The sequence below is a fragment of the Lactuca serriola genome, chromosome 2 (assembly GCF_051521515.1).
Source record: "Lactuca serriola cultivar US96UC23 chromosome 2, Lser_US96UC23_V15, whole genome shotgun sequence".
NCBI lineage: Eukaryota > Viridiplantae > Streptophyta > Magnoliopsida > Asterales > Asteraceae > Lactuca > Lactuca serriola.
This window is the reverse complement of record NC_136409.1, coordinates 75,256,782-75,328,870: the sequence shown is the minus strand read 5'-3', so window position 1 is coordinate 75,328,870 and position 72,089 is coordinate 75,256,782. Positions and strand designations below refer to the sequence as shown.

The window sequence follows — 72,089 nt, the reverse complement described above, 5'->3', positions numbered from 1 at the left end:
AGACTTTATACCTTTCAAAGACTACAAATGATGTCCCAAACACGAATCCTTCAGTCTCCTCTTGATCCTTCTATTCTCTTCCTTCTTCCTTGTGAACAAAACCACCAAAATCACCACAAATGCCCTTAGATCTTTACACACTCGACTAGGGTTTGCTATGGAGGGTTTCTGGAAGCAATAAGGACGAAGGAGGCTGAGTTAAGGTGTTTATATTGGGTGCAAACCCTCGGATTAGGGTTTTTGTCCAGACAACATGGACTCGTCGAGACTGGTCTCTGACTCGCCGAGTCAGCCACTTAACTCTCATGTCCATTTCACTTCTACTCGGCGAGTCGGTCCTTCAACTAACCGAATCCAAGGCCAAATGCAAGATATTTAAATAATTAATAAAAGGAAATACGTAGCAAGAACCAGGTGCTACAGTTAGAATGCTCAAAAGCCAACAGTGGTATCAGAGCCAAGTCTTGTTTTCTGTTATATTGTTGCTTATGTGATCTTGCAAAGTTGAAATCTGTCCAGACTACAAGACTCGATAGCCGAGGCTCCCAACGAGTCACCAACGGACTCTCACCAATCCCTAGCTCGATCTCTCAAACATCCTGCTGCAAATCTCACCTTCGACCCCTCAGGGATGAAGCTAGTCAACTGTGGAGACTCAATGTCTGCAATCCTTCGCCTGGTAGCTATGGGGTCCTTCGCCCCGTGAAAATCTGGCGCACCACTGCCCTTGAAGTCCTTAAAGGACAACGTGCGAGATTCTAACAGCCAGATGCCATGTTGCTCCTGAACGCCCTGAGGCCATCCTCCATCAACTCAACTATCTCCTCCTTGATCTACCCGAAGATGATGGGGGTTGACTTAAGTATGCCTCTGGTGATCTTTGACGCGATGAACTCGCGTAGCCCCTCATCTACTGGCTCGGAACCTGATCTCGAACCCGATCTCTCTCCTGAGCTGCCAACTGTCAGCCTCGATCGTAGTACCACCATTCTACAATACATAAATAATACCCGTTAGAGATACTAATACCCCTTGAGGGATCATACCCACAATGAGTTCCCCGGTCTTGTCTTGGCCTTCCTTAGTTCGGGTACGGATCCTATGCTTTCAATAGTACGGACCCATACTACCTTCCACATCTATCCGTACCTTCTTCAAGGACTGCCTTGACTCCACCAGTTCCCTTTCACTACTGCTAATCACTGTTATACTCATCCTAGGCTTGCCCTAGGGAAATCTATGACTCCATCCTACCCGGTCCTTAGCTGCTGAAAGCCTCCTTGTAATGCCAATTAGCCATTACCTGAATACCATCACATGTGATGAGGCTCAGATAATCCTTTGAGTAACAAACTCGTCCCTACAATGGTTAGACTCAAACAAGAGATGCGCAATAGGGTCAAATCCAACACTCTAAGATTATTTAACCCTGATCACATGTGGCGTGACGTATTCACCTAATGTCTAACTCCTATCACTCAGAGTCCCACAAATCACAAAGCATGCAACATTAAGACAAAGGGAACAATCTCAAGCAATTCCATTCCCATAGAAAGAAACTGAACTAGCATACAATGCCAAACTCATACTGTTAGGCATAACCTAGACAGGCTACCCTACTGCTGTCTACTCAATACTACCATGCAATTCACATAAGCCGAAGCACATAAAGCAGTCACATAAAGCATCACTCCTAGATCCTTATTCTTATTCTAGCATGCTGTTCTACTGAACCTGTTAAACATAACATAACACTGTATGGGTACTTTAGGGTATACTTACTTGAGCTCGGCCGGTCGCGCACATCACACACTTTGTATTTTTCCCAAAACTCTTTAATTTACCTTTTTGGAAAATCATTTTCTTAGAAAATTCTTTTATTCCCTCGATTTGAGTCCAGACACCCCCGAAGATGTGTCCGAATCTCGCAAACCAGGGCTATAATACCAACTTGTAACATCCCAAAAGTACGGGCTAAAATTTTCATTTTAATTACGTGATTTGCAAAACGTTTGTAACAAACTATCATACGATCATATCATTTAATAAAAATATGTCTCTTGACTGTAATCGAAAACGTAAAACATAATAATGTCAGAGTACAAATCCCAGAATATCTCATAGTGCAGAAAACAAAGAGCATGTGTGTGATGAGCCGCTACCGCGCCAGCTCCTTCCCCTTGACTGAAGAGGTACCTGAAACAACAACTGAAAACCATAAGCACGAAGCTTAGTGAGTTTCCCCACTGTACCACATACCATATAACCACATAACATACATATATTGTCAGACATATCTGGGTGCCCGACCTACCCCTTCGGTCCTCTCCACCGGATACTGACTAGCATATCTGGGTGCTGTCCTCCCCTTCGGTCCTCTCGACCGGATACTAACTAGCATATTTGGGTGCTGCTCTCCCCTTCGGTCCTCTCGATCGGATGCTGGGGACTATTTCACCCCCTGCTACTACCACATAGCTCATATCGCATAATCTATCTAGCATGGCTGGGGATGACTGCCCCTTCGGCCCTATCGGCCGGTAATCTGGGGACTATCTCCCCTACTGTCACTAGCACATAGCATCATATCATACTAGCACATAAACATAACACAAGTAGTAGCAACCCTAGATGAATATCACAGAGTCAATCATCTAATCATACAACTCCTACTGGTGGGCTGGCATCGTGGTCAAGACCCTCTTCCCACTCATTGAGTCACCCCTAAATCACTACTTGGGACGATTGGACCGACTCGCGATCCGACTCGCCAAGTCCCCACGAGCAGATCTCCTACTCGCTTTCAAATCCTCACCAGAGCATTCTTTTTGAGGATTTGGGTTTCTCAGACTATTGCTACACACTAAATTGCTAATTCCACGTGCAGATACGAAAGGCTGGACCTTCAACACTTAGACCCCTCTCACTCGGTAACAGTTCATATGACTCGTCGAGTTTGAAGAACACCTCGTCGAGTACCAGACAATCTTCATGGGACTCACCGAGTTGTTTATCCAACTCGCCGAGTCTAAGGTATGATACACTTTGGTAAACGTGGGAAACTAAATCCAAGGTACATGGGGCCATTCGAAATCCTTGCCAGGATTGCCCATGTTGCATACAAACTTCCACTACCTCAAGAGCTTAATAATATACACCCGACCTTCCACGTATCAAACCTAAAGAAGTGTCTGTCCGACGAGACTCTTGTGATCCCACTCAACCAAATCGAACTCAACGAGATTCTCCACTTCGTAGAAGAATCGGTTGAAATCATGGATCGAGAGATCAAAACAACAAAACAAAGTCACATCCCTATTGTGAAGGGTTGTTGGAATGCTAAACGAGGACCCAAGTTCACTTGGGAACGCAAAGATTAGATGAAATAAAAATGCCCGCATCTTTTCCCCAACTCTGGAAGTCCCAATCGAAACGCTAATTTTTGGACGAAATTCCTTCTAACGGGGGGATGATGTGACAACCGTCAAATTCTGCTCAAGTAAAATTCAAATAAAGTCAACAAGTCTAACCAGTCAACTAAACTAACCCTCGTATACTAGGCTTTACATTATGTTTACTATTGTATAACTCACTATCTTAATGGAAAGTATCACATAGAATTTTCACCTGTTCAGAAAATCTAAACCCAAATCAGGGTAAGTGATTGAACTACTCGATAGAACACTAATACATACCCTTTGGGGGCATAAAACACTCATAACAAGGCATAACGGCGTTTACGAGACTTACATTACCAGGCTAAACGCTAACAAAGGTCGCAAACGATGTCTCTCTCACTATCTCTTACTCTACCAAAATCTCTCCCAAATCTCTCTTGAAACCCCTTTCAACTTTTTATAATCATTCGGTACATCCCGACCCTTAACATGGTCAAAAATCACTCAAAACGGGAAGTTTATTTGAAAAATAGCCCTTAAGGACCGAAGTCTCTTATAGAACCGAAACCCCTATATTAAAACTGAACCTACTCTTAAGACTGAAGTCACCTTCGAGTTCGGCTCCTTGCATCTCGGTTGAACCCTCTAAGATCATAAGTTATGCATATCCTAAAGATTTCTAAGATAAAATACCCACTATTGTTGAGGACAAGGTCAAGGTACACTAAGGTGTTCTTTGACTTTTCCAATAAAGTTATGACACCTCCACGTCACTATTCATGCTTTATGTCACTATTGCCATCAGCCCTAGTCTATCCATTGTACTCTCACCCTTCTTCAACAAGTTTCCTTAATCAAAAACTCACCCAAAAAGTCAATACACCTCTCACATCCTATAAAGAACTCATTCACTTCCACCAAAATCTAACTCATTTCTCTCTCACATTATCTCTCCAAAAACTCGAAATTCCTAGGAAGATCTTTAGATTTTCCTCCACCTTTGGTAAGTATCTTCATCCTACACTTGAAGATTCTACAACCCTTCATCCAAATCATGGATTTCTTACACAAATATTGACATATTTGTTCATAGGATCTTCAAATCTTCCAGCAACTTCCATGTGTTCTTAACTTGGAAACTTATTTTCTTCAACATCAATCCCACGAAATCACTCAAGGTGAGTTCATACCCCTACATTTTTATGTTTTATTCAAGTTTTAGGGGGGAATACAAGTTAAATCACCTTAATATAACTTAAACTCATATTTTAGCTTTTCACATAACAGTTGGGTCTCAATCACGAACTGTTTTGAACATCTTAAGCTTTTTAGTTTTCAAACCTGTTCAAGGTGCAAATAGTTAAGGTTCATAACTTTAAAATGACTACTTGCACATCTCCATAAGATTTTTCTACAGTTTGTGGTAATTTTTACAAAACTGTTTATCGTTTCAGAAACATTTCGGACCACTCTGTGATTATGGACATTTTCACATAAGTTAGAAGTCACTAAAAATCATAATAAAAATTATTCACAAACTAGAGAAGATTTCTAAAAACTTAGAGTTTACGGATTAAGTTTTTGATTTTGTATGATTTTTCTGTGATTTTTCTAAAACAGTGCAGAAAATTTTAAAATTAGTTGAACAATTTACAATATTAATAACACTTTGTAACATCTTGAGAAAAGTGTAAAACATTAAGTTTCTAAATGTTGAATGTATTTCTTATTATTTTAACATCATAAACAAAAATTAGACATTCATGATAAAGGTTTTCATTCACATCAAAGACATAAAATAAACTATAATAGGTATAGTTTAAGGATTTTACATTACAAACATACTACATAAGGGGGATTCAATTCCACCACAGAAAAGGCTTTACATTCACACCACACGTAAACTCGTTAACGAAAATTGTGAGTTACTACTTCATTGTACTCTTAGAGTACAGGTTAAAATTCTTGTAAGTTATAACATGAGTCTCTTGTAGGGAGAGCGTGATAGTTGTATACAGATCTATATTGGTACTGACACCCCACACCTTGCTGCTAGCTACAGTGGGACCGACAAGTCTATGGGTCACAAATGTCATAACATTCTGACGTTTGAAAAACGTTGTAGCACGTTGATTTAATCATAGTATGGTTATACCGACTCACATAGGGAGTTAACGACACTTAACGTTTACAGGGAAATTCTACTTTAAAAGGGGTTTTATTTATTTAAAACTGCATACACTATTACAGGTATGAAACTGACACATGCATTTGGTCTTGGGATTTAAGACTACCTAACATTTTATAAGGAAAATATTTGATTTTATTGGGTATACATTACAATTACAATAAAAGGTTTTCAAAATCTACATCTAAAAGCTTATAAACTAACCAACTTAATTGTTGACACTTTTTCAAAACTACTTATATTCTTAGGAAATCAGTGAAACATGTAATCAACAGCTTTTGAGGATGGGATGTTAATGTTGTGACATAAGAATATGGTTTGGCATGCGGAATTAAAGATTGCACAATGAACATGGTGATTTGGGTGTTCAACAGATGTATTGAATATGTATTGTGTTACAAAAAAAGGATCTAGATCTAGTCTACATAAGTAACACACACTTACACACTCAAATTTTACACCTCTCAAGCACACCACTACAAGTGGACTAAACCCACCTTATATATAGGTGTTTAGATGTCCCTATCTCACTCTCTAACTCTCATGTTTCATAAGGCTAATACACCACATGCAAGTGGGTCTAAAAAAGTCAAACATTTACAAAGTCAATCATGAATAACTTTGTACCCCACGATTCTCCCCATCAAAGTTAGGAATGAATGACCCACTTCAATTCTTCCAAAATCAAGAAGCTACGCGATCCGAGCCTCAAGGGTGACACATGTGGAAAGGAACTTCAATCTTCAATTCTTCCATGATTCTTAAATTTGGGCTCTAGGATGTGACACCATACAAACCGAGCATCAACGAATGATCACGAGCTTCTCAAACTCCAAATAGATCACCAAAAGTTGAGCATAAAGCACACCCCAAAAATCTTTAATAAAACCAAACCCATTTTGAATACATCACTTCCGAACATCCAATTTTATCATTTCGTATACTTCAAAAATCAAGGTCACTTCGGTCTTCAAATCCGCGTAATATGACAAATTTAACTTCGAATTTCCATATAAATTTCTCCCCCTTTTTATAATAAAAAATTGATGATAAAACCTTCAAGGAAAGAGAATAAAACCTTCAAGGAAAGAGAACGTGCTCTATTTGAAATTTTTCGTGTCAAAACTCCCCCTTAACATGTGGCATAAACTTTGTGCTTCAATCCGGAAAACCCAAAAAATATTCAATTTTTATCTTCGTTGACGGACCGCCTTTGATAAATTTCTCAAAAATGGGTAGAAATTGTCAATTTTAAAATTCTGCAGTGACCCGTTGGGCCCAAAATAGTTAAATATGCAAAACTCTCTCCCTTTTCGAAAGCTAGGTAGAAAGCGTCAATTTGCACAAACTGTAGGGGCCTGAAATGCATTTTCTTCAATTTTCAGCAAAAACAGTCCTTTTTGGAATTTGGGTACAAACTGCAAAACATTCGAAGCCTCAGGGATTATTTTCGAAAGATCTGCCCTTTGTGCTCAAAACATACGAAAATGTGATCAGTCATACGAACCCTTTAGCATTTTTACGAAGGGTGTTTAAATTTTGTAAAACAGTCGAAACTATAAGGTCCATATGCGAAACTTTTCTTTCTTTCTTCCCCAATTTCATATGAATCCATCTTTATCACCCTTATGAATGAAACTCATGTTCTCCATCCATTTTAACAAAATTATACAGCTAGGAATGAAACTTCATCTTCGTACGAAAATCTTTGCTCACCATATTAACAAAAAATTTCAGTCCCAATTTAACGAAGGCTAACGAAGCCTCTGAATCTTGTTTGAATCACTCAACAACTCACCGAATCAATATTTTCGTTAATATAGCCTTCATTCTTCGTTCAATCAGAGCACCCTTTGTACGAATCCACAACACCAAAAACCTAGTCACAAATCGACTGTAAACCCATTTTCATACGAAGTATTGTCCCGTTTTTAACCCTTCGAAAATTAAAACACAAATCAACTATCCATTTGCTCAATATCATTTGAACAGTCTCAACTCCCGATCATTTGAACCTCTCTAATTTTCAATCGATTAACGAACAACGATCTGAACTCTTCGTTACCAGTTCCCAATAGTCGATATTAAGCAAAGATTCTGGGCCTCATGGTGTCGAACAACGTGATACACACATATAAATCAATTGTGTCCCAAATTGAATTTAATTCATGAACCTTCGATATCTAGTACATCATTAAACCTCCGACCATGCAAACTTCAATTGGGACTTTTCTTCAAAGCAAATCGTAATTTCGTCTGCCTTCATCTTTAACCAAATAAAGTCTGTCATCAATAATCGAACACAAAGATATCGATCGAATCCAACCCAAAATCAATCTTCCTTGTAGATGCGAATGAACACTCATACAGGCAAGAAATCAAAGAAATCATTAATAGACCTTCTTCCCAGTTCGTTCTTTTCATTATATGTATCTTCTTTCCCAAAATTAAAATCTATAATTTCTAGGAATCAAAATCAAATTCAACAATCAACAATAGTCAAAATTTAGTTGATTTCAACCATTTCGATTCCAAACCCAATTTATCTTTCAATTTCAAGTTTGATTTGTCAAGAACACAAAGTTTGACTTCACAAAGAAAGTCAACGATTTGCATTCAAAATCAGTCAAACATTCAAAACGAATTGATCAATAAACGAATCGTATTCTACTGATTAACAAGAAAAATGATATAACGAGATCGAAAACCTAAGAACAATCTCGCATCAGATGAGTTACTTATACAATATAAATGTAGAACTCGGTAAAGCGCTGAATGAAGAATGGACACAATAAGGAATTGAAATGATTTATTCGATCTTGGGCTACAATTTAAAGGAAATCATATCACGAAAAATATAGGGACTCAAATTATGAATCAATAGGATGGGCTTAAACACCAATTCGCATGAACAGTAACAAGAATGTTAATTAGGCTCCAAACTTGGACATAAACAGTAACAAATCCTTGATTTTTATTTTAGATTGGATTTGATCTTAAAAAGAAATTATTGGATCATCAATGGGGTTTTTCAAGAAAAATTTGATCCAACGAGTCAAACGATCAAGAATCAAAAATGCAACGCACGAATCATCAAAATTAAGAGAGATCATAGAGAGAGACTCGCCAAAATTTCTCAAATTGCAACAAAAGTTGTCAAACCGAGAACTGTTCTTCAAAAATCACTTTGATCATTGAAGACCCTCTCTGATAGAAATTGTTGTGACATAAGAACATGGTTTGGCATGCAGAGTTAAAGATTGCACAATGAACATGGTGATTTGGGTGTTCAAGAGATGTATTGATTATGTATTGAGTTACAAAAAAGGATCTAGATCTAGTCTACATAAATAACACTCACTTACACACTCAACTTTTACACCTCTCAAGCACACCTCTGCAAGTGGACTAAACCCACCTTATATAGAGGTGTTTACATGTATATCTCTCACTCTCTAACTCTAATGTGTCATAAGCCTAATACACCATATGTAAGTAGGTCTACAAAAGTCAAACATTTACAAAGTCAATCATGAGTAACTTTGTACCCCAACAGTTAAGATATCGAACATTTCATTTTTGTCATCATAATGTAATTGATTTTGGAACACGTAAACACATACTATGATGTAACTTTCTCAATTATATTTATGATGATTGTATTTGCTTTGATCAGTATTATACTTGTTGTTATGCTACTATACATGAAGTCCGCCACCCCCGGACGTTTCCGCCATCCTTGGTTTGGGGGTGTGACAGATTGGTATCAGAGCATTGTTCATAGTGAACTAAGTATATCGAACCACATAAGATATACAACTATAAATACATTGGGACTAAAAGTCTCTGATTAAACATTTTCAAACAATTATACTTTTTTAGATGAAATAGTTTCCTGTTAAAAAGTATGAGTACATGCATACATGCTAGTATAGTGTCATATCTAGGACAATAAAAAGGTTAAATGAGGAGTTGGACACTACAAGAAGACCTCGGGATATGTAATCATACTTTGGATGGATATAGCTTGGTCAACTATACTTATCCGAGGTGTGACTAATGTATGTCGGGGGATGATTGTAGTGAGCAACAAGCCTAAAACCTTCCTACACAAGAAAATTACTAAGAACTAAAGATAACATTTAAAATACTGTAGGAGTATTTTTTTTTTTTTTTTTTGAATATTGTAACTTATGTGAAAGCTACACAGATCCTTGTTAGTAGGTCTATAATCACTAAGTGGATCCACTAAAGTTATATATAACTTAGAGATCATAGACTTAGAATCTGTGATCATTGCATTACTTCCTTTTCCTTGTTTGGATGTGGACCTAGGGTAGGATCACTTATTCGAAGGTCTATCATTTCTTTTGTTATATGTAACTGGTATGCACTATGTCATTATAGAAGTAACTAAAGAGGATCAAATCCCTATAAGTAATTCTAGGGATATTATATACCTCTTACCCCTCTTATGGAATCACAAATCACTACACAACTTGGAAAAATTTGAGAGAGCATATGCACACTATAGAGATTTGCCACTCTTCTTTTCTCACACACACTAGTGCAATTTCATGTGCCAAAGACCTCTTTATATAGTATGGAGGATTAGGGTTACATCCATGTAAACCCTAATACCCACGACCTTTCCTTTCCATAGGAACCATGGATTAAAAGCTCCATGGACTTCCATGCAAGCCTAGCCCATTCCAAATGAACATTAGCCAACTCCATATATCAAAGAGTCCATATTTAATTAGTCACTTTTGATCACAAAATTAGTTCCAAATTAATTCTAGGTCAATACTAATTAAATAATATGATTTCATATTAATATATTATAACTTATAATATATTAATAAATCATAAATATACTATTCTCAAACGGTTATCCATACAAATTGTTCCGGTGAAGTGCAACCCAAATGGACCATGTCGGGTCTGGTCAAGTATATACCAAATATATTGATGGACATAGACACCTTATCCAATAGTAATTGCAAAGCGAATGTAGCTTAATTAAAAGATATTAAATAATATTGACATAACTATCAGGGTACTCTTCTAGTTTAATTGTCTTGATTAAAAAAACATTTATGGACCTATCAAGTAAAACCTAATAGGTTGTTGCAATATAATGACATTAACCTTGAGTGTGTGTATGATGTGCGACTACCACGCCAGCTCCTTCCTCTTCGCTGAAGAGGTACTTGAAACCAAAACTGTAAACTGTAAGCACGAAGCTTAGTGAGTTCCCTCATCGTACCACATACCATACAATCATATAACGTACATATACTGTCAGGCATATCTGCGTGCCCGACCTACCCTTATTGTTCCTTTCGACCGGATACTGCCTAGCATAACTGGGTGATGGTCTCCCCTTCAGTCCTTTCGATCAGATACTGCCTAACATATCTGGGTGCTGGCCTCCCCTTCGGTCCTTTCGACCGGATACTACCTAGCATATCTGGGTGCTGGCCTCCCCTTCGGTCCTTTCGACCGGATACTGGGGACTATTTCACCCCTCTACTACTACCAAATAACATGGATCGCATAATCATATTCTATTTAGCATCACTGGATATGAATACCCCCTTTGGCCCTATCGATCGGTAATCTTGGGGACTATCTCCCTTACTGCTACTAGCATATAACATATCATACTAGCACATAACATATCAGTTAATAGCAAACCTAGATGAGTATCACAAAGACAATCATCTAACGTACCACTCCTATTGGTGGGCCGATATTGTGGCTTTAGACCCACTGCTACTGGAAGGTAACTCACCTCGAACTAGTAGCGGCTATAATTCCCACAAAACACTTAGTCATAATCTGCTAACTGCTCTTAGGGTAAAATGACTATTTTACCCCCCCCCCCCCCCCGACCAAGACAAAGTCAACTTCAGTTGACCTGACTCGCCGAGTTTGGCCGCCAACTCGTCGAGTCCTGATCCATCCATTTGTCCTTATACACGCCTTCACTCGAAGAGTTTACCTTCTATTTAAACATTGACTGAACCTTCATCTGACTCGCCGAGTTGTATAACCAACTCGTCGAGTTCATTTGCAAATGTTGGGAGACTGCCTTGGACACTCCGAGTCTGTTCATGCACTCGCCGAGTCCCATGAACTCCAGGTCAATGTCTATGTCCAATACGTTGGGTCACTCCATTGGAACCTCTAAAACCCTTATAACCGTCAACTGGGTCTCCACGAACCGTATCATAAAGGGAAGTCTAGACTCGGACTCGCCGAGTCCCAAGAACAACTCACCGTCGATGGTGTCCAAGTCCCATTTCTCGATTTCTGGTGTACAAGACTTGTCCGAAAGATAGATCTAGGCTCTTAAGACCAATCTAGCACGTAAAGTTACGAACTTTACGTGCATGCATGGGAGTATTGATGGGTTTTAGTCATAAGACATCCTATGTGCTCATACAAACCCTAATGCTCGGATCTAGGTTTCTCTATTGTACATGCTTTGAATCCAAGACTATAAACCCTAATTCTAGCATATGGAAATCAGAATTCACATGTAAATAGGTTTAAGAACATACCTTGATTGTTATATAGCGATAACAATCCAATTCCTCCTTGAATTGACCTTGGAAAGCTGAGAGTCACAAGTGTCACTCCTCTAATGGCTTACAAACACCATAAGCAAGTGGAGAAGGTATAAAGAGAGAGGAGAGAGGTTAGAATTCGTCTCTAAGACTTCTTGGGAAGGGATACACGAATTCATGAGCCAAGGGGTGTTTATATAGGTGTAGAGATAGGGTTTCAGTCATTATCCTTATCTAGTTGCTTATCCACAAAGCAACCCATAAGATAATCCTTGAATCCTTATCATACTCGAATTCTAAGGCTCTATATCCTTAAATTCGTCCAACCTAATAATAAGATAACTCTTACCTTATTTTGTAACTATCACATAATTACAATTCAGCCCCTCTAGTTTAATTAATTACACTTGATCACAAAATTAATTCTTAATTAATTATTGACCAATATTAATTAAATAAATATGATTTCTCCTTTAATATATTATTCTTATAACATATTAATAAATCATAATAACCTCTCTCTCTTTATTTATTTCTCCAATCAAGTTGTTTTGGTGAAGGCAACCCAAAAGGACCATGCACCATCGGGTCAAGTACATACCAAAATAGTTATGGACTTAGACACTAATCCAACAAGTATAAGCTCAAATGGCCCTAAAAGAGGCTCCTAGGATGCATGGGGCTCTCTATGGCTACCAAATCAGCTACTTTATGCCTTGTAGTCCCTTAAGGACCTTGGATCTGGAGTCCTAGCCCGCCCAACCCTGCTTGCACTCATAGTTGGTCACCAAAAATGGCTCCTAAAAGCCCTAACTCACTCCAAAAAGGGATCTAAAACATGGATGAGCAAAGTATGAACTTTATACCTCAAAGGAACTATAGATTCTGCATAAGCTCGAAATATTCTAGTTTCCTCTTGTCTCCTCAAGCTTTCCCTTCCTTCTTGCAATCACAAACCACCAAAAACCACCAAAAGGCCTTAGATCTTCACAAAAGCGATTAGGGCTTGATATGAGAAGTTCTGAGAGCATAAGGGACGATGGTGGCTGCAATAAGTCGTTTAAATAGGGTGCAATCCCTCAGATTTAGGGTGTTTGTCCAGACAGCATGGACTCGTCGAGTCCAGTCCCTAAATCACCGAGTTAGTCACTTAACTCCCACTTCTACTCGATGAGTTGGGGCACCAACTCGCCGAGTCCTAGGTAAAAATGAAAAATACTTAATTTAGGGATACATACCCCGAATCATGAGCTACAAATCTCCCCCACTTATTTTAGACTTCATCCACGTAGTCTGCTGATTGTTCCTGAAACAGCTTTGGGTAATGCTCCATCATCTCTTCCACTGGCTCCCAAGTACATTCAGAGCCCTTCCGGTGCTGCCATTGCACCTTCACAAGCTCCAGTCTCTTGTTCCTCAAATTCTTCGACTTGCGGTCGAGGATCACTACAGGCCGCTCGATGTAATTCAGGCTGTCATCAGCCTGAATGACCTCTAAGGGCACCGCTGCTGAGTCTTCCACCAGGAAGTTTCGCAGTTGAGAGAAATGGAAAGTGTTGTGTATTTAAATAAGTTCGGCTGACAGATCCAGTCTAAACGCCACCTTGCACACCCAGGCTATAACCCTGAACGGTCCAATGTACCTTGGGCCCAACTTGCCCTACTTCCTAAATTGAATGACGCCTTTCCAAGGTGACACTTTTAGGAGAACCATATCCCCGACATGGAACTCCAAGTCTGATCGGTGTTTGTCGGCATAACTTTTTTGCCGACTCTGAGCAGTCTGAAGTCTGCTCTGGGCCTGCTGAATCCTCTCTGTCGTCTTGAGCACTACTTCAGTGCTCCTCATTACCCTCTGGCCAACCTCGCCCTAACATATCGGGGTCCTGCACCTCCTCCCATACAACATCTCGAATGGAGGGCAGTCGATGCTTGCGTGATAGCTATTGTTATAGGAGAATTCTGCCAATGGAAGGTAGGTATCCCAACTACCTCCGAAGTCTAACACGCATGCTCGCAGCATATCCTCCAGAGTCTGGATGGTCCCCTCGCTCTGCGCATCTGTCTGTGGGTGAATGGCGGTGCTAAAATGCATACGAGTACCCAACGCATCATGAAACTTCTTCCAAAACCTGGAAGTGAACCGCACATCCCTATCTGAAATCACTTAAACTGGCACACCGTGCCGCGCCACCACCTCCCTGATATAGATGTCGGCCAATTTCTCGGTCGAGATGCTCTCCTTAATTGACATAAAATGGGCGCTCTTGGTCAATCGATCGACGATGACCCAAATCGAATCCACTCCCCGTGCGGTCATGGGAAGCTTTGTGATAAAATCCATCGTGATGTCTTCCCATTTCCACAGCGAGATATCCAAGGCCTGCATCTTGTTGTGTGGTCTCTGATGCTCGACCTTGACCTTCCTGCAGGTCAAGCACCGCTCCACATACCATGCGACATCCCGCGTCATACAGGGCCACCAATAGTCCAGACGAAGATCCCTATATATCTTCGTCGCCCCGGGATGAATGGAGAATCGAGATTTGTGCGCCTCCTCCATCAGAACCTGGCGCACACCCCCCCTGTGGTATGGCACCCACACCCTACGATGTAGTGTTAGTAATCCTCAGCTATCCTAGTCGAAGGAGGAAACCTGCCCTACTATCCGCTCGCTCTTCTGATGTTCCTTCTTCATGGCATCCTGCTGGGCCTCTCGAATCCGTTCCAACAGCGGAGTCACCACTGTCATCCTCAGGCAGATATCCCTGATCGGCGATGCCTTGCGGCTAAGCGCATCGGCCAGCATGTTGGCCTTCCCCGTATGGTAAAGGATCTCACAATCGTAACCCTTTACCACGTCCATCCAGCAATGATGCCTCATGTTTAGATTCGGCTGATCCATAAGGTACCTTAAAGTCTTGTGGTCCGTATAGATGGTACAACGAACCCCATAAAGGTAATGACATCAAATCTTTAGGGCGAACACAACATCCCCCAGCTCCAAATCATGTATCGGGTAATTCGCCTCGTGAGGCTTCAACTGCCTCGACACGTAGACAATGACATGTCCCCTCTACATCAGCATTGCACCCAAAACTAAGATGGACGCATCGCAGTATACCATAAACTCCTCCATTCCCTTTGGCAAGGCTAAGATTAGCGCCTCGCACAATATTTGTCTCAGAGTCTCGAATGCAACCTGCTGCTCAGGCCCCCAACGAAAGACCACGACCTTCCTTGTCAATCTGGTCAGGGGCACGACTATCTTGGAGACATCCTGAATGAATCTCCGACAATAGCCGGCTAATCCTAGGAAACTCTGAATCTCAGATGGAGACTTCGGAACCTCCCATCTCATCACGGCCTCCACTTTGGTCGGGTCCACTGAAATCCCATCCTGGTTGACAAGATGCTGAAGGAACTACATCTCGCACAACCAGAACTCACACTTGGAGAACTTAGCATACAAGTTCTCCCTCCTCAAGGTCTCCAAAACCTCTCGTAGATGCTCCTCGTGTTCCTCCTGTGTCTTGGAGTAAACCAAGATGTCATCAATAAACACTATCATAGAGCGGTCTAACATTGGTCTACACACGCGGTTCATGAGGTCCATGAACGCGGCAGGAGCATTGGTGAGCCTGAAGGGCATCACCACAAACTCATAGTGGCCATAGGGCGTTCGAAACGCAGTCTTCTGTATATCCTCCTCTCTGACCATCATCTGATGATATCCTGAATGCACGTCAATCTTGGAGAACCAAGATGCTCCCTGTAGCTGGTCAAAGAGGTCATCAATCCTCGGGAGTGGGTAACGGTTTTTCACCGTCACCTTTTTTAGTTCCCGATAATTTATACACATTCGATGCGACTCGTCCTTCTTCTTCACAAATAGAATCAGGGCTCGCTAGGGAGAACTACTCAATGTAATGAATCCCTTGTCTAACAGCTCCTGCAGCTGTTTAGATAACACCTGCATCTCAGGAGGAGCCTAACGGTACGGTGCCTTGGCTATCGGAGCCGCACCAGGGACTAGGTCGATCCTAAACTCTACTTGCCTTTCCGGGGGTATCCCGGGCAACTCCTCAGGGAATACGTCCGTAAAATCTTGCACAACGGGCACTTCGCCCACTGTCGCCTTACTCTCCTCCCAGGAGTCCATGACATAAGCGACATATCCTGTGCAACCCTGCTAAAGGTAACGCCTAGCTCTCACTTTTGAACATACAGTTGGCCCTCTTTGCGCCCTCTCGCCCTGAACTACCAACTCTCCCCCACTTGGGGTCCTTATCTACGCCAGCTGTTGTGCGCAATCTATCATTGCCCCCATTGGGGCTCAACCAATACATGCCTATAATCACCGTGTTCCCTCTTAATGGAATAGGAACGAAGTCTACTAGATGTCGCTCCTCGAATAACCTCAACGCACAATCTCGGAATACCGCCGATGCTCACACCGATCGGTCATCAACAATCTCTACCTCTAAAGGGCAGTCCAACATGTCTAAAGGCTCAGGAAACTTCTTGTTAAGCGCAAGAGAGACAAATGATCGGGTAGCACCCGAATCAAGCAATACCTGCACTTGGATACTGTTCACATGGAACGATCATGTCACCACATTGGGTGCAACGCGTGCCTCCTCGGTAGTCAACTGGAATGCCCGACTCCTCACCACTAGAGCCTCTGTCTTGTCCTGCCGGCCGGCTGTAATCCGCAAGGTCGCTGGTGCCGGCGCCTTTACTGGTGCTACTGCTATCAATTGGGGGCAGTTGGCCTTCTTGTGGCCCCTCTGGTTGCAATGGAAACATAGCAACCCAGACGTCGAAATGGCATGTGAAGGGGCAGTACGATTCCTGCTAAAATTCCCCATCTTGCTGCACTTGTAGCAACCCGACAATCCCAACCAACAAACCCCCTCATGTGCCTTGCCGCATTTCCTACAGTGGCCTCAGCTCTGTTGGCCTTTCGACCCAACATCTGATCCCTTGGGATTCTTCCCTGAAGCCCTTGTAACCTATCCCTCCTCTAACTTCCTCTTCCGGATGTGCTCCAGATCGATCTCCTTTTCCCTTGCCCTGGCAATCATGGAATCCAGAGTAGGGCATGCGGAAAAATTGACATGCTCTCGAATGTCACCTCGTAGCATGTCATGATAGCGGGTCGTCCTCATGTCCTCATCTCCCACGTACTGGAGCACCAACAATGCCCTCCCCCAGAACTTGGTGGTGATCTCCGCCACAGTCTCTGTAGTCTGCCTCATATCCAAAAACTCCCTGGCCAGCTGTTGAAGCTCTACAGCTGGCGCAAACTCTGCTTTGAATCGGGTCACAAAGTCTGACCATCTCATAGCCTCAACATCCGAGGCTCCCAGAGAGTCACCAACCGACTCCCACCAATACCTAGCCTGGTCCCTCAGACACCCTTCTGCGAATCGTACCTTCGACCCCTCGGGGCAGAAGCTGGTCAGTTGTGCAGACTCAATGTTTGCAATCCATTAACTGACAGAAATGGGGTCCTTCGCCCCATGGAAAGTTGGCGCACCACTGCCCCTGAAGTCCTTAAAGGATAGTGTGCGGGATCCTGACTAGCCAGATGCCATGTCACTCCGGAATGCCCTGAGGCGATCCTCCACCAGCTCAACAATCCCTTCCTTGATCGACTCGAAAATGATGGGGGTCGACTCAAGGATGCCTCTAGTGATCTCTAACGCAATGAACTCGCGTAGCCTCTCATCCACTGGTTTGGTGCCTGAACCCGAACCCGATCCCTCTCCTGAACTGCCAACCACTGGCCTCTAACGTAGTACCACCATTTTGCAATACATACAGACAACCATTAGTGATACTGATACCTCTAGAGGGATTACATCCACTACAAGTTCCCTGATCTTGTCTCATCCCTCCTCTATTCGGATTATGGATCCTATGCTTTCAGTAGTACGGGCCCATACTACCTTCCACATCTATCCGTAGATTCCTCAAGGACTACCTCGACTACACCAGATCCCTATTACCACTGCTGATCATTGCTATCCTCATCCTAGGCTTACCCTAGGGAATCTCTGACTCTACTCAAACCAGTCCTCAGCTGCTGAAGGCACCTTTGTAATGCCAATTAGCCATTGCCTTAATACAATCATATGCAATGAGGCTCGGATAATCCTTTGAGTAAGGGACTCATCCCTACAAGGGTTAGGACTTAAACAAGAGTTACGTAATAGGGTCAAATCATACACTCTGAGATTATCCAACCCTAATAACATGTGAATTTAACGTATTCACCTAACAGCTAACTCCAATCACTCCAAGCCCCACAAAGCACAAAGCAAGCAGCATTTAGACAAAAAGGGAACAATCTCAAGCAAATATGTTCTCATAGTGTGAAACTGTACTAGCATACAATGTTGAGCTAGCTCATACTATCAGGCATAACCTAAACAGGCTATCCTACTGGTGTCTACTCAATACTAGCATGAAATTATCATAAGTTGAAACACATAAAGCATCACTCCTAGATCATTAGTCCTATTCTAGCATGCTTTTCCACTAAAATTGATAAACATAATCTAAACATTGTATGGGTACTTTGGGAATACTTACTTTAGCTCGGTCGGTCGCGCACATCACACACTTATTTTTTCTCAAAACTCTTCTATCTTATGTTTGATTAATGTCTAAGTCAATAACTATATTTGGTATGTACTTGACCCGACCCGGCATGGTCCATTTGGGTTGCACTTCACCGACACAATTTATATGGATAGTCTTTTAAGAATAGTATATTTATCATTCATATTAATCTATTATAAGTTCTAATATATTAATAAGGAATCATATTATTTAATTAGTATTGATCAAGACTTAATTTAGGATTAATTAAGTGATCAAAATGAACTAATTAAATATGGACTCTTATATATATGGAATGGGCCAAGTTCATTTAGGTTGGGTTAAGCTTTCATGGATAGTCCATGGAGTCTTTAACCCATGTATCATATGAAATGAAAGGTCATGGGTTTAACCCTAGTCTCCATACTATATAAAGATGTCCTTGGTTGGTGAAATGGGGACTAGTGTGGGTACACTAAGAAGGGCTAGCCGATTTCACTAAAGAGAACCAACTATTCATATTCTCTAAAGTCTTCCAAGGTGTTTTGGTGATTTGTGATTTCACTTGAGGCTTCCACACTATTGGGGCTAAGCTCTTAATGCTTGAAGACATCAAGCTACATCAAAAGGTATGTTATCTAACTAGTACTTTGTAGTATAAGAACTTCATAATATGCTAGTTAGGATTAAAGCCCTGGAAAGATCTTATTTGAAATGTATAATGGAGAAGACATAGATCCAATGTATTTAGGGTTGCATGTACACTTAAGAGTGTTAGAATGCTCAAAACCCAGCAGTGGTATGAGAGCCTAGGCTTGTTTTCTTGTTATACTTGCAAAACTGCTTAAAAAATCGAAGTTGTTTGCTGTCTGATCATCAGACTCGGCGAGTCCATGCATAAAAAGTGATCAAATCGATCCAACTCGTCGAGTTGGTTCATGCACTCGACGAGTTGGACCCCCAGACAACATAAATTCGACTTTTTTTGGATGGAATTGGACTAGTAACATTACCCTAAGATGTTTTTGGACTTATAAACTAGCTTTTGATGTGATAATGTTCATGCTAATCCAATTTCAAAGATAATTGTCAATAGATTCATGTTTTGTATTAGTTTAAGGTTTAGACTAATTACATGAAAAAGTTTGATTTGAATTATCTTGTTCTTATGAGTTGCTTAGATTAATAGAAAAGTTGTGTGAAATAGTTGCTTTCAATCCAAATTAATCTAAGAGTTGATTCTAAAATGTGTTTTTGTAACTTGTCCTCAAGTTATATGAAAAGTCACATTTAAGTTTCATAAAACTCATAAAAGTCGACAAAGGTTACAAAAATGAAGAGTCTTGTCTCATTGAATGGTTTTATGACTCCATAACTTGTCCTCAAGTTATGGAAGTTCAAGAGTCACTTCATTAAGTAATAAAATGTGTAACCTTAATTAATTCCATAAGTTATAAAATAAAGATAACTTAATTCTTTTATTAGTTTAAAGTCTTCCATAACTTGTCCTCAAGTTATGGAACTTGAAGAGTTTTTGCATTAAAACTACTTTAAACACATAAGTTATGAAATTAATTAGTTTTGAATAGTTTCAAAACTTGCCCTCAAGTTTTGGAATTTGTAAATATTTCGGTTATGAATACTTTAATTCCAAGTTAGCCCTTAGGATTTTAAAAGTTAAAATTCAATCCTTATACTTTATAATATTATAAGTTAATTATATATATATATATATATATATATATATATATATATATATATATATATATATATAGGTTTAGGTTCTATGGAAAACAAAAAACCCTAAAAATCATAAAAATGCATAAAAAAAATACATAGAGATCACAAAACTTTTTTTTTTTAATTTTTTTTTATAAAAAATCGCAGCTTTTTATAAAAATTCGCTGAAAAAAATATATAAAATAATTTATTATTATTATTTTTTTTTATAAAAAAAAGTTTTTTTTTCAAATTTTTTTTCAGCGATTTTCTTTAAAAAGCTGCGATTTTTTCTTAAAAAATATCAAAAAAAAAGTTTTGTGAGCTCTTGGTATTTTTTTATGCATTTTTATGATTTTTAGGGTTTTTTTGTTTTCCAAATAACCTTTCCCTATGTGTGTGTATATATATATATATATATATATATATATATATATATATATATATGTATAAAAGTAAAGTCACTCTTACCGTTAGTAGGCCTCATTAATGAAGCCGGTCTATAAGGGGGGGTATAAGGTTACTGCCTATAAAATAGCAGTTTAATGGGTGTCCACTCTCACCCACCGCTTCCTTGACCGGTGGAGGGTCGTTAGCAGAATGGCTTTGACAGGACTATAATTCTCCCTTCATTAAAAGTATTAATGATAAATACTAAGTAACTAAACTCTTAATAATACCAAATCTTAGTTACTTAGGGAAATATGAATAAAGTGTTAATCCATAAAATCACACTTTGCACATTATTTAAGTCGGTTAGTGGAGCATGTGTGGTTAACCGGCACACTAACTCGTATTTAACAAGGTAGGAAAAGGGTAACTTAATGTTTATCATACTATCGATGGAGCGTGTCTGGTTAACCGGCACATCGATTGAGGGGTAAACACTTAAGGGTACCAAGTAATTTGCATGGTTACTTCACACCTTGTTTTATGATCCTCGGCATCCCAGTCACAAAACCTGAAGGGCACACTCGAGATTGAAACATGCCATTGAACAGTTCAATGAATCTCAAAGATCTAGGAGTTTCAAAACCAATTAAAACCTAATAATACATTTCGTTTATCTTGGTGGAAATTGGTTAATCGTCATTCACCTACCTTCAAATATTTTATAGCTTGGATTACGGCATCCCTCTTCTAAGTTATAAAATAGTTTGTTGGGTCCTAGCCTTAATATTTCATATTGGGTGTCATATTAAGGAGTTTAGATCAACTATCTTGAATATCTCCCAAAATATGTCTAGTTTAGACATCTGTGATCTTCCCAAATCTCTTGAAACAAGGTTTCCTAAATGAAGATGATGTCCTTTGGAAATCATACTTCTTTAACCTCCTCAAATTATTCTCCCTAACCCACAAGTTCAAGGTCACTCAAGCCCTATTGGCAAGGCAAGGTCTAGGTGTGATCACTTCTTGGAGATGTAGTCACACATTGACAAGCCGGGAGAGTTGCGTGTCAAAGTCTTGAGAAAGTTGGTGGTTCAACTACTTTCTAAGTCACATAGTGAGTTCTTTTGGAACACCTATGAAATAGACTATGAGAAGACCCTTAATGATCTTATCTATTTGCTATGATCAACTTCCTAAAACATTATGGACATTGACAATGATGACATTGGATATCTAGTAAAGCTCTCTCTTCCCAATGGAAAGGGATCGGCCATAGTCAACTCGGTTGACCAAATGGTAAAGAGAAAGGCCAAGTCTGAGATAGTCCCGTGTACCATTATCAAAGGGTCCATATGTTTATATTGCCAAAGAAAGGGACATTAGTTGCAAAGCTGGCAAACATACCTAAGGATGTTAAAGTCAATAAGTTTGACTCTACTTCAGGTAAAGTCCGCTATCTAACTCTGCTAAGTTTCTATTCTGAGATTCTTTATACATGATGTGACTGGGTCACATGGTGATGTTTTAAGAATCAAAGAAAAGTGAAGAAACTTAAAGAAACAATATGTTGAATCTGATCGCGTAGATGGATTTCTATGGTATAGTTTGAAGATTGGATTCTTGAGCTACTTCTTAGGAGTTATGATATATTGCTTAGGAATAGATAACAACAAGTTTTCATATGGATTGTAAGGATAAGTTTTTCCGCAAAGTTTTAAAATAAAAGAATATTTTTTGATTTTATTTATTTCAAAATATCCTTACAATGGCATTTGAGGAAAAATTGTTGCTTATATGATTCCATTGATAGCAAGAGTGGAAATATGAAATTGATTCTTTCATTTATGATAATGTCTAAATTTACCAAATAAGGAAAGATTCTCATCACCCAGGTTTCAATTGGACCGGAACTTGGAATCATGCAAGTTGTATAGCATGATGAATGAGAACTTTCAAGTATTGGAAAATTAAGACTAATTACTTGTTCACATGGATGTGTGAGTCATGTGAAGGACTAAGGGATCGAGTACATTTTCTTGTACACTGGTTAAGTCCACCACAAAAGATCGATAAGATTATTCGTCATAATTTACTAAATCTCAGTAAATATGGTTATACTTACAAGCTTAAGTGTAATTCTGAGACATTGGAAAAGGTTCCAATGTATGATAGAGCGAATAAGAAGAATCAACTTAGGCAGAAAGATAAAAGTTTCTCAAATCTGAAAAGATGGGAGAGTACTTTAGTATCAGTTTTGTGATCATCTTAATGATTAAGAAACCATAGAACAATTATTTTTCTAAGGGAATTTGAATTATTGAAATGGTTAAGTCAAGAAGATGAGCCATACTTCGTTCCAATATACGTCTTAGAGTCATACTACAAGATTGTAATTTGAGTGACATGTCTTAAAGAAGGTTTAAAACACTTGTCAAATGAAAGAGTAAAAGTTTCCTACTCTTGTACATTTGAAATTGGTAAGTTGTAATGTTTTGGATAAAACAAAGACCAAATAAGGCCAATTTTGTGAAGTGTTTGTCTTGATTAGAATCTGTACTATCTCTTGGATGTTTGACAAGGGAGTCTTATAGGTCAAGAGGACAGTGGGAGTCTTAAAGGTCTTGAAAGTCTCAAGAACTAATCAAGAATAAAACCTGAAGTTCTTCACTAGCACACGACTTGAGGTTTATAACATATCATGTTTACATATTTTGTGCCCATTCCAGTTAAAGTTGGCTTTGCATATGAGTTCTTATAGTTCTCAATTGGATGCACAACAACTTGGAAGCAATGGCAGGACCTTGATCTGCCAGGTGGCAAGAAATCAAGATTGAGTTCAGTCCATATGAGTTTGGATCTGTCATTACCCTTGTCTTGTGACTATGGTTTTGACAATTCACATGGATAAGAACACATACACTAGTAAATCTAAGTGTCATATGGTTTCTCTCCGATTCATGAAAATGATGGTGAGGATAATCTTTCACTAAGTAGATTTTAGCTAGATAGCAATTGTAATATTTGCATTCTCAAAGTCATTAGTGGAGCGTGTGTGGTTTACCGGCACACTAACCTGGACTTGTGAGAGGTGGAAAAGGTCTAAACAGTCGAGACTATGATTACGACATCCCTTTTCATAGTTCTTAAAATTGTTCAGAGACACAAGTGTGCTATCTAAGGCAAGGTGTATGATTTTGATAAAGTTTTATCAAAATAATCTAGTATCATAAATCTGATCTTTGGTAAGAAAGTCAGCTGATTTCTGAGTACATGTCAAAGTTAGTGGGAGCATAAGTGTTATGCTCATAATCATCATGTTAATGGGAGCATGATAATTATGATAAAGATTGCAAGTTAGCAATGTTAATTATAGAAAAAAAAAGTTTCAATCGGGAAAGAGTTGTTTTGCTATAATTAAGGGAGAGGAAATTATACTTCATCTCAAATCTAAAAGCTTAGATTGAGGTTTTAATCGTATTTAGTCAAGGATATATATATATATATATATATATATATATATATATATATATATATATATGAATTTCATGTTGGAATGGCTCAACATAAGGAAATTCTGTATATGGGTACATTATTTGCGTTCTAAAATTCGATTATGATTACGACATCTCTTTTCATAATCTGAATTATGAGAACTTGGCAAATTGAAATGGATACAATATAGCAAATGCTTGGTGTAGTCTTTATGTGAGACATCATGAATCGTGTCTCATATGCTTCGAATATAGGATCAATTACATGTGGTATAATCATCCGTTCTAAAATTTTCCAAACACCTGGGGCATTAAGAAGGGAAAAGGTCTAGAATTGGATGCGACTAAAAGGATTAAACAATTGTCGAGGACGATCTAAGGTTTACCAAGGATTGGGTGCTCAAGGATAGTTGGAAGTATAGTATTAATTCTAGAAGGACCATGTTGACATAATCTGTAAGGAGGTAACTCTTGTTCAGAAGTGATAGTCAAAATGAATCTGGAAATGTTTCAAAGTTAGAAATTATTCAATCTGTGTGAGATTAGGAAACTGAATGCAAGAAGGATGTTTCCAAGGAGCTGATCTCCTTTGGAATACTCTGTAATGATTGGTGCCAATTCTTTGTGAATTTGTGCATAATCCTTACAAGAAGATCAATGCATATAAGTTTAGAATCTAACAGATTTCAGTAAATAGCATGAGTTTGGAATTCTTGCATTTGCAGTAAGGATTTGGGATTGTGAAAACGGATCATTGGAGTTATGTTCAGTTAATCTATTTCAGAAAGTAAAGATCATAGACAAACATAGTATGCATACTTGGTGTATGGCATGACTAGTGTTTAGAAAACATAGTGTACATGCTTGGAGCATGGGACAACTATTGTTTTAAATTCAAGAATAATGTTGATAGCTGAAATAGTATACAATGAATAATGTGTAATCATATGGTGATAAATAAAAGGTGTTTTATTTATATTCATAAGTTCTGATACCATATTGGATTCGATTATTATTGTGTTTCATTTTGCATGTTTTGACTTCCAGAATAAGCTAGGTTATTCTTCCGGAATGACTAAGTTATTAAACCATCCACAGTGGATCATATGTTGGAAGTAGATATGAATTAAGACTGTCATGGGTTAGCTTGTAGAGGTCTAAGGTGTTGGACAAAGGGCTACAACACCCATGAGTGCTCATAAGTTTTGAGTATTGGATTCAACCCGTGCTCATTGGAATCACTTCATGGATTTTATCACGAGTGATCATGAGACGATAATATCTTATATTCTTCAAACCTAGAGATATGAGTTCTTACTATGAGTTGGTAGTACATTGATTGCACGAAAGCGCATTGTTTCCAAGGAGCTGATCCCCTTTGGAATACTCTGTAATGATTGGTGCCAAGTCTTTGTGAAGTTGTGCATAATCATTACAAGAAGATCAATGCATATAAGTTTAGAATCTACCAGATTTCAGTAAATAGCATGAGTTTGGAATTCATGCATTTGCAGTAAGGATTTGGGATTGTGAAAACGGATCATTGGAGTTATGTTCAGTTAATCTATTTCAGAAAGTAAAGATCATAGACAAACATAGTATGCATAGTTGGTGTATGGCATGACTAGTGTTTAGAAAACATAGTGTACATGCTTGGAGCATGGGACAACTATTCTTTTAAATTCAAGAATAATGTTGATAGCTGAAACAGTATACAATGGATATTGTGTAATCATATGGTGATAAATAAAAGGTGTTTTATTTATATTCATAAGTTCTGAGACCATATTGGATTCGATTATTATTGTGTTTCATTTTGCATGTTTTGACTTCCAGAATAAACTAGGTTATTCTTCCGGAATGACTAAGTTATTCGAACCATCCACAGTCGATCATATGTTGAAAGTAGATATGAATTAAGACTATCATGGGTTAGCTTGTAGAGGTCTAAGGTGTTGGACAAATGGCTACAACACCCATGAGTGCTCATAAGTTCTGAGTATTGGATTCAACACGCGCTCATTGGAATCACTTCATGGATTTTATCACGAGTGATCATGAGATGATAATATCATATATTCTTCAAACCTAGAGATATGAGTTGTTACTATGAGTTGGTTGTACATTGATTGCACGAAAACGCATTCGGTAACTCAGTGTTATAAAACATGCCTTTGTGTATGATTCAACAAGTAGTAGAACAAGCCATATGAGTTGAAGTTTATCCATTCCTTTTACCTTCGGGATAAAAGCGATATCTGTGGGCCCCTCGATGATTTGATGATGACAAATGGAAGTGCTCGGCCGGGCCAGGACTGATTTGATTTGTTCAATTAGTCAGTCGTCATAAATCGGAAATCGGGAAACAACAAATGGACAGAGAGAATGATTATAATCCATGCCTCAGTCCATATGATATCTAGAATGGAGGAATATATGATCCCTTATCTAATGGACAAGTTCGTTGACAAGATCAGAGTTCGACAACAACTTTAAGAGCTACGATTGCCAGTTAGGTTTTGAAGTCATACTCAATAATAGTTTTAGACTTATCCAACTGGGAGACTGTTGGATTAATGTATAAGTCCATAACTATATTTGGTATGTACTTGACCCAACCCGACATGGTCCATTTGGGTTGCACTTCACCGACACAATTTATATGGATAGTCTTTTGAGAATAGCATATTTATGATTTATATTAATATATTATAATTTCTAATATATTAATAAGGAATCATATTATTTAATTAGTATTCATCAAGACTTAATTTAGGATTAATTAAGTGATCAAAATGAACTAATTAAATATGGACTCTTATATATATGGAATGGGCCAAGTTCATTTAGGTTGGGTTAAGCTTTCATGGATAGTCCATGGAGTCTTTAACCCATGGATCATATGAAATGAAAGGTCATGGGTTTAACCCTAGTCTCCATACTATATAAAGATGTCCTTGGTTGGTGAAATGGGGACTAGTGTGGGTACACTAAGAAGGGCTAGCCAATTTCACTAAAGAGAACCAAGTATTCATATTCTCTAAAGTCTTCCAAGGTGTTTTGGTGATTTGTGATTCCACTTGAGGCTTCCACACTATTGGGGCTAAGCTCTTAAAGCTTGAAGACATCAAGCTACATCAAAAGGTATGTTATCTAACTAGTACTTTGTTGTATAAGAACTTCATAATATGCTAGTTAGGATTAAAGCCTTGGAAAGATCTTATTTGCATGTATAATAGAGAAGACATAGATCCAAGGTATTTAGGGTTGCATGTACACTTAAGAGTGTTAGAATGCTCAAAACCCAACAGTGGTATCAGAGCCTAGGCTTGTTTTCTTGTTATACTTGCAAAACTGCTTAAAAAATCGAAGTTGTTTGCTGTCTGATCATCAGACTCGGCGAGTCCATCAAGAGACTCGGCGAGTCCATGCATAAAATGTGATCAAATCGATCCAACTCGCCGAGTTGGTTCATGCACTCGACGAGTTGGACCCCCAGACAACATAAATTCAACTTTTTTGGCTGGAATTGGACTAGGAACATTACCCTAAGATGTTTTTGGACTTATAAACTAGTTTTTGATGTGATAATGTTCATGCTAATCCAATTTCAAAGATAATTGTCAATAGATTCATGTTTTGTATTAGTCTAAGGTTTAGACTAATTACATGAAAAAGTTTGATTTGAATTATCTTGTTCTTATGAGTTGCTTAGATTAATAGAAAAGTTGTGTGAAATAGTTGCTTTCAATCCAAATTAATCTAAGAGTTGATTCTAAAATGTGTTTTTGTAACTTGTCCTCAAGTTATATGAAAAGTCACATTTAAGTTTCATAAAACTCATAAAAGTTGGCAAAGGTTACAAAAATGAAGAGTCTTGTCCCATTGAATGGTTTTATGACTCCATCACTTGTCCTCAAGTTATGGAAGTTCAAGAGTCACTTCATTAAGTTATAAAATGTGTAACCTTAATTAATTCCATAAGTTCTAAAATAAAGATAAGTTAATTCTTTTATTAGTTTAAAGTCTTCCATAACTTGTCCTCAAGTTATGGAACTTGAAGAGTTTTTGGATTAAAACTACTTTAAACACATAAGTTATGGAATTAATTAGTTTTGAATAGTTTCAAAACTTGTCCTCAAGTTTTGGAATTTGTAAAGTTTTCTTTATGAATACTTTAATTCCAAGTTAGCCCTTAGGATTTTAAAAGTTAAAATTCAACCCTTATACTTTATAATATTATAAGTTAATAATATATATATATATATATATATATATATATATATATATATGTATGTATGTATGTATAAGAGTAAAGTTAGTCTTGGATGTACACTTAGGAGTGTTAGAATGCTCAAAACCCAACATCTTATTCTTTAGAAAACCATTTTCTTGTAAAAATCTTTTAATCCCTCGATTTGAGTCCAGACACCCCCGAAGGTGTGTCCGAATCCCTCAAACCAGGGCTCTGATACCAACTTGTAACGACCTAATTTTCCAGTCTAATAATTTCGTTTTTAATTTATGATTTGCAAAACATTTGTAATAAAACATCATCTGATCATATCGTTTGATAAAAACATATCTCGTGCCTGAAAACCAAATCATAAAAACAACAATAATGTCAGAGCACAAATCCCAGAATAACTCATAGTGCGAAAAACAATGAGTGTGGGTATGATGTGCCGCTACCGTGCCAACTCCTTCTCCTTCGATGAAGAGGTACCTGAAACCAAAACTGTAAACTGTAAGCACGAAGCTTAGTGATTTCCCCCATCGTACCACATACCATACAATTATATAACGTACATATACTGCCAGGCATATCTGGGTGCCCAACCTACCCCTTCGGTCCTTTCGACCGGATACTGGCTGGCATATCCGGGTGCTGGCCTCCCTTTCAGTCCTTTCGACCGGATACTGCCTAGCATATCTGGGTGCTGGCCTCCTCTTCGGTCCTTTCAACCGGTTACTGCCTAGCATATCTGGGTGCTGGCCTCCCCTTCGTTCCTTTCGACCGGATACTGGGGACTATTTCACCCCTCTGTTACTACCACATAACATGGACCACATAATCATATTCTATTTAGCATGACTGGGTATGAATACCCCCTTTGGCCCTATCGACCGATAATCTTGGGGACTGTCTCCCCTACTGCTACTAGCATATAATATATCATACTAGCACGTAACATATCAGGTAATAACAAACCTAGATGAGTATCACAAAGACAATCATCTAACATACGACTCTTACTGGTGGGCCGACATTGTGGCCTTAGACCCATCGCTACTGGAAGGTAACTCACCTCGAACTAGTAGCTGCTGATGATCTATACAGGAAAACTCTATCTGCTGCTGCTGCTCCGGAAATCCTCCGGCTATAATTCCCACAAAACACATAGTCATAATCTGCTAATTGCTCTTAGGGTAAAATGACTATTTCACCCACCCCCCCCCCCCCCCCCCCCCGACCAAGTCAAAGTCAACTTCAGTTGACCTGACTCGCCGAGTTTGGCCGCCAACTCGCCGAGTCCCGATCCATCCATTTGTCCTTATACACGCCTTTTGTCGTCGAGTTAGGCAATAACTCAACGAGTTTTCCTTCTATTTAAACATCGACTGAACCTTCATCTGACTCGCCGAGTTGTATGAACAACTCGTCGAGTTCATCTTCAAATGTTGGGAGACTGCCTTGGACTCTCCGAGTCTGTTCATTCACTCGCCGAGTCCAATGAACTCCAGGTCAATGGCTAAGTCCAATACGTTGGGTCACTCCATTGGACCCTCTGAAACCCTTTTAACCCTCAACTGGGTCTCCACGACCCGTAACATAAAGGGAAGTCTAGACTCGGACTCGCCAAGTCCCAAGAACGACTCGCCGAGTCGATGGTGTCTAAGTCCCATTTCTCGATTTCTGGTGTACAACACTTGTCCAAAAGATAGATCTAGGCTCCTAAGACCGATCTAGCACGTAAAGTTACGAACTTTACGTGCATGCATGGGAGTATAAGCTCAAATGGTCCTAAAAGAGGCTCCTAAGATGCATGGGGCTCTCTATGGCTACCAAGTCAACCACTTTATGCCTTGTAGTCCCTTAAGGACCTTGGATCTGGAGTCCTAGCCCCCAACCATGCTTGCACTCATAGTTGGTCACCAAAAATGGCTCCTAAAAGCCCTAACTCACTCCAAAAAGGGATCTAAAACATGGATGAGCAAAGTATGAACTTTATACCTCTAAGGAACTGTAGATTCTGCACAAGCTTCAAATCTTCTAGTTTCCTTTTGTCTCCTCAAGCTTTCCCTTCCTTCTTGCAATCACAAACCACCAAAAACCACCAAAAGGCCTTAGATCTTCACAAAAGCGATTAGGGCTTGATATGAGAAGTTCTGAGAGCATAAGGGACGATGGTGGTTGCAATAAGTCGTTTAAATAGGGTGCAATCCCTCAGATTTAGGGTTTTTTTCCAGACAGCATGGACTCGCCGAGTCCAGTCCCTAACTTGCCGAGTCAGTCACTTAAAAACTGTGTCTATCCCGAGTCAGATTTAGTAATACATACCCGGAATCAGGTGCTACATTATAAATAAAAAATTGCTCGAAGAAGTTCAAATTATTTTTTAAAATGACATTGATGTTAATAAAATCCTCAATAAGTAATATCTGTTAAGTGAAGTGAAGTTATTTGCAAATCAAAGGGGTGTAACTGAAAGTTCTATTTTTTAAAATGACATTGATGTTAATAAAATGCTCAATACGATCCTTGTAGTGGAAGTGGACGCTATTTAATATTAATAAAATAAATTAACAATAACAATAATCAATAAAGAATCAATTTCGTGCGTTTATGATTTTATTCATGCATTTACGTTTCTGAAAACATGGTTCACGCTATGAATAATATATTTGATTGATCCAATGACATGTAAACCTCTATGTATACCATTCATAAAAACTTAACCAAACAAACAAAAATAAGATTAATTCTAGCTAATTAACTCCAAATTTTATGCAATAATGGCTTCAATATGGACATTTTCTTCTCCGTTTATCCTTTCCAATAGTTCTTTTCCTCAAAGAAGTATTGTTGTCTGTGACAAGCGATTAATTACTTCACAGCAACGCAAAGCACATAGATATGTTACCAAGCCCACGACTCACAGAAGATCAGCAAATTATCAGCCTTCGTTATGGTCGTATGATTATGTTCAATCGCTTGGTAGTAAATACAAAGTACGCGTGTTAACATTTAAATATTTAGAGTGTCTTTGTCTTCAAGTTTCAGTATTAATATAATCTCCTCGCTTTGTTATTTCAGTCTTTCTTTGAGTCAACAGATAATAAACATATATGCGTGCTTGTTTGTGTTTGTAGGGTGGGAAGTATACGATACGATTGCAAGCTCTTAAAGAAAAAATAAGAACCATGATCAGAAAAGAAAATGAAAAGATGGAACATCAGTTAAGTGTACTCAATTTGGTTGACGATTTACAGAGACTCGGCATATCATATCACTTTGAAGAAGAAATAAGAGATGTCTTGGATAAGTTATATTACATAAGTCAAGACAAGTGGTCGAAAATGGATCTAAATCTAAAATCCCTTTATTTTAGACTCTTCAGACAACATGGATATCATATCCCTCAAGGTATGTAGTAAATTAAGGATATCCTTATCTTTCACAACCGTTAACGTGAGTTAATATAATTACTCAACTTCATTGGGTGTAGAGATATTTGAGGACCTTAAGGATAAGAGAGGGAATTTCAATGGGCACTTCAATGAAGATATCGTTGGTATCCTAAACTTGTATGAGGCTTCCTATTATTCAGTAGAGGGTGAGAGTCTACTGGATGATGCTAGAGATTACGCAACAAGATATCTAAAAGAAAATTTGAAGAACATGGTTGATCAAAATATGTCATCGTTAATAAGTCATGCATTAACTTTTCCGCTTCATTGGAGAGTCCCACGAGTGGAGGCTAAATGGTTTATTGAAGCTTACGAGAAAAGAAGTGGCACGAATTCCACATTGATTGAGCTCGCCAAATTGGACTTTAACACAGTGCAAGCAATCCACCAAGAAGATCTTAAATACGCATCAAGGTATATGCATATTTTTTTCCTTACCAGATAAAAAAACAAAGAAGTAGCAAATTATTAACTAGATACATGGCATACATAAATCCTTATGGGAATTAATCTCAGTAGTTAGGTTAAGTTTTGTCAACGCGAGGCTTCATCACTAAGTAAATTAAGTGTATCTAGGTGGTGGAAAGAAATATGTTGGGAGAAGTTCGGCTTTGCTCGTGATCATTTGGTGGAGAGCTTTATGTGGAGTATTGCTGTAAATTACAGGCCTAACTTTCAAGGAAGGACAACTCTTACAAAGATTTTTGCCATGATAACTACAATTGATGATGTCTACGATGTGTATGGTACTTTGCATGAACTCGAACAATTCACCGACATTGTAAACAGGTCGATGCCCATTTCCCTTTTAGTCCAGTGTTTTGTTGTTACTCTTGCAATTATTTGTTCTCAATTTTGTGATTGACAAAAAAATATCCTTAACAGGTGGGATATCAATATGATCGAGGAACTTCCACATTATATGAGAATATGCTTTCTGGCATTATACAACACGATTAATGAGATAGCATATAGGACATTGACAAACAAAGAGTTCTTCATCCTTCCTTACCTTAAAAGAACGGTAATTTTACATGTTACATATCTAAAGTGATATATATCTATACCATTTCATGTGGTTGTAATATAGAATTTCATATATAATTATTTTTATTGTTTGAATTGCAGTGGCAGGATTTATGCAACTCATACCTAATAGAAGCAAGATGGTACTACAATGGATATACGCCAACCTTGAACGAGTTCCTTACCAATGCATATGTATCAATAGGAGCTGGTGTAGTCATCACGCATGCCTATTTGTTAACTTTAACTAGTGTTACTGAAAAAGAACTGGAACATATAGGTAGAGCTGAAAATATAATTCGACATGCATCTGTTATCGTGCGACTCACTAATGACTTGGCCACATCATCGGTAATTTTTATGCTACTATCTTACCGGTTTATTTATCATTACACACACACACACTCAATTCATTTGGTAAAGGATTAAATCACCACAAGGGAGTCATTTTATTTGCACGAGCGTGCAAACGATTATGAGCTAGCATACATAAACTTAATGCTGTTAATTATAGGAAGAGTTGGAAAGAGGTGATGTTCCAAAGTCTATCCAATGCTATATGCAAGAGAGTGGTGCCACAGAAGTGGAAGCAAGAGAACATATAAAGGGATTAATCTTGGAGACATGGAAGAAGTTGAATAAAGAACGCCAAACAATCTGTTCTTTATTTTCACAAGAGTTCATTGAATGTGTAACGAACATTGCTAGGATGGGCCACTTCGCATATGATGTAGACAAGCATGCTTACTCGGACATGATGAGAACCCAAGTATTATCATTATTTGTGAATCCAATGTAAGGGTTGCCATAACCTGCTTTAGTCGTAACATGAATGTTCGGATTTTAGGGTCTTTTTCTTATATTTCTTTTACTTATCAAGTGTTTAATGGGTAATTAATTGTTGTGTGAGTAAGATGTTAGAACTAACTCCTAAGGCTCTGGGAGTGATCACAGTCAAATCAGTGTCATGTAGGTATTTTACCATTTCATAACCAACCCACCAAGGTTGTGGATAACCAGTGGGTTAGTACTAAGAGGCAAAAAGGATGAGAGATAATGAGAGAAAATGTGAGGAGAAAATTAAACAACCAATGAAAATGTCCATCTCCTTCCGTCTTCATAACCACTACAACCCACTTCACAGCCAAACCACTAGTCCATAGGATAGTGTTCACCAGTGAATTGGTGTGCCACATAGGAAACCCACGCGTGTGTGTGAACCGACTCCGGATAGCCTAACCAATCTATAGTTAATATAATAAATAGGTAACAAAGTATTTGATTACAAAATGTAATCGTTTAAAAAAGCAATCGTCGAAGGGTTGCAACTTAAGTGGTTTGTTCACAAATTAAAATGGTATAGAAACCATAAAATTGTGAATGTTATTTTAAGTTGTTTACCATTTCATAGTAAATTTTTAAACAATTAGTGAAAAAAATAACTCTTTATTCAATTATAATAAGGAAAATGACACTCTAGCCCTATAATATTTTGGGTTTTGGTCGATTCAACCCCTTAACTTAATTTCTTGTTTTTTAAGGGACTAAAGTTCATTTTGTCGGGTCTATTTTGTCATTTTGTAAGAAATGAAGAGGTAATCTGGTGACAGGTTTGCCATGTCATTAAATTAGACAACATGTACTTGCTGATTGAATTATTTACTTTATAAATTAGATCAAAACTGAACAAACCTTTAGTAGATTTCCTCTCCTCAAAATCCTATACATTCGGCAAAAAAACCCTTAGTCGATTTCATCTCTTCAAAATCAAAATATTGTTGTGTACATCATTAACGATTTGCATTTTCAAGGTATCTTCACCAAGTAGTCCATAAGATACAATGATGGTTAGATCAAAACTGAACAAACCTTTAGTAGATTTCCTCTCTTCAAAATCTTATACATTCAGCAAAAAAGCCTTAGTTGATTTCCTCTCTTCAATATCAAAATATGGTTGTGTACATCATTAACGATTTGCACTTCCAAGGAATCTTCGCCAAGTAATCCATACGATACAATGATGGTATTAATCAGAGAGTAGTGAACATTGATTTCACAAGCATAAACAAAGAAGAGTTCTATAAGTTTGTTGACAGATTTACAGAACGAACATGTGAGAAGCTCTATTATTTTCTTCCTGATGTTATTTTTCCAAGGGGTTTAAGGTTAATTTAGAATGAGCTTAATTATGCAAAATCCATTGCTTATGAATGTGGTTGTGAAATCACAATGTATGTAGACCATTTTGGTACAACTAACATGTAGGAATGGTTGGACAATGAAATGGAGGAAGTAGTTGATAATAAGGAATAAGAAGTGTGTGATGATATCTAAGTGGATGCCTAAAAACTTGAGAGAGGGCATAGGGATGATAATAACAACCCTCATTTTTTCCGAAAGGAGAAAAGGGAAGTTTTTTTGGCGGGTGACAAATTAGGGCAAGGGAGCGTGTTGATGCAGACATGGCTAAGAATGTAGGTCACACTCACCCTATTTATGAAGACATGGTGAGAATGAAGTTGAAGATGGTGGTGTTGATTCTGATTTTCCAAATATTTTTGATGTAGAGGTAGAGTTGAAGAAGCATCAACCTTTATTAGGTATGAGGTTTGAAAATCCTAACCAACTCAAACACATGCTCTATAAGGAAAATGTTAATGCAGATGTTGTCCATGTCGTTGCTGAGACTGTGGCACAACCAATTAAGAGGAAAAAATCGGAAAGACGTTGATCACATTCTTACATATTATGTACTGTGACATCCCCAAAATCACGGCCAGAAAAGACCGTTTTCATTTATACTTTTAAAATAATTTCGGAGTAAATCCTTTTGATTTAAAAGAGTTGCGGAATTTGTTCCCAAAACAAAATATGATAAAATAAAGTTTATCAAAACATTTCATCAAGAGATGCATTTTTCATTATATAACAATATTCGGGATGTCATGTTCCGATAAACAGACCAAAAGCATATACGATAACATTACAAGCCATTCAACAAATACATACATATACAGACTTGTAAACAAAACAACTCGATGATTCATCCATCTTATGCCCTTGTGCCACTTCCTGTAATACAAATAAAATTGAGTGGGTCAGGCTTGGGAGCCTGGTGAGCATATTGGGTTTTGAGCCTGCTAGCATTCCACAGGACTGTCTAGAAAGACTCTGTGGTCGTTATCCATACTCCGATGAATAACTAGATCAACAACAACAACAACGAGGCCTCTCATCTGTTTATCACACATCAACTATCTACGCATGTTCTAACCAATATATTAGTAGATAAAAATATATATTTTTATACATAGTTTAAAACCTGTATATCATATTCAATCAATACATATTCCACATAACAGATGAGGCACAAACACATAACACGTATTTCATGGAGAATAAATCAGATCTATGAGATAGAAGAAAGTGAATATACATTCACACATATAACCAACAAAATATACACATAACACGTATTTCGTATAAAATACTTCGTAATTATGCGTTAGAAGAAAGTAACTACACACTCACTTGATCAGAAGATGATCGGACAGCACTACGACTTGTAGAAGTAGTATTCTTCGGTAGATCTGGAAGATCTTCACAAAAACGGGGTTTCTCGCGGGCAGAGCTTCGGCTCGGGAATCGCACTTCTCGGGATCTTCGGGGCATCGGGACTTGCTTCGGGGCTCGGGATTGATATCGCGGCTTCGAGATACTTCTGGCACGCAAAACGCTGCAAAATGGGAGAATGAGAAGTGAATTTGGCAAATGGATTCGGCTGCCCTCGGAAGCCTTTTATAGGAGGTTGAGGCCTCGCATTACGGTGGGCGTACTCCTCCGAAATCGTCACTGCTTACGTATCTGAAGAACTCGATTGCGAGGCGTGTCATGCTTCGCGGTATGCTGGGCGTAGTTCGGATCAGTCCGGTGACTCCCCTTCGGATAATATCAGATTTATTAATTAAATTTATATTTTAATTATTTAATAAACTTCAAAATTCATATATTCTTCATACGAACTCCGTTTTCGACTTTCTTTATATCCACGCGTAGGTGAGACTACGCTCTACATCTTTCGTTTAGACTCTGTTGGCTAATTTGATTTCATTTTTATTATTTATTTTTAGTAGGCCGGGACAGGAAAAGTTCGTTATAAATTCATAACTTCTTTATCCGACGTCCGTTTTTGCCTATCTTTTTATCGTTTCACTACATTTAACGAGATCTTCGATTCTCGTTTAGATTGTTTCGGCTAAACACCACTCGGTCTCAAATCGAGTATTCGGGCTGCATACCGCTAAGTCGAAACTTCAGAAAATCATAACTTCCTCATACGAAGTCAGATTTGGGCGTTCTTTTTATGCACGCTCTTGGTTTAACGAACTTTACAACTTTTGTTTAGATCTCTAAGGCTAGATATCACTCTATCTTAAATTCGTATTTTACGTCATTCGGCATCGTGTCGGTTTTGTCGCGAAACTTCGACAGGTCATAACTTCTTCGTTATAACTCGGATATCGGCATTCTTTATATCTCCGGAATCCCTGTTTCGACCACTACAACTTTATGTAAAGATATCGGGCTTATCTCACACTTAAATCTTGACGCTTATTTTATTCTTAATTCATTTAAGCCACACAATTAAGCAATTAATCATAAAACACATAATATTCAAATAATACATTCTTATTATTTCAAAATGGGTTACAAAGGTTAACCTAGACTATTACATTGCTATTAATGACAAGCCCAAAAACACAAGCGTTACAATTCTCTCCACCTTAGAATGGTTCCATCCCCGGAATCACACATCAACAAACAACTGCGGGTAGCGACTCATCATGTCACTCTTCGTCTCCCAGGTGAGATTCGGCCCATTCGTGTGTTTCCATCGGACAAGCACTAACTCAACCATCTTACGTTGCAATTTCTTATTCTTTCGGTCAACGATTACCTCTGGTTCCTCAATCAACCTTTTGTGCTCATCGATTCTCAACTCCGAAAGTGGAATCATGTCGGGAACTTCTCCCGTGAACTTCCTTAAATAACATACATGGAAAGTGTTATGAATTCCATTCAGTTCTTTTGGTAGTTTGAGCTTGTAAGCTTGGTTCCCAATCCTCTGAAGAACTTTAAATGGTCCAATAAACCTTGGACTTCACTTTCCCTTTTTTCCAAATCTTATAAGTCCCTTCCAGGGCGAGACTTTAAGCAAAACCGAATCTCCAACTTCAAAAGTCATCGGTTTTTGCTTTTTGTCAGCATAACTCTTTTGACGATATTGAGCGGCTAACATTCTTTCCCTAATTATTTTCAACTTTTCAGCGGTTTGATGAACCATCTCGGGTCCCATAAACTGCTTTTCTCCAGCCTAAAGCCAACAAGACGGCATACGACACTTCTTTCCGTACAAAGCTTGATAAGGTGCCATCTTTATGCTCGAGTGGAAACTATTATTGTAGGAAAATTCTACCAAAGGTAAATGTTCATCCCAATTACCTTGGAATTCCAGGGTACACGCTCTCAGCATATCTTCAAGTGTTTGTATTGTTCTTTCACTCTGACTATCAGTCTGTGGATGATAAGCTGTACTTAAACACAACTTGGTACCCATTTCCTCTTGTAGACTTTTCCAAAACCTTGAGGTGAAACGACTGTCACTATCCGATCCAATCGTTAATGGAACACCGTGAAGCCTCACAATTTCCTTCACATAAGAATTCGCAAGCTTTTCCATAGACCATTTCTCCTTGGGTGCTATGAAATGCACACTCTTAGTGAATCGATCAACGACCACCCAAATCATGTCGTGACCATTCTTTGTCCTGGGCAGTTTAGTGACAAAATCCATAGCAATGTCTTCCCATTTACCCATAGGCACAGGCAAAGGTTCTAAACTCTCGTACGGTTTTTGATGTTGTGTCTTTACTCTCGTACAAGTCACACACTCAGCGACATACCTTGCAACATCAAGCTTCATCGTTGGCCACCAGTAGTAGGGTTTCAGGTCCCTATACATTTTACTGCTACCAGGATGAATCAAGTATATGGTCTTGTGAGCTTCTTCCATCAGAATATCTCTGACTCCTGTCTTAGGTATCTAAATCCGATCTTGGAACACCTTCAGTACGTGACTGTTTATACTGAACACAAACGTTTTGCCCAAACGTTCCTCCTTTCGGTCATTCTTCTCAGAAGCTTCCTCTTGAGCTTTCTTTTTACTTTCCACAATGGTCGAGACAACTTTAATTCTCAATGCTCTTGGCCTCTTCCTTTCAAGATTGACTTTCCGACTGAGAGCATCAACAATAAAATTTGCTTTACCAGGGTGGTAAAGTATGTCGCAGCCGTAGTCCTTAAGTAACTCTAGCCAGCGTCGTTGCCTCATATTCAATTCCTTCTGACCAAAGAGATATTGCAGACTCTTATGATCAGTGAAAAGTTTGCACTTCGTGCCATAGAGGTAATGCCTCCATATCTTTAGAGCGAAAACTATCGCCGCCAACTCTAAATCATGAGTCGGATAGTTCTTTTCATGCTCTTTCAACTGTCGAGATGCATACGCGATCACCTTATCTCTTTGGGTCAAAACACAACCCAATCCAACCCCAGACACATCGCTATAAACAACAAAGTCTTCAACCCCATCGGGTAGAGAAAGTATCGGTGCCTCGCATAGCTTTTTCTTTAGCTTCTCGAATGCTTCTTTATGCTTATCACTCCAAGCATAAGTAGCTCTTTTGTGGGTGAAAGCTGTTAATGGACTAGCAATCGAATAAAAACTTTGGATAAACCTTCGGTAATATCCGGCTAATCCCAAAAAGCTTCGGATCTCCGTGGGACTTTTCGATTGTTCCCACTTTATCACAGCTTCGATCTTCGCTGGATCAACCGTTAACCCTTCCTGGTTGAACACGTGACCCAATAATTGGACTTCTCGAATCCAAAAATCACATTTGGAGAACTTTGCATATAACCTCTCCTTCTTCAACACTTCCAACACTTCTCGCAAGTGTCTGCCATGCTCCTCTCGACTTTTTGAGTAAATCAGAATGTCATCTATGAACACTATTACAGATTTATCTAGGAACGGATTACAAAGCCTGTTCATTAAATCCATGAATGCTGCTGGAGCATTAGTTAGTCTAAACGACATAACCAAGAACTCGTAGTGTCCATATTGCGTTGTAAATGCAGTCTTCTCTATATCCTGCTCTTTCACCTTCAGCTGATGATATCTTGACCTTAGGTCGATCTTCGAGAAATAACTTGAACCTTGTAGTTGATCGAATAGGTCATCAATCCTCGGCAACGGATATCTATTCTTTATTGTTGCCTTATTCAGCTCTCTATAGTCGATGCACATTCTCATACTTCCATCTTTCTTCTTCACGAATAACACCGGAGCTCCCCAGGGAGATGAACTAGGTCTAATGAAACCTTTGTCCAATAACTCATGAAGTTGCATCATCAGCTCCTTCATCTCCATCGGTGCTAATCGGTAAGGTGCTTTTGCTATTGGCGTCGTCCCTAGTAACAAGTCAATTCTAAACTCCACTTGTCTGTCAGGCGGTAATCCGAGAAGATCTTCGGGAAATACTTCCGGATAATCACATACGACAGGAATGCTCTGCATCGCCTTTTTCTCAGCATCTATCACAAATGCTAGATACGACGTACATCCTTTGGCTAAACACTTTTTGGCTTTTATCAATGAAATGATTCCAGAATTTACTCTGCGTTTATCTCCATACACCATAAACGACTCTTTCCCAGGCGGGTTTACCTTTACAATCTTCTTCTTGCACAATATCTCGACGTCATTGGCGCTAAGCCAATCCATTCCCAACACGATGTTGAAACCATTAAGTTCTATAGGCAATAATTCCTCGTGGAACTTATTCCCATTTAAGTTAATTAACATGTTTTTCATACGATGACTAACAGGTACAAACTTTCCACTAGCAACTTCGACTAATAAAGCATTATCTAGTCTATCGACAGGCAAAGCTAGTTTTCTACCAAGTTCATGCGAAATAAAGGAGTAGTTGGCTCCAGAATCAAATAAAATTTGGGCAAGTAATTCATTTACAAGAAAGGTACCTGAAGCGACATCAACTTCTTCTTTGGTAGCTTCCAGTGTCATCTAGAAGGCTCTTGCTTTCGACTTTGGTGGAATGTTGGGTCTTGCTGCCTCCTTCTTCTTAGGGCAGTCCCTCGACATGTGACCCTCCTCACCGCAACCATAGCAAACTTTCTTGGTAAGTATGCATTCGTTGGCATAGTGCCGTTGCTTTCCACATTTAAAACATGTGGCCACCACTTCACACTTACCATGATGCTTCTTTTTACATTTGTCGCACCATTTGGCTTCACCTCCTCCTCCTCTCGAACTAGACTTCGAGAATTTACTTTTCTTGTTGGACCTTGAAGGTCCGTCGAATTTCCTCTTTTCACCAACCTCTATCCTTTCCAGACCTTTTTCCTTCTGCTGGGACTCCACATTCTTAGCTGCTCGAATAGCTGTTTTCAAAGTAGTTGCCATCTTGACTGTCGGACCAAAGTCGGCAGGCAGTCCATTAGTGAACCTCTTAATCTTGGAGAGTTCTGTTGGCACTAGGTATAGAAATAACTTCATTTTCTCAGTGAATGCAGTAGCATAGCCATCTACACTCATCTTCCCCTTCTTCAAATTTTGGAACTCATTGTTCAGATCAATCACATCTATCTCTGAACAGTACTGCACCCTTAATTGTTCCAAGAACTCCTCCCATGACATTTTCAGGGCTTCTCCTCGTGGCATAGTATCTGCCAACAACTTCCACCAGAACAAGACTCCAGTCTTCAGTTGTCTAACTGCAAAGATAGTCTTCTGTTTGTTGCTACAGTCGCAAATTTCAAATACCATCTCCATTTTGGAGATCTAATCCATAATTTCATCAGCCTTTGGGCTCCCAGAAAGACTTGGCGGCTTGGCGCCCAATAAATTTTTGTACATTCGCCCATCCTTGTTGTTTCTCATTTCCAGATCGTTCCTTCGTTCTTCTTAAGTCCCAACATGACTCACAATGCGACTATTGTTCCCTTCCTCCGATTGTTCGGGAATCTGTTCGGGTTCCTCAATAGGTATGATTGGTTCCTCCATATTTTCATGCAACATCTGTCGTATTTCTTCCCTTTGATCGGCTAACATAGCTCGAATCATGGCTTACACTCCAGCCATGGTGATCTGCTCTGGTGCAGCAGCTTCAACAGCAACTGGTTCAATCATAGGTGGTTGGTTCCTGTTTTCATTTGCGTTTCCAACACCGCTTCTTGTTCTTGCCATTCTTGATCTATACACCGAATAAGGTGAAATTAGATCCTCATCCATGATAGATATTACGATCTTCCATATCACTCCGAAACATTTACATGTAAGTTCTAATATCATAACCATACGCTTAGAATCCTATACACATAAGGTTTCCCGATCCGGTCGGCAACAGACCATAGATCCGAACAAATAATATCATATATGGCAACATATAACATTTAGCACATAAAAGCATTTTAGGCAACTTTCCTAAAATAAACTAATGCTCGTGTCTAAAACATAACAGACACACACCTCAAAATCTTCGCTTAGCATTTTAAGTTTAAGTCTAGAAATCCTGCAAATTCCTAGTTCGCTTAAACTAATGCTCTGATACCAACTGCGACATCCCCAAAATCACGGCCAAAAAAGACCATTTTCATTTATGCTTTTAAAATAATTTCAGAGTAAATCCTTTTGATTTAAAAGAGTTGCGGAATTTGTTCCCAAAACAAAATATGATAAAATAAAGTTTATCAAAGCATTTCATCAAGAGATGCAACTTTCATTATATAACAATATTCGGGATGTCATGTTCCGATAAACAGACCAAAAGCATAAACGATAACATTACAAGTCATTCAACAAATATATACATATATAGACTTGTAAACAAAACAACTCGATGATTCATCCATCTTATGCCCTTGCGGCACTTCCTATAATACAAATAAAACTTAGTGGGTCAGGCTTGGGATCCTGGTGAGCATATAGGGTTTTCAACCTACAATAAATAATTATATTTAATTCACCAACCAACAACAACATTAACCCGATTATCCATTCCCGTTATCCTCACTTTATGTCCCTAAAATAACATCTATCTCGAGGGACCTAATCTAGGATTTTCATCAGGATGGACATTACTGCTAAGGGGTTTCCTCAACAATAGATATCCTAAAGGAAACCATGAGGGGATAGAGTACACCGGTGAACACATCGTTCACAACACGTACAGGTTATGAGCTTGCTAGCGTTGCACATGACTGTCTAGAAAGAGTCTGTGGTCGTTATCCATACTCCGCTGAATAACTAGATCAACAACAACAACAACGAGGCCTCTCATCTGTTTATCACACATCAACTATCTACCCATGTCCTATCCAACATATTAGTAGATAAAAATATATATTTTTATACATATTTTAAAACTTGTATAGCATGTTCAATCAATACATATTCCAAATAACATATGAGGCACACACACCTAACACGTATTTCATAGACAATAAATCAGATCTATGAGATAGCAGAAAGTGAATATACATTGACACATATAACCCACAAAATATACACATAACTCGTATTTCGTATAAAATACTTCGTAATTATGTGTTAGAAGAAAGTAACTACACACTCCCTTGATCAGAAGATGATCGGACAACACTACGACTTGTAGAAGTAGTATTCTTTGGTAGATCTGGAAGATCTTCACAAAAACCGGGCTCCTCGCGGGCAGAGCTTCGGCTCGGGAATCGCACTTCTTGGGATCTTCGGGGATTCGGGACTTGCTTCGGGGCTCGGGATTGATACCGGGGCTTCGGGATACTTCTGGCATGCAAAACGATTCAAAATGGGAGAAAGAGAATAGAATTTGGCAAATGGAGTCGGCTGCCTTTGCAAGCCTTTTATAGGAATGTTGAGGCCTCGCATTACGCTGGGCGTAATGCTCTACGCGGGGCATACTCCTCCGAAATCGTCACTGCTTACGTATCCGAAGAACTCGAGTGCGAGGCGTGTCATGCTTCACTGTACGCTGGGCGTACAGCCTTACACTTGGCGTAGTTCGGATCAGTCCGGTGACTCCCCTTCGGATAATATCGGATTTATTAATTAAATTTATATTTAAATTATTTAATAAACTTCAAAAATTCATATCTCTTTCATACGAACTCCGTTTTCGATGTTCTTTATATCCACACGTAGGCGAGACTACGCTCTACATCTTTCGTTTAGACTCCGTCGGCTAATTTTGAATTTATTTTTAGTAGGCCGGGACAGGAAATCTTTGTTATAAATTCATAACTTCTTTATCCGATGTCCGTTTTCTTCTATCTTTTTATCGTTACACTACATTTAACGAGATCTTCGACTCTCGTTTAGATTGTTTCGGCTAAACACCGCTCGGTCTCAAATCGAGTATTCGGGCTGCATACCGCTAAGTCGAAACTTCAAAAAATCATAACTTCCTCATACGAAGTCAGATTTGGGCGTTCTTTTTATGCACGCTCTCGGTTTAACGAACTTTACAACTTTTGTTTAGATATCTAAGGCTAGATATCGCACTATCTTAAATTCGTATTTTACGTCATTCGGCATCGTGTCGATTCTGTCGCGAAACTTCGACAGGTCATAACTTCTTCGTTATAACATGGATTTCAGCATTCTTTATATCTCTGGAATCCCTGTTTCGACCACCACAACTTTATGTAAAGATACCGGGCTTATGTTACACTTAAATCTTGATGCTTATTTTATTCTTAATTCATTTAAGCCACACAATTAAGCAATTAGGCATAAAACACATAATATTCAAATAATACATTCTTATTATTTCAAAATGGGTTACAATGGTTAACCTAGACTATTACATTGCTATTAATGACAAGCCGAGAAACACAGGCGTTACATCTATCGATACTAGAAAAACTTTGACATTGTTCACCTTCGTCTTCATTTCCATGAACTCCTTAGTGAATTTTACATAACCAAATTAGAAAGCATAGAAGTGATTCTTAAGATCATCGACCATGCTTGAAACTTTGATGTGCCCTGCCCTGATGTCATGTACATCATCGTTAAGGGAACTGATTTCTCTCATCAGTCTTTCCATGAGCTCCACTATTTCAGAAACCATTTCTTGACAGATGAGGCTCACATCCAGTTGAGTTTAAAGTAGCATGATGGTCATGTCCTTTATTTGGAATCCATTTGATGGATGGTCATCCAAATATCGACGGTCGTTGAACGACCAATATGGCCAGGAGATGACGATACCGGTGATTGGCTTTCATATAGGGGTGGTAATAAACAACCACAATATTGCCCCTTAAGCTTTATACATAAAACGACGCCGTTTTTGCTAATTTAGTCCACTTCGACGATGATTTGACACTGGTAGATGACACACACTACTAGAAAACTGCCCTTTAATGACGCGGAAACAATCACACGCAGTGATTTACAATACACAATTGTGTACGTCCTAAAAATAACGTCCATTTAAGAAAAAATGAAGGATAGAGGATACGCATTTTTGTGTGCCCTACAATTAATTTCAAATAAAAAAATTAAAAACACGGAGGGCACCTATGTTAAAATGATTGTCGTCTAGAGATGTCGCTTTATATTTTATTTAATGAAACACGCGTGTTGAATCATTAAAGTGACCTTGTTGAACTTTTCACTACCACAGTCAGCACCGCACCCGCAACCAAGTTTTCTCCTTCAAGCATCCGCAGCCGTAGTCCAAAGGATCCGCGGTATTAGTTTTGTACTTAGTTTATTTTGTCTCTTTTCATTTCTCTCTATTGGCCAGTAGTCCTTGCATGGCTACTCATAGAGAACTTTATTGTTGTAATTCATGCGTCTCTATAAATAGAGACCATGCTCTTTGTATCAAATACACATCTATCACTTTCTAATACACTTCTCTGGATTTATCCTTTCTATCTCTTTCTTACTCAACCATATTACTTAATCTTACATAGCAGATTACGATCTCTCTTCAGAGCAAGTCTTTGTGACTTAATCACTAAGTTTGATCTCACTCACTAACATTGACTTGAATGCATTCCATGTTATGAATCAACTTATATGTATACTTGATATAAGAACTGTTGTCATTATCTTTTCTTTATTTTCCGCATCTAACTATCTAACCATCTAACTATCTAACTTAATATTATTGTTGAGCTCATAGATCCTCTGAGATTAACTATTATGCTAAATACTTGTTCTTACTTTTGGTCAAGTGTGTCTCAAAGTTTTTCTCTCAACAATTAGTATCAGAGCCATAGTGGTTGCTTTTTAAATATCGGAACTCTGATTTTTCATAAGGCCTTCTATACCACTAAAGCTCTTTTTCAAAAATGGCACAAGCTCTCTCTTTAAATGTTTCCAGTAGTGTTAGAGGCTCAAATCGAGCTCCAATACTGGTTGCAAATGAATACCACCACTGGTCATAAATAATGGAAAGATACTTAAGAAGACTTGGAAGAGACGTATGGCGATCTATTGAAGAAGGAACACATGTTCCGGTTCTTACACCTATTCAAACCGACGGCGCTACTATCAGACTAGGAGGAGGCCAACCAGTCATGAACCATCCCACCAAGGATGATCTCGACCAAATTGAAAACAATGCAATAGAATTGACTAAGTCTCTCGAACTCCATAGGCAGTCTTTTCGCATCACAAAGGCTTCGATCGAACTGCTCAAATACAGTGAAGTATCTGGTATTGGGCGAGATTGGAACATCCCAGTAACCATCAGGAGGCGGTTCTGCGTATGTGAGGTGGGGAACATAGTCTTCATCCTGCAGTCTTCTGTGGGGATTGACCCAAGAGTTGATTAGGGATTCGTCCATGACGGTGTCAAAACCACTTAATCGCCAGATCTCTTCAACAAGTTTTGCTGACTTCCAACCCTTTTTCTTTTGGATGGTGGCAGGAGAATCGGTTGAACTCGGAGATGACATATGTTCCGCAAGGAGTTTAAAGTGCGGAGGAGTCTCTGGTTTTTCTGGGGTGATTTCAATATGAGGTGGAGAATGGTGAGGTGGAGTGTGATGAGATGGTTGCGGTGTAGGGATTTTTTCAGTGATGATGGGGGGAATTTGATGTGGAGTTGGAATTTTTCCTATGATGATTGGAGGAGTTTAATATGGTGAGATTGAATGATGAGAGTGATGGACTTCTTCATCTCTTCCCCCTCTTTAGGAACGCACCCTCGGAGCTTCCTCAAGCCAAGAACGAAGGCCATCAACCTTAGAGAAAATTTCTTGGAACTGGGATTTCATGGCATCAGCCAGCTGCTGATTATTGGGGATGGAGGGATTGAAAAGCAGTTTGTGAATTTCTTTGACCAGAAGAAGAATCTCAGGACCATCGAAGTTGGAAGTTAATGAGTGCTGCAACTTGTTGATAGTGGATTGAAGAATAAGGATTACAGACTCATAAGCTGAGTGAGTCTCAGCAATCAACTTTGCAGAATTGGAGGCTTGATCAGCAATGGCCGTCTGAAGGGATGTCTTGATTGTAGTGACTTCTGAGATGAGACGATCAGCAGTAGATAAAAACTCTTTATGATCAGCTTTTCGATTGTTGTCAAGAGATCTGATCCCCATTTTAACTTTCAAGGAGATATGCTCTGCTTCTAATCTTTCACGTGCTTCCAGTTGCTCAATCCTTTCAATCAGCAACTGTGGTCCACGAATATCATCTGGTTGCGGTTGAGTTGGCATGACCGCAGCCAGAATTTGATCGACTTTGGCTTGGAGAGATAAGAATTCTTTCCTTGTCACCGCATTCTTCTTCTTCTTCTTTTTGGGTTTGGAGGTGGAGTGGTGAGAGCCACTAGATTCTTCACCTTCATCAAACATCATTAAGTCGTGATCAGGAGAGGAGGGTTTGTCTACCTCTTGGATGTCATCATCATCAAGACCGATGGTGGGTTCAGAGCTGATTTCGATTTTGGGCCCTTCATCTTGTGATGTTTCAACGCCTGGAGTAGGAGGAACTTTGGATGTTTGTTGGGCAGCTGCATCTTCCTGATGCTTTTGAAGAGATGCCGCCATTTGATCCATCCAACTTTGAACTTTAAGAATGGTGGCTACGGTATTGGCATTGCTGATGCCCAATACTTAGCCACGACTTGTAGTTACTGTTCTTTCTGTTGTTGCTGCTTGATTTGTTGATCTTTTTCGGGCTTGGAATGCCCTTCTGAAAGCTGCATGCTTTTTGACTTCAGCTTCGGTAGATGGTTGATACCGGCTCCAAGAATCCCTAGAGTCACCATCGTCAATTCCTTGAGTTCGCACAAAGGTGTCCCTGGAGTTCACGGATCCTTGCACATTAATGCTCACCGTACCTAAACCACCTGTATCAGATGTAAGCATAGTAGGATTTCCTGAGCATCCTTGGTCTCCTTGACCCGTGGTCAAGTTTGGCCTCAACTCAGTTCTGGCATGGGCAGAAGAAGCGCCTGTGGTTGGGAATGTGTTTTGCAGTGTTTGGGTGACAGATAAAAGGATGAAGTTCAACTCCTCAGAAGAAAAGAAGTGCAGCCGGGAAGCCCTGGAGACCTTAGGGCGTGGACCAGTATCATCCTCTTGGGATAGTACCAATGGGGTGTCTCCACGGTGAGATGAAACATGCTCACTTGATGAGCTTGAAAGGAATTTGATGGTTGTAGTAAATGGGTCTGTGGCAACCCCAAGGACTACCGGATCCTATTGAAAGGTTGAGGTATCAGTCCGGTCATGCATTTAGCTTGTGGAAGTAGTTTTTCGCTTTTTGAGAATAGCGATAGGTTGCACATCCTCATTTGAGTCACTGTCAGATACGGTGACAGTTTTTGACTTACGCTTCTTTGTGGGTGCGGTTTTCTTGGGAGCTTTCTTCTTGGGGGTTGGAGGTGTTTTCTTGGATGCTAACTGTTTTCTTCTCCCTGAGACATTAGAGAAGGTGGTCGAAGAAGGGACTACAGTTCCTTCAGGAATAACAACTGCGGATGGAGGAGGCGAGGTAGGAGGGTATGGGTCAATACGTTCCGTAGCCTCAATGTGGTCTGAGACATCAACAGTCTCGAGACGAAGGGTTGTTAAAATGTATGTTGGGATTCTGCGGATTGGTCCAAAGGGAGTTTGATCAGAGGAGGGAGAGTACCTTTTAAGATCGTTGGTAACGAAGAAGTTGATGTCGTTACCCATGCTAATACCTGCATTTGAATGAAGATCTGAGATGCATAGGGACCAAAACCTAGCAAAGGTTAGCTCGGTTGGTTTCTCCTTAGGTCTTTCCTTGGGAATTTACTAAAGGAAATCATCCCAAAGAATTTGGTCGTAGTTGATGTCATGGCCGATGAAAATACTCCATACAAGTTCCAGCAGCTTGAGACCCATGTTATCAATGCCTCCGGTTCTGCCAGAGAGACTGCAGATGACATAGTGGCACACATATTGCCAAACCGCAGGCAGTTGGTTCTTCTTGAATTCACCAATGCCCTTAATCTTCTTTTGGTATCCCATCTGATAGAGAGCAGATGTGATGTCGGCCATTGAAGGAGTGAAAAACTTGATGGACGGATGAACCAAGAGATTGATGGCAGTAAGAAACTTCTCTTTTGATAGAATAACCAGGGAATCGTCGATTAGGTTGAGATGAACCTCTTGAAGGTTTTTGAGTGGTCGATAGGCAGAAAAAGCACACTTGAAGAGTGTAGAAGCAAGAACAACTTCTGTGAATGCATCGAATGGACCTTACAACGAATGATTCTTTAAGAACTTGATCATCAACTTTAGTGGGGCATTGTAGAAGGAATGATCATCGAAGATTGCTCTGAAATTACTAGATGCAATCATGGGAGAGTCTGTGGGGTTAGAGCTTCTTGATCCAGAGGGCCTAGCTTGTTTCTTTGACACTCCTAATTTCACCATTGTTAAAGGTAGAAAGAGGATGAAGATTACAGAGGCTGTGTTTGCACTGAGTTCTTGAAGGTTTTGAAGATTCAGAGAGCGTAAAGTGGTAATGAGGAAGAAGAAAGGTTTATATAGGGGAGAGGATGAATGGTAACTGGAATTTACCCTAGGTAAAATGAGGATAAGGCAAAGGGTCATTTGGGGGGAATCTTTTGAATTAGGGTTTAATCTTAGCCACATAAAAACGAAATGATTTCTAAAAGCTTTTGGAGATTTTCCAAAAACGGCCTGCATTTAATGAAAAGTCAGACGTGGGTTATCATGTCTGGCAATCGTGTGGAGGGGGAGTGGAAGTTTTAATGGATGTGACATGCTGGGTATAAGAAAGGACAGGTTAATGTTGTGTTTATGGAAAAATGATCTTTTTGTCATCACACCTAAAATAGGTCTGAAACAAAGGTTTTTAAGAAAGAGAATGTGACATTTTCTCAAGGAATGTTTTTTTATTAAATGTTCTATTTAATGAAGTATCATTAAATAGCACACTATTGTTTATTTTTTTTAAACATTTATTTATTATTATTATTTTTTTTGAAAGAAATGATGAGACTGCGGATGAACTCATCATAGCGGATGGATCCTTTGCAATTGCGGATGATCAAAGCAGAAGAAACTGATAAGAGCACTTGTAAGAGAGATTAGTAATAACAAACAAAAAGACCAATGAAAGGTAAGTATAATATATGGTTTCGGTACATGGACTGCGGTACACAGGATATCCCAAAACTATTTATTATAAATATCTTTCATTTAGAACCCCAAAGGAGACCATGAATGGTCAGCGGTAGCTATCAATTCAAGAAGCATTGAGGGTCCGGGTTCATCATTCCTAACATTTGTAAGAATGCATTGAGTTTGGTAGAGTCAAGTGCTTTTGTAAACACATCAACAATCTCTTCATGAGTGGGGACAAAGATTAGTTCAATATTACCTTTCAAAATGTGGTCTTTGATGAAATGATACCGTAGTTCAATATGCTTGGTCTTCGAGTCATGCATAGGATTGTGAGAAATCGCTATGGCACTCTCAGAGTCACAATAGAATGGTATCCGCAACATTATGTACCCATAGTCTAGCAGTTGTGTTTTCATCCATAACACTTGTGAGCAATAGTTGGTTGCGGCCACATATTCAGCTTCTGCGGTAGACAATAACACACAACTTTGTTTTCTCGACGACCAGCTGACTAGTCTTCCACCCAAGAATTGACATCCATCAAAGGTGCTTTTCCGATCCAGCTTGCATCGAACATGATCAGCATCAGTAAACACTCGAAGACTAAAGTTATTTCCTGCGGGATACCATAGGCCAAGAGACTTGCTTCCTTTTAGGTATCGAAGAATTTGTTTGGCTGCGGTCATGTGAGACACTTTTGGATCAGCCTGATACCTTGCGCATACACCTATTGCAAAAACTATATCAGGTTGACTAGCAGTGAGATGAATGAGAGACCCAATGAGGCCTCTATAGATCTTGTGATCAACATGTTCTCTGGAGGGGTCAGCAGAAATCTTATAGCCGAATGCCATGGGCACCTTAGCCGAAGAGCAGTTATCCGTTGAGTATTTCTTCAATAGCTCAGAGGTATACTTTTCTTGATGGATGAAGATCCGTTGAGGAATATTTTTAACTTGAAGTCCCAGAAAGAAGTTAATCTCTCTATTCATGCTCATCTGGAATTTGTTGGTCATGAGCCTAGCAAAATCATCCACCATCCTCTGATCTGTGGAACCGAAGATGATATCATCCACATATATTTCTACAAGCATCAGGTGTTCACCATTTTCTCTTCTAAATAAAGTGGGATCAATCACTCCTCTTTAATATCCGGACGAGACAAGAAATTCAGAAAGAGTCTCGTACCATGCTCTTGTGGCTTGCTTAAAGTCGTAGACTACCTTTTTGAGTTTGTAGCAGTAATCAGGGAATTCTATACTTTCAAATCCTGGAGGTTGTTGAAGATAAACCTCTTCGTTTAGTTCCCCATTAAGGAATGCACTGTTAACATCCATTTGATGAACTTTGTTGTTTTTGTGAGCTGCATATGCAAGGAAGATTCGGATAGCCTCCATTCGAGCTATTGGAGCGTACGTTTCATCATAGTCAACACCTTCGAGTTGACTATAGCCTTTTGCAACTAGTCTAGCCTTGTTTCTGACTACGGATCCGGATTCGTCGAGCTTGTTCTTATACACCCATCGGGTGCCAACAATTGTGTGACCTCTCGGTTTTCGAATGAGTTCCCACACACTGTTTGTTCGAATTCTGCTAGCTCTTCTTGCATCGGTGTAATCCATTCGGGCTCTAGTAATGCTTCTTTGATTAATCGGGGTTCGACCGAGGACCTAAATGCTGAGAAGTGGCAAGGATCAGATAGGTCTTGTGAAGATCTGGTTTAAACGCCTGCGGATGGATTGCCAATTATTTGACCAGGTGGATGGTCTTTCCTCCAAGCATGAAGGCGTGGTTGAAGATGATCAGCAACTGTAGTAGACGGAATGTCTTCAATATCAGAGGAATCTTAGATAGGGAACGACAGTTCCCCCTGGACTTGATAATAGCCTGCAAAGCCTGCTGAATTGTCTTGAATTGTTGTTACTATGGTAGAATGAAGTAGTCCCCCTAGGCTGTGGATTAGATTTCTTCTAGGATTGGAGGATGTTCCCCCTGGATTGATGGGAGTGGAAAAATTTTTGGATTAGATCTGGTGTCAATAGTTTCTATGTTTTCATCATCCGAGTCAGAAGAGGCATTTGATGGTTGAGATACTCCACGGACGGACGGAGCTGCTTCAGTGAGTATTGGAATCTCGATGGTTGTAGTATGATTTGGAGTTGAGTTTTCCCCCTCAACCGGCGAGGTGGAAGTACCTAACGACACAACATCGGAAGGACAAGAACTTCGTACAACTTGGCAGTCTCTATTGGATCAAAAAGATCATCATATTTAACTTCAACTATGTTTTGAGGACCCGAAGTATCAGAAATATCATATTCAAGAATTGATTTTGTTTCAGAGGAGGGAGCAGCATTGCGGACATAGGAATCGTCAAACTTCACGACAAAGCTTTCAACTATTAACCTCGTACATCTTATCAGAACGCGGTATGCGATCTTATTGGTTGAATAGCCTAGGAAGATGCCTTCATCGAATTTAGGTGCAAACTTGTTGAGATGATTTTGGTTGTTGATCACGAAGCATCAGCAACCAAAAATGTGGAAGAAGCGGACATTTGGCTTTTAGTTATTGAGACCTTCATAAGGAGTTTTGCCAAGATGTTTGCAAACTATGTTGCGGTTCTGTACAAAACAAGTTGTGGCCACGGCTTCGGCCCAAAAGTACAAAGGAAGATTGGCAAAATTGAGCATTGATCTGGCTGCCTCCACCAAAGTTTTATTTCTTCTTTCAATGACACCGTTCTGTTACGGGGTATAGGGAGTTGATAAGTTGTGACTTATACCCTTGGACACAAAGAAATCATTCGACAGATGATTGGTGAATTCTATGTTGTTGTCACTACGAATGCACCGTATTGGTAGTTTGATTTGTACTTCGATCTCCTTGATGAAACTGATGAATACCTGCGGTGTTTCTGACTTGAGTCGAAGGAAGAAGACCTATGTAAAACATGTGAAATCATCCACTATAACCACTATATATTTTTTTGTGGTGAAGACTGGCTACGGTAGATGGACCACAGAGATCGATGTGAAGTAGTTCCAACGGTTCAAAAATTGAAGAGTCGATCACAGATGGATGACTTGCCTTTGACTGCTTACCACACTCATATGCAGGACAGAGTGTGTCATTGTGATACTTCATAATGGGGAGACCACAGACTAGTTCCCCTGTGACCAAGTTGTTGATGTACCGGATGTTGAGATGAGCAAGCTTGCGGTGCCAGAGCCAACTCACTTCGGATGCTGCCTTTGATAGAAATCAGATTTGCGGTTTGTCAATGATCAAAGAGACGTCCATTGGGTACATAGTACCTTCAGATCAGGACTTGATCAAGTAAGTGATTCTATCATTCGTCATTATGTAGCAGAATTGATCAACAAATTCAACTCGATGGCCTGCCTTACATAGTTGGCTAACACTTATAAGATTGTGTTTCAGACCTTCTACATAAGCGACCTTTTTTATTGAGAAGTTTCCCGTAGTAAGAACACCATAACCTCGGATAATCCCACTTGCATTGTTTCCAAAAGTGACATTACCCCCATTTCAAACTGGCCTGAAGTCCCAAAGGTATTCCAACCTTCCGGTCATGTGCAAGGAGCAGGCACTGTCGATCAACCATTCTTCTTCATGATCCTCCTTGCATAAAGCCTACAAATTAAGTGGTTAATTTGGGCACCCAAACGAGTTTGGAGCCCGGAGTAACGTGTTAGTATTTAATCAATGCATGATACAAGGTTGTAGGGACAAGTTTCAGGTCAACTTTCAAACCTAGTCCTAGGTGTTTGAGATTTTTTGGAGTGTTGTGAGATTGAGAGTGGTGGCGATTTTTTTGAGAAAAATAAGATTTGTCAGGAGGAGTATAATTTTAACACTAACATTGACACGCAAACTTTTTGACATTTACACTGACATTACGCTTGGTCTGCGGTTTTGAAGAAAATGTATACTTTTGTCCAGTCCGAGGTTTGTAAGATATGACAGCTTTGTTTGTGTGTTTTGAAACAGTGGTCTTTGCAGGTTTTGCAGGTGTGTTGGCACGTGCAGATCTTTTGTGAGGTGATTTCTCATGCTCTTGATGTGACCTTTTGAGTGTTGGAGTTTGCAAAATGCCTTTCCATTTTTGAGATTTTGAAAGTGATTTTGAAAAGGTTGGGGTAGGCAAAATACCCTCCCATTTTGTATTGTCTAATGAATAGACCTGAAAACCATTTGACCGAAAAGACTTTTCTTTTTTAGAAATTGTGTCAGATGATTTCTGAGTAGTTTTAGAAACCATAACATCCTTCCCTTTTGTTTTCTTTGAAACAATTGATTTGAAATGATAATTTGAGAAGGCAATTTTTTCCGGACTTTTTGACTTGGGAATTTTAACAGATTTCTTTTGTTTTGAATAAATTTCCCATTGCTTGCCACGGGAACGAATTTCTTCTTTGAAAACTCTTTTTGCTCGGTTTCAGGAGAACCGCAGTCAGTGACATTTAGTTGCGGTTTCCTTAAATCTTTTGAAGGTTTAGAAAATCAGGGACTTGATTCATCCGAGCTGGAGAAATCAGGGTTTTGAGAACATTGACCAACTTCAACATTTTCGATTGGTAATTCATGATTGATTGGTTCAATAGTAACAGAACTCTTGACTGTGGTCTGCGGTATAGTGCTTTGAACAACCGTAGAGTAAGTCATAGTGAGGACTTCATTGGGACATTTGACACCAGATAGTGGGACTGATTGCGGATCATGACTGCAGTCATGGATACTACGGTCAGACTGTAGGGATGGGAAGTCCAATGAGACTTCAGGATTTTCAACAACAATTTCCTCATCAACTGCGGATGATGTCTGAGAATCAGGATGAATTGTGTCATCAACATGATTAGGAAATTCAGGGGGAATTTCCTCGATATCACAATTATTACTCAGATCATGGAGTTTACCAAAATGAGTTTGGATGTCCTCAGGAAATGTTTTGTCATTGACCGAAAATAGAAAGTTGCGGTTAGGTGGGACATAGGGACGTTCCGGGGTGAACCGGGGTGAGGAATCCGTTGCGTTTGGATACCCATTTGACCAACCCCAGTTGAAAGTATTATCAACATTCTCATTATTAACTAGATTCTCAATGGCTTCACTTTCATTAAAAAGCTTTTCAATTAAAAGATTTAAGCGTACAATTTCACTCTATGCTAAATCTCTCTGATTCAAAGCTATCTCTAGTTGTGTTTCACTTAACATTCTAGCATCCTTCTCTAACATCAAGTCTTTTTCTAACATGGCCTTTTTGAGTCTCTTGTTATCCAAACGTCCTCTAACATGGAACATCTCCTCTGATGCGATGTTCTTCTCATCTAAGGCTTTATTGTAGTTTGTAAGGACGGCAGAACATGTGTCATTAAGTGTGTCTATGTAAGGTTGACAGTCATGCATGCTATAATTTAAAGATTAAATTATTAGCTTTACCTGTTCCACATTGCTGAGGGTTCCATCTTTTGCCATATAACAATGGTTTTTCTTCATTTTGGTTGAGCCGTCTTCATCAGTAGTTGCTACCATATAGATCTTGCCTTTTCCTTTGCTGTGGTTGTCCTCATCCTCATCTCCTGATGACCACATTTGATGATTTCTTTTCACTTGAGCAACATAAGCTTTCCCTTTTTTTTTCTTCCAGATCTTGAGCCATTCAGAGATAGAAAACTCGGTCTTTCGCAACATTTTCCTTATAGTCTTTGGCAAAATGGTTCTCTTTGTTGCACTTATGGCATATAACCACATAAATTTTGTCTTCTAAAGGTGTACCGGAGTCAGTAGAGTGAGGCTGCGGTGGTGCATCTTTAGGTTGAGTTTGTTGAGACTGCGTTGGAGGGTGAGGATTCTTGGTGAAACGAGAGTGATTGTTTTGTGAAGTTGCGGTTGAAAGGTGGTTGGTTGTATTGTTGGTTTTTCCGAAATGAAGATGGTAAAAGATTGAATTTTTGACTGACAAGGGCTATGGCGTTCTGAAATTCTTCTTCGTCGTCATACTCTCAGTCTGCTTCATATGACTGCGGTGGAGACTCATACGAAGTTGGATATGCTTGAGATGATTGTGCTAATAGAGCAAGTAGACCCCTGAAGTCTGAACAGTCCTTGAGTACGGTGGACTCCTAAGCTTGTAATTCTCCATAGAGCTTATAGAGGGACAACGAATGAATTTTCCTATCTCCTTGAACGATCATTTTGGCTGTTGTCCAATATCTTCCCAAATCATTCAAGAATTGATGATTTGTTTCATGGTTGCTTCTTACAGTACCCGCATTGGATAGTTTGGTCACTATCAGGTTGAACCATTTGAAAGATACTTCTAAGCTTTCAATCACATGAGCTTTAAAGTTATTGACCTCATTGACTACAGTAGTAAGCTTTTTGTCTTGAGCTTGTTCGGTACCCTTGTACAGATTCTTGAGCACTTCCCAGATCTCTTTTGCAGATTTGTAATTTATGACGATATTGAAGTTGTCAGGGGCAACTCCACACGATATCTTATAAAAGGCTATTGCGTCGTTTTCCATTTTGTTGAGATCATCCTTGGTGGGAGAGTTCATGACTGGTTGACCTCCTCCTAGTCTGACAGTAGCATCGTCGGTTTGAGTAGGTGTAAGAACTTGAACATGTGGTCCTTCTTCTATAGATCGCCATACATCTCTTCCAAGTCTTCTTAAGTATCTTTCCATTCTTTGTGACCAGTGGTGGTATTCATTTGCAACCAGTATTGGAGCTCTATTTGAGCCTCCGACATTGTTGGAAACATTTAAAGAGAGAGCTTGTGCTATTTTTGAAAAAGAGCTTCAGTGGTATAGAAGGCCTTTTGAAAAATATGAGTTTCGATATTAAAAAAGCAACCACTATGGCTCTGATACCAGTTGTAGGAACCCAGTTTTGTAACGAACAGTGAATGCGGAAGTAAGATATCTCGAGATTAATCGTGTTTTTGGAAGTATGAACACGAAGAACATATTATGAGTTCATAAAAGAAATACTAAGAACAAAGAGAGAATAAAATATACTGATTAAGAACATGGTGGGAGAGAAAATCTCCCTCGGTGGGAGAACCCACCAACTTTCTCTCTCTCTAGAGATTACAGTGTAAGAAGTGTAACTCTAACAAAGAAAAGAAAAAGCTAGCTAAATGAAATAAATGAGCAACTCTCCCTTTATATAGGAGGGAGAGTATTTACACCACAAAATACAATAAAGGGATAATACAACCTAATAAACACTGATTATTTGTGGAGCATTTCCATGCACCAACATTCTCTCCCTAAATGTTTACAAATGATGAGAGATACAACAAGTGATACAAGGCTATAATACAGTAATCCAACTAGCAAGTGTTGTAATAGAATGAAATCAATTGCTGAAATGTATCTGAAACTCTAAAGTGTTTATGAAGTCTGAAACTGGCCATGAATATCTGAAGTGAAGGTCTTCGGCTTCAAAGCACAACCAATGAAGCAGAAAAGATAAGATCCAAATCTTCAAACTAGTCATAATCACCCGAAGAAAGGAGGTCACCATGAGCAAGTAGAAGATCCAATAAAAGAAACACTTCGGCTTCAAAAGTCTGAAAAACATCTCGAGTTCTTGAATCATAATACACCAAAATTCTTCAAAGAATAAGCTGCTAAAAATGTCAAGCATCCATAAAATGTAGTTCGGATAAAAATAATGTGAGTCCAAAAACATGGTCCAGCGATGCCAAAATTTTGATCCAAGGATCAAAAATAAGTGCCACATCACATCGCCAAAATAATCTTCGTCTTCAACATATCATAAATCGAAACTCAAGAAATCATAGAATCTGAACTGAATGCAAGCACAAAATCATCTTGTGGTAGAGTCCTAATAATAAATAATCTGAATCGGAAAACATCGAGTAATGCCAAAAATTTGATCCATGAAGACCAAAAATAAGTGTCACATTGCATCACTAAATAAATAATCGTCTTCAGAAGTCTTCATGAATCCAAACTCAAACAATCATAATAACCAAATCCGGATGATATTCTCTCCCTATTTTTGATAACCAATGACCGGATATAAAAGTCAACAAATCATCGGATGGAGAGTGTCAGATACCATGAGCTAAGAGAAGCTCTCCCTAGATGTATGAAGTGTCTCGATAAGAAACGAGAAAGAGTAAAATAAATACTCTTGTGGTCATGAGAAGACGAGTGACATAGTTGCTGAAGCTGTGCTGAGAATAATCTGTTGTGCGAAAAATAATATCCAAATATCCAAACTGCGGTGCCGGAACACTTGAAGTGGCCTTCAATAGAGAGTAAAGTCCACATGCTCAAGATACACGATTCGTCAACCAAAAATCATAAGCAACAAGTCATAATATCCCATAAAGCGAAGAATGCGAAGCAACTTTGTTGATCAATCGTCGTTGCGGTGCAAGCATCACGAAAAGATAATATGAAGTCCGACTGCAGTAGGATTATTCTTCCAAAATAATAACCGACATGAAATAACCAATGTGACAATCCATGGGTAGGTTGTGGGAAAAATTGGTGTTAAATAAAATAATTGGTGTAATTAAAAAAATTGGTTTTAATAAAAAAAAATTGGCTAAATAAAAAAAATTGGTGTTAAAAGAAAATTAACTGAATAAAAAAAATTGGTGTTAAAAGAAAATTAACTGAATAAAAGAAATTGGTGTTAAAAAAATTAACTAAAAAAATAAATAAATAAATTAAAAAAAATCTGAATAAATAAAAAAAAAACTTAAAAAAAAATAAGAAGGCTCAAAAAAAAGGGGGGGGGGGGCTGAAGAGAAGGGAGGAAAAAGAAAGGAGGAGGAAGGGGGGAGAAGGAGAAGGAAGAAGGAGGGGGAGGAATAAGGAGGAAGGGCTTAAGGAGCGTTGGAGAGAGGTGGAGAAGGAGGGGATCCGATGTGAGGATAGGAGGCGGGTGAAGGAAAGTGAAGAGAGGAAGGGCCGAAGTCTAGAGGAATAAGATGGTTGCGGGTTAAGGCTGGGTGCGGATGGGAGTCTTGGGTGCAAACGAGGGAGCTAGCTAGGTTGACTGTGGATAGGCAAGCTGATGCAAGGGACTTTGGATGCGAAGGACTGCGGTGCGACTTGCATTCATCACAGGGAAAATTCCAACTCCACATCAGAGTCCCCCTATCATCACTGAAAAAATCCCTACACCGCAACCATCTCTTCACACTCCACCTCACCATTCTCCACCTCATATTAAAATAACCCCTGAAAAACCAAAGACTCCTCCGCACTTTAAACTCCTTGCGGAACTTATTTCATCTCCGAGTTCAACCGATTCTCCTGCCACCATGTAAAAGAAAAAGGACTGGAAGTCAGCCAAACTTGCTGAAGCGATCTGGTGATTAAGTGATTTCGACACCGTCATGGACAAATCCCTAATCAACTCTTGGGTCAATCCCCACAGAAGACTGTAGGATGAAGACTACGTTCCCCACCTCACATACGCAAAACCACCTCCTGATGGTTACTGGGATGTTCCAATCTTGCCCAATGTCAGATACTTCTTTGATTGATCGGGGTTCGACCGAGGACATAAATGCTGAGAAATGGCAGTGATCAGATAGGTCTTGTGAAGATCTGGTTTGAACCCCTGCGGATGGATTGCCAATGATTTGACCAAGAGGACGGTCTTTCGTCCAAACGTGAAGGCGTTGGTTGAAGATTATCAGCAGCCGCGGTAGACGGAATGTCTTCAATATCAGAGGAATGTGAGATAGGGAACGACAGTTCCCCCTGGACTTGAGAACACCCTGCAGAGTCGGCTGAATTGTCTTGAATTGTTGGTGTTGTTGTAGAATGAAGTAGTTCCCCCTGGGCTGCAGATGGGATTTCTTCCGGGATTGGAGGATGTTCCCCCTTGGATTGATGGGAGAGGAACAATTCTTGGATCTGATCTGGTGTCAATAGTTTCTTTGTTTTCATCATCCGAGTTAGAAGAGGAATTTGATGAATCAACTCTTGGGTTAATCCCCACAGAAGACTTCAGGATGAAGACTACATTCCCCACCTCACATATGCAGAACCGCTTCCTAATGGTTATTGGGATGTTCCAATCTCGCCCAATGCCTAATACTTCACTGTATTTGAGCAATTCGACCGAAGCCTTCCTGATGCGAAAAGACTGCCTATGGAGTTCGAGAGACTTAGTCAATTTTATACTAAGCATGCCTCTCCCATAGAGCACATATGGTCAATTGATAGACCATCCGCAATATTAAATTACAAGGTTCGGAAGTTCATGAAGGCAGAATTCTTCCAGTACACCCTCACCCGAAGGGGACACGACTATGTTCGCTCCCAAGCAGACTTCCCCAACATGAACCCAGAGGAAGTGTTTCTCATTGCCAAGGTATTTCAGAATAAGGCTGAGAAACACCCAAAGATGAAGATTGCGCTTGACAGGGCCAACAACTTCTTAATGGAAACCATTTGCGACTTTGCCAAAATTGATGCGGACATCGATCCCATCATTTCTTAGAAGGTTGATCTACCACCCCTTGACCCCGCACCAATGCCCATCGAAGGAATCATTTTCAAAAGGAAGAACGACAATGTCAAATATTTTATTCCTATGATGGCCATGCATCGGCTCATCAGGAAGCAACTTGATATCTACCGAATTGCAGTGGAGAAATCCAAATTCACTACCGCAGAGATCAAGTTTGAGATCTTAAGAAGAATCACCTGGTCGGAGAATATTAGGAAGTTCTGGTGCATTTTGATCAAGTATCTTCGTCTTGATAAATGATCAGAAGTTAAATAGGTCACTTAGGGGAAATTGTTGAATCATTAAAGTGACCCGCTTGAACTTTTCACTACCACAGTCAGCACCGCACCCGCAGCCAAGTTTTCTCCTTCAAGCATCTGCATCCGAAGTTGTCACACCCCAAAACCGATAACGGCGGAATACGTTTTGGGGTGGATGACGTAGTGAACAGTATCATCACAATTGCATAATAGTAGAAACAAGAATCATACAACCATAGTATTACATAGTGAATTTGATTACATGCGTGTTTTGTAATGTTTAACAATCACTCAAAAGTAATTCAAAAATAAGAGATGGGTCTTGTGTACTCCACCTTCTCCAAAATGCTGCGTCTGTACCTGTCTATCTTTGACCTGAAGATACAAGTTATTTTGAAAGCGATTATCAGCATAAAGCTGGTGAGTTCATAAGAGTTTAGTGTGAGTTTTTGTATACAAAGCATTAGTGTTAAGAATGTATCCTTTATGTTCATAAGTAGTAGAAATTTAGAAAATCCCATATTTTCCAGGAAATACATTGTAAGTAACAATCTGTGAAAAGTATGCATTCTTTATCTCTTTGAAAACAATTTATTGTAAAAATTCTTTGGCAAATCTCCAAATATCAAATGTGACAGGATAAGTTAAGCCCGCGATCCATGATAGAGGTGCGAGCTTCCTTTAGTGATAGATACTTACTTACTTCGGGATGTGGTTTAACATTTAGTGTAGTATTTTAGTGTAGTTGTAGGGTATTCCTTGTAATTTACCAATAGTGAGAATAATAGAGAATCCCATGACCTTCCCGGTCATGCATAGTGTAGTGAAGTAGTGGCATCCCTGGGCCTGTACGGCGCGGACTGAGTTAACAGTCGGGATGTAATAGCGTCTGCCCCCGTATAGATCTATACATGTAGAGTCGTCTCCTGTTGGAACACTCTGGGCGTAGTGTATAGCGAATAGAGTATCTCGTAGTGGTTTAGTGTATTATTGTTTGTTTAGTGTTTTTCTCTGTTGTTATAGTGTAGTAATCTTTTAGTATTGATCATAGTGTATTCTCTTACTAGTGTATCATCTAGTGATAGTGAGTATTATAGTGTAGTTAGTAATAGCTTTAGCGAGTAGTAGCGGTAGCGACCCTAACCATACCTATTATGGTTATCTTAGTGGGGATGTTTCTTAGCACGTTAGTGACTTTAGCATTAAGTGAAAGCAGTAATATTCGTATCCCACTCTGATATACAGATTTTATATAAGTAAGAAATCAACGACAGTCGGACGGATAACGACTACCCTAAGCCCACAATCAAACAAGAACAGGAAATAAGGCGAGATATCGGTCCTAAGTCCTCCAAGTCTTATTTATATAAATATATCAGAGTGGTTACATTTTATAAGCAAATTGATTAAATAAAAGTATTTTGCCAAATGAATATTTAAATTCTGGTTCAATGTTTAAAAATAGTTTGAAAAGGGTAAAACCCGTTTTTTAGGCATAGGGGCAAATCACATGTGATTTGAACTCAGAGTAGCGAATCACATGTGATTAATCCTTGTAACTCGGAAATCGTTCTGTAAAACTTTACATAAACATTTGTAAGCAACTTGTATCTCCCCCCTAAAACATGTAAAACACTTGAAAGGTTCATTAAAGGGGTATGAACTCACCTGAAATCGCGGAAATCGGGTGAATCGGGTAAATCGGGTAATAGTGTCGATTGAGCGTTTGGTACCAAATAACCACTTGAGCACCTTTTAGGACCCTAATGTCATATGAAATATGTATTTTACAAGAGGTTAATCATCTTATGCTTCTCATTATAGTATTTGGACATTCTAGTGTCGTTTTCGGGGTTTTAAGGCCTAGAAAGGGTTCCCGGGAGTGGTACAAGGCCATGAATGATTGACGGGAGGGTCCTTAAGTTCACTCTCTTAGAGTTTATGGCCTAAAAGCCATCCATTGGGAGTTTACGGCCATAAGCCCCCTAGGCTTGGCCGTAAACTCTTGTGACACTCCAAAATGTGTGTTTAAGGCCTTATCTCACTTCCTTGATTTAGTGGTGTGTGTTTTGGACCAAGAGGGAAGGATTAAACATCTAAATTTGTGATATTTTAGGGGAGTTTACGGCCAAGACTTGTTCTTGGGCCGTAAACTCTCATAAGTCCTTCTAGTTGAAGGTTTTACTTGTACAACATGGTCCCAAATGGCTTAGAAAAATCCTAGAAGGTCCTATAGTGAGTTTGGAGCAATTTGGTACATATTTATGGGGAGTTTACGGCCCAAGAACATCCTTGGCCGTAAACTCTTCATGTGGTGTCAAAATGAAGTGTTTAATGGTACAACACACTTCCATAGGCCTTAGATTAATTCCTTTCATGCATTAGGGTAGTTTAGGGACTTGTTTGACACAATTTCTTGGGTGTTTACGGCCCAAGCTTATGCTAGGCCGTAAACTCCTCTTTTTGGCCTCAAATGTTGATGTTTAATGCACTCAAGCCTTCCTTGGAGTCAAGTCTAATTCACCAAACACCCTAGAAGTGTTTTTGGGGCTTAAAACATGGATTTGTGGGGTGTTTGAGGGGTTTACGGCCTAAGCACATGTTTGGGCCGTAAACTCCTTTTCAAGCATCATTCTCTTGTGTTCTAAGGTCCAAACTCTTCTAGTTATATGCCTTAATTAGTATACTAACTCACAAGAAGGAAAAACTTGGTCTTTGGCTTGGATTTGGGGGTTTACGGCCTAAGGAGCTTCTTAGGCCGTAAACTCCTTTATGGTCCTTGATTTTTATGATTTTTGGCCCACAAATTCAATGAAGCATGTCTAGAATAAGATAGGGGATGAGTACTTACGTTTGGAAGTCGGAAATTAGCAGAATTGGGGTCGTTTTTTAGTCTAGAGAGAGAAAGTAGAGAGAGAGAGTGGGTGTGTAGTGAATGAGTGTTCAAATGTTGGGCACACCCATTGCTTATGCCTTGGGGAACGCACCCGATACACGGCTACCCGATGTTTAAATTTAACTGGGTTAAAACTTTTTACCCGGGTGAAGTGGTTGGAAAGGTAAAACAACTCTATTAGGTTAAACGGGGTTAACACATATGAGTTGTATTACTTATGATAATATCCAGCCATGTTTAAATTTAGACATTCGGATATTGACGATTTCAAATATTACATAACATAACTTATAGTGACACGTTCCGTTAGTGAAAAATGGGATTTTTAACGGAATTAGATTTGGGGTTGTCACATCATCCCCCCCTTAGGGGAATTTCGTCCCGAAATTTAGGATACAAACAGATATGATGTTACAACACTACTAAGCGAAGAGGTGAGGATATTTGAGTTTCATTTGATCCTCGCGCTCCCAAGTGAATTCCGGTCCCCGCTTGGCGTTCCACCAAACCTTCACAATTGGGATGCGGCTTTGTTTCGTCCGTTTTACTTCACGATCCAAAACCTCCGCAGGCTCTTCCACGAAGTTGAGACTCTCATTGATCTCGATCTCGTCGAGGGGGATCACGAGAGTCTCGTCAGCCAGACATTTCTTCAAATTTGAGACGTGAAAGGTAGGATGTATGTTACTTAGCTCGTGGGGTAAGTTTAGTTTGTAAGCTACAGGGCCGATTCTGGCAAGAATCTCAAAAGGCCCTATGTACCTTGGATTCAACTTTCCACGCTTCCCAAAGCGTATCGTGCCTTTCCAGGGCGAGACCTTCAGAAGGACCCGGTCTCCGACCTGAAATTCCAAGGGTTTCCTTCGTTTGTCGGCGTAGCTCTTCTGTCGATCCCTAGCGGCTTTTAGTCGTTCACGTATCTGTACAATCTTCTCAGTCGTCTCTCGAATGATCTCTGGACCGGTGAGGGCGCTATCAGGAACTCGTCCTTTAGCTAACTGAGTGTCTCCCACCTCGGCCCAGCACAACGGGGATCTGCACTTTCGGCCGTAGAGAGCTTCGAATGGAGCTGCCTTGATGCTCGTGTGATAACTATTGTTGTAGGAAAACTCCACAAGAGGTAAGTGTGTATCCCACGATTTCCCGAAGTCGATCACACAAGCTCGCAACATGTCTTCTAATGTTTGGATCGTCCTCTCACTTTGTCCATCAGTCTGCGGATGGTAGGCTGTACTCATATCCAGCCTCGTCCCTAGCGCCTCTTGTAATGATTGCCAAAATCTAGAGGTGAATCTACTATCTCTGTCTGATATAATAGATATAGGGACGCCATGCAATCGCACTATTTCTTTTATATAAGTCCTAGTGAGCTTTTCCATCTTATCCGTCTCCTTGATGGGTAGGAAGTGGGCGGACTTGGTCAACCTGTCAACGATGACCCATATGGTATCTAATCCGCCTGCTGTCTTGGGCAGCTTGGTGATGAAGTCCATTGTGATTCGCTCCCACTTCCATTCTGGTATTTCTGGTTGTTGGAGGAGTCCTGATGGCTTTTGACATTCTACTTTGACCTTCGCGCAAGTAAGGCACTTACCTACAAAGGTAGCGATCTCTGCTTTCATGTTCGGCCACCAGTATAGCTTTTTGAGATCCAGATACATCTTATCCGAACCCGGGTGGACGGAGTAACGAGTGTTGTGTGCTTCTCTCATAACCAAATCCCTAAAACCTCCATGGCGTGGAGTCCAGATTCGGTCCATAAAGTAATAGGCTCCGTCACCCTTAACCTCCAGATTTTTCTCCATTCCACTCAGGAATTCTCCCGTCATGTTTCTAGGCTTTAGAGCTTCCAGCTGAGCCTCTTTGATCTGTGTGGATAGATGTGAGTGTATAGTCATTGTCAACGACTTGGTCCTTCGTCCGGAATATTCTTTTCTGCTCAGGGCGTCTGCTACTACATTGGCTTTCCCCGGATGATATCTAATTTCACAGTCGTAATCGTTAAGTAACTCGACCCATCGACGCTGTCTCATGTTGAGTTCTTTCTGGTTCAGTATATGTTGGAGGCTTTTATGGTCAGTGTACACCACACTCTTCGTCCCATACAAGTAGTGTCTCCAGATTTTTAGTGCGAAGACGACCGCTCCTAACTCGAGGTCGTGAGTAGTGTAGTTCACTTCATGGTTCTTTAGCTGTCTCGAGGCATAGGCGATAACCTTGCCTCGTTGCATCAAGACACAACCGAGCCCCTGGTTGGATGCATCACAGTATACAACAAAATATTCTGTCCCTTCGGGAAGGGATAATACTGGTGCGGTGCATAGGGCTCGCTTCAGGGTCTGGAATGCCTTCTCCTGTTTCTCCTCCCAGTCGTATGGTACACCCTTCTGTGTTAACGTGGTGAGAGGTTTCGCAATCCGAGATAAATTTTGGATGAATCGTCGGTAGTAGCCAGCGAGGCCTAGAAATTGACGAATTTCCGTAGGCGTCTTTGGTGCTGACCAGTTCTCAATAGCCTTGATTTTGGAGGGGTCCACGTGGATTCCGTCTTCGCTGACCACGTGCCCTAAGAATTCAACTCTTCGGATCCAAAACTCGCACTTAGAGAACTTCGCATACAACTTCTCGGATCGCAGGGTTTCCAGGACTAATCGTAAATGGCTTCTGTGCTCTTCCTCGCTCCGAGAGTAGACAAGAATGTCGTCAATAAAGACGATGACGAACTGATCTAGATATGGACGACATACCCTATTCATCAAGTCCATGAATACTGCGGGGGCGTTAGTCAGTCCCAAGGGCATCACCACGAACTCAAAATGCCCGTAGCGGGTTCGAAAAGCTGTCTTTGGTACATCTTCCTCGAGCACCCGCAACTGATGGTACCCCGATCTAAGATCAATCTTGGAGAAGTAACTGGCTCCTTGGAGTTGATCGAATAGGTCGTCGATACGAGGGAGAGGATAGCGATTTTTGATCGTGAGTTTATTGAGTTCCCTATAATCGATGCACATCCGAAACGACCCATCCTTTTTCTTGACGAACAAGACCGGAGCTCCCCAAGGTGAGAAGCTCGGTCTTATAAAACCCTTGCTAAGCAGTTCATTGAGTTGACCGGATAGTTCTTGCATTTCGGCGGGCGCTAGGCGGTAGGGCGACTTAGCTACGGGGGTAGCTCCTGGAATTAGGTCGATTCTGAATTCAATCTGTCGTTTAGGAGGTAGGCCTGGGAGATCCTCCGGAAAGACATCAGGAAAATCGCATACTACTGGAATGTCTTTTGGATCCTTCGATTTCTGGGTAGTGTCGACGACGTGAGCAAGGAAGGCGCGATATTCCTTGCGCAAGTATTTCTGAGCCTGAATACTAGAGATGATACGAAGGTTTGTACTTGGCTTATCTCCGTATATCACTAGGGCCTCTCGATTCGGAAAGTTCAGGCGAATGGCTTTCTCGGAGCACAGAATGTCGGCGTAGTGAAGGCTTAGCCAATCCATACCAACAATGGCATCGAAATTTTTGATTGAGACTGGTATAAGATCGATTAAAAAGGGGTGATCATCTAACGTGAGAGTACAACCTATATAGATTTCATTAGAGCTTTCTGTCTTCCCATTAGCCATTTCTACAACGAATGTTTCTTTTAGTGGTTGAGGGGTTTGTTTGAGTAAGTGTTTAAAGTTTTGATTTATGAAGCTTCTTTCTGCACCACTATCGAATAAGACACAGGCATAAGAGTTGTTGAGAAGAAACGTACCCGTGACCACTGTGGGATCGGCTACTGCTTCATTGTGACCGATAGCAAGTAACCTTCCAGTTCCCCCAACATTTGCAGTCTTCGGACAGTTCTTCTTAAAATGGCCCGCTTCGCCGCAGCCATAACACGTCGGGGTCACTCCCGTACCAGGAACCTGTGTGATAGGTTTGGGAGGGGCCTTGCAAAATCGGACAGTATTGCCCTTCCGACCGTAGTTGGAACACTGCAATTCACGGCATGGACCGTTGTGGTGAAAAGGGCACTTGGGACACTTAGGCAAGTTCCCACTGTAAGCTTTCGGTGGGGCTGGAGCAGCTGGTGCGGCTGGGATGGTGGCAGCATGAACCGCTACAATTTGCTGGTCCTTGGAGGCGGTTTGAGTCTTCTTGCCCTTTTTCTTATCCCACCGTTTCCTTTTTCTGTCAGATGATCCGGAAGGTGCAGTGGTTGTTGTGGTTGTTGTTGCTGGAGTGGAGGAGATTTCGTGATTGATCAGACTCTGGGCCAATTCCTTGGCGCTGTCGAAAGTGGTAGGGCGTGAAGCCAGAACATTTCCTCGATACGGGGGCACTAAACCCCATATGTAACGTTCAATCTTCTTGCTTTCAGAGGGGATCATGTTGTGACACATAGCCGCCAAGTCGCAAAACCTGGCCGTATAAGCCGTTATGTCGGTCCCTTTCATCTTAAGCTTCCAGAGTTCTTCCTCAAGCTTCTGAACTTCGCCCCTAGGGCAGTACTCTCTTCTCATAAGATCTTTTAGGGTGTCCCAGCCCATGGCGTTGGCTGTGACCAAGGAGAGTGCGTTGACATGGCCATTCCACCATGACAAAGCCCTGTTAGTGAGGGTAGCAGCAGCGAACTTGATTTTGCTCTCCTCGGGACAAGAGCACATCTCAAATACAGCTTCGGTTCTTTCGAACCATTGGGACAATGCCAGAATTCCTCCGGTTCCATCAAAGAAAGCAGGTTTACAATTCATGAAGTCCTTATAAGTGCAGCCCTGCACTCGCTGGTGGACTTCACCAAATCTAGAATTTCCACCGCTCGCATCACCCGAGTTCATTTGGGCCATGGCTGCTGTTACAGCCGCAGTCACAGCCGCTTGGAACAACACCAGATCGAACTGTGGAGGAGGAGGTGGTGGGGGAGGGGTTTGAGTTTCAGGTCTTCCTCTGCTGGGACGCTTTCGTGGAGGCATCCTTTACTGGAAGATCATAGAAATGATAGCAATAGTAAGAGCCTATTGCGAACATGAATAGAGTGTCTCATGGATTATATCATCATAACCCAAGATCAGGGTAAAAGTTATAGCAATAGAGAGATCAACTGCCATTATACTAGTATTAGTGATGCAACACAAGTTCATGAAAATTGACCTAGCAGTAGGTCTTACATCACACCATAGAGAAAATGTTGGCAGTTTAGAAATTCAGCTAGAGTACTTTTAAACTAGGAATGTTTACAGACAAGGGACCTACGGAACATAGAGATAAAAGGCTAGTCCTTTAAACAAAAGAGTGAGGTAACTAGATGTCTTCTACTGGCGACGGCTGCTTGTCGGGCGAATCCTCAGATCCTCCAGTTGACGCATAACTTCTTGAAGGTGTCGATCCTGAGTCCTTTGGTGTGCTCGGAGTTCCCTAACTTCAGCTCGGGATGCTGCTAGCTGATGCTGCAGAGCCTCGTTGGTCCTCCTTGTCCTGTCCATGGCTTCTTCGAGTTGGCGGATGCGAACAGTGTTGAGGTTTGAGTTGGCATCCACTTCTACCACTCGACCAATGGCAGCTTGACCTTGTTCAACATTCCTGGCAATCCTTCGGATCATGATGGGTAGAACCCTATCTACCGATCCTCCTTCGCTTACGTTGTAGAAACTTCGGTCTCCATTGTAAGGCAAGGGCTGACCCTGCTCCTCGCTCCATCGGTGCAAGGACATTGCGGGTCGGGGGTTAGGGTTCGGGGCATCAGGAGGTTGGTTGTTGACTTCTGGCTCGGAGCTCGAGCTATCCGAGAAGCCTTCAGCATGATGATCATCCAAAGGAATAGGGTGATCGTCGTCAGACTCTTCTTCGAGCCATCCTCCATTGCCCTGGTTCGGAAAGTACGGATCACCGGGTAGGTGGAGGCCAGCCATGCTATCTACGCGAGAAAGGGGGAAAGAAGATTAATAGACGTACTATTCTAAGGTACTTATAGAAGGAATCATTACCAGTTGACCCAATACTTGCATAGTGCATACCGATTACATGTAATCGAAGCAAGATAGTCCTTCGAATAAACCACCCTAACTTCAGACCCCCAATCAAACAAGAACAGGGAATGAAGCAAAGGCTGCAGATTCTGAGTCTATAGCGCCCTAATCACATGTAATCGTGGTGTATCCACTTAGCAACTATTGTCCTACTAGTAATGACCGTTTTTGTTAACACATACGTATAATCTAGAGATACAGAATACTCCTATAGTATTCTTATGGTAGCGTTATTGTGGTATTGTTGGTAAGTTTTAGACTTGTTGCGACATCACAACCAAATTTAGGCACATGCTAGTCACTCCCAGGAAAACGTAGTTGATCAGGCTACATCATCCTGAATGTGACTATATGTCTCTAAACCCAATTGTGCTGTCCAACAATCTTAATACTTTTGTTTTGTTCTAGGATGATACTGATTCCTGTGTTTTATAGTGATGTGAGTATATATACTTAGTTAGATCTTTTAGATACTTAACAGTATATATATTCTTGGTCAGAGTGTTTTAGTCCCGAAGTGTTTATAGTTCGTATATCTTTTATAGGCTGATATACTTGATTCACTATAAACAATGCTCTGATACCAATCTGTCACACCCCAAAACCGATAACGGCGGAATACGTTTTGGGGTGGATGACGTAGTGAACAGTATCATCACAATTGCATAATAGTAGAAACAAGAATCATACAACCGTAGTATTACATAGTGAATTTGATTACATGCGTGTTTTGTAATGTTTAACAATCACTCAAAAGTAATTCAAAAATAAGAGATGGGTCTTGTGTACTCCACCTTCTCCAAAATGTTGCGTCTGTACCTGTCTATCTTTGACCTGAAGATACAAGTTATTTTGCAAGCGATTATCAGCATAAAGCTGGTGAGTTCATAAGAGTTTAGTGTGAGTTTTTGTATACAAAGCATTAGTGTTAAGAATGTATCCTTTATGTTCATAAGTAGTAGAAATTTAGAAAATCCCATATTTTCCAGGAAATACATTGTAAGTAACAATCTGTGAAAAGTATGCATTCTTTATCTCTTTGAAAACAATTTATTGTAAAAATTCTTTGGCAAATCTCCAAATATCAAATGTGACAGGATAAGTTAAGCCCGCGATCCATGATAGAGGTGCGAGCTTCCTTTAGTGATAGATACTTACTTACTTCGGGATGTGGTTTAACATTTAGTGTAGTATTTTAGTGTAGTTGTAGGGTATTCCTTGTAATTTACCAATAGTGAGAATAATAGAGAATCCCATGACCTTCCCGGTCATGCATAGTGTAGTGAAGTAGTGGCATCCCTGGGCCTGTACGGCGCGGACTGAGTTAACAGTCGGGATGTAATAGCGTCTGCCCCCGTATAGATCTATACATGTAGAGTCGTCTCCTGTTGGAACACTCTGGGCGTAGTGTATAGCGAATAGAGTATCTCGTAGTGGTTTAGTGTATTATTGTTTGTTTAGTGTTTTTCTCTGTTGTTATAGTGTAGTAATCTTTTAGTATTGATCATAGTGTATTCTCTTACTAGTGTATCGTCTAGTGATAGTGAGTATTATAGTGTAGTTAG

At 39.8% G+C, this 72,089-nt stretch overlaps 1 protein-coding gene across 1 annotated transcript; it reads left to right on the top strand.

Moving 5' to 3' along the window:
* The first annotated feature begins 31,329 nt into the window (after positions 1-31,329).
* On the top strand, positions 31,330-34,000 carry LOC145086420 ((-)-beta-pinene synthase, chloroplastic-like). Its single transcript, XM_079024170.1, has 7 exons — positions 31,330-31,606; positions 31,748-32,021; positions 32,104-32,479; positions 32,642-32,854; positions 32,951-33,089; positions 33,194-33,442; positions 33,606-34,000. Exons 1-7 carry the CDS (start codon positions 31,391-31,393, stop codon positions 33,888-33,890), a joined length of 1,752 nt encoding a protein of 583 aa, XP_078880296.1. The 5' UTR covers positions 31,330-31,390; the 3' UTR covers positions 33,891-34,000.
* Positions 34,001-72,089: the final 38,089 nt, after the last annotated feature.

Bases quoted from the DNA above. Each gene is read 5' to 3' on its own strand.
- LOC145086420 (XM_079024170.1), top strand. From the start codon at position 31,391: ATGGCTTCAATATGGACATTTTCTTCTCCGTTTATCCTTTCCAATAGT. The intron at 32,480-32,641 runs GTATATGCATAT...AAGTGTATCTAG, and splicing joins GATCTTAAATACGCATCAAG to GTGGTGGAAAGAAATATGTT. The intron at 32,855-32,950 runs GTCGATGCCCAT...TATCCTTAACAG, and splicing joins TTCACCGACATTGTAAACAG to GTGGGATATCAATATGATCG.